A 72,089-nucleotide genomic window follows, 5' to 3' on the forward strand; every position below is an offset into this window, starting at 1 on the left:
TCTTGCCATCTCCTGTTTGACCACTTCCAATTTGCCTTGATTCATGGACCTAACATTCCAGGTTCCTATGCAATATTGCTCTTTATAGCATCGGACCTTGCTTCTATCACCAGTCACATCCACAGCTGGATATTGTTTTTGCTTTGGCTCCATCCCTTCATTCTTTCTGGAGTTATTTCTCCACTGATCTCCAGTAGCATATTGGGCACCTACTGACCTGGGGAGTTCCTCTTTCATTTTGCCTTTTCCTACTGTTCATGGTGTTCTCAAGGCAAGAATACTGAAGTGGTTTGCCATTCCCTTCTCCAGTGGACCACATTCTGTCAGACCTCTCCACCATGACCCGTCCGTCTTGGGTGGCCCCACACGGCATGGCTTAGTTTCACTGAGTTAGACAAGGCTGTGGTCCGTGTGATCAGATTGGCTAGTTTTCTGTGATTATGGTTTCAGTGTGTCTGCACTCTGATGCCCTCTTCCAACACCTACCGTCTTACTTGGGTTTCTCTTACCTTGGACATGGGGTATCTCTTCACTGCTGCTCCAGCAAAGTGCAGCTGCTGCTCCTTACCTTGGATGAGGGGTATCTCCTCACTGCTGCTCCTCCTGACCTTGAACGTGGAGTAGCTCCCCTCGGCCTTCCTGCATGCGCACAGCCGCCCCTGACCTCAGGCTTGTGGTAGCTCCTCTCAGCTGCTGCCTAGAGAACATACTAAAACCCATTGTACACATTTAAAGGTGTATTTTATGGTATGTGAATTATATTAATATCTCAATAAAAAGAATTCTTAGTAAAGAAAACACACAGACACACAAATCCTAGCCAGTATCATCCGGTAACAGGGGCCCTCCTGACTTTTTTTTTGGTATGTCTCTGGTTGTGCCAGTGTCCTGCCGCTTTTTACTTCAGTAGTTGGAGATGGTGCCATCCACCCTCCAGTAGCCTCCACCTCAAGGGCAGAGCCCAAAGACCTGGGAGTAGGTACATTTACTATTGAGGAACTTAAAATGTTGTAAGAAAAGTAGGGTGCTGAATAAAGTTAGTTAAGCCCTTAGAAATATACTATTATGAAACAAAACTTCAAATGAATGAAATATTGTTGATATTTTACTTATCTTTTACTTAAACTTATCTCTTTAGCTTATTTTAGGTGCTGTACTTAATGCTTTACAGACATACTTTAATCATCATAGTGACTCCTTGAAAAGGGAGTTACCATGAAGAAACTGAGGCATAGAAAGATGACTAGCTTCACCAAGGTCCGCAGCTAATGGCAGAGCCCAGATTTGAACCCAGGCAATGGATCCCAGTGTCCACTGAACTGTCTCCTCCCAAATAATAGGTGCCCAGCAATCTCTTATTCTCCTCATCTACGGGTCGCAGCCTAGACCTTGTTTCATCTCATAAGCCTCCTCGAGTCCTTGATTAAATGCCTCTCCTCTATGGCTCTCTAGTACCTGTATTTCTCTTCTCTCATTGTTTATCACCCTCGGCCATAACTGCCTATTTACTTTTCAACTGTAAGTGCTGTGAGGGCAGGAATCACAGCCATCTTGTTCTCTGATCTGTCCCCAGGGCCTAGCATATGGATGATTCTCCAAAATGAAATTGAATGAATGAATGGATTCCATGTACCAGCTTTTAAGAGACTTTTCAGAATCTTTCTACCCTGCAATTTCCGAAAATGTTTGGAAATCCATTTTTATGTGTTATAGATAATGTACATGATATAAGACTCCCCTCCCCCAGTGGTTTCTCTCTCCAAATGGTCAGTGCTTTATATTTTGTAACTGAGACTTGTTGACTATTTTTTGCCTCTGGGGCCTGTCCTCCTCGTTTTAATTGTGGTCCCAAACTTGTGGCGTAATTGGGATATTAAAGATGGAAAAAAGATGGTGTAACTTTTACTTAACTGGCTGTAACATAGCTGAGTAGGTATTTCTTAATTCCCTCTCTGGTACTCAAGGTTAAAGAGCTTTAGCTCTATTATGTGAGCTTTGTGCCAAAAAACATGTCATAGACCTCCCATTACAGGTGTCTTCATACCCCACCCCCCCAGGAAGACATTACTGTGACTCCAAGAACCAGGTGGTCTTTTTCCTCATTTGCCATGTGTCACTCCCACAGTTTCACTGCAAAAACCTCCACCCTTCTCTACCTTTACCTCTGCTTCCCATTTTTACCCCCAATAGGCATGACCGAGAATTCATGGTCTCTGGGAACAAAAGGGACATTGAAGTAAACCTCAAAGCAAAAGGTGTAGACGGTTCCGTGACATCCTAGAGAACAACAACAAAAAGCTACATTTCTTTAATGCTCTAAAGCAAATTAAACCTTTATCATGCCCTGCATTCAAAAGGAGCAAGAGTTGATAAATCCCAGAAATTTTCCATAATTTGTCCTTGCCCCCTGCATTATGGGCTTCCCATATAGGGCTTCCCAGGTGGTGCTAGCGGTAAGGAGCCCGCCTACCAATGCAGCTTAGACGGAAGAGATGTGGGTTCAATCCCTGGGTCAGGAAGATCCCCTGGTGGAGGGCCTGGCAACCCCCTCCAGTATCTTGCCTGGAGAATCCCACGGTCAGAGGAGCCTGGAGGGTTACTGTCCATGGGGTCGCAAAGAATCAGACATGATGGAAGCAACTTAGCCTGCATTATGGGGCTTCCCAAGTGGCACAGTGGTAAGGAATCTGCCTGCCAATGTAGGAGACACAGGAGACATGGGTTTAATTCCCTGGGTTGGGAAGATCCCCTGGAGAAGGAAATGGTGATCCACACCAGTATTCTTGCCTGGGAAACCCCATGGACAGAGGAGCCTGGCGGGCTACAGTTCACAGGGTCACAAAAGAATCAGACGGGACTTAGCGACCAAACAACAACAACAACTGTGTATCATACAAGAAACTCGGGGCTTACCCAGATCAGCAACTTCGGGTGAATCCCTGGTCCTCCATCCACCACTTCAATGATACCCAGGAGCTGCTAATTACAAAATGCCATGGTAATTTTTTCAGTCTTCATCTTCCACCGTTCGACATGGTTGACTTCTGTGCACGCTGAGTACTCAGTCACTTCAGTCGCATCCAAGTCTTTGTGACCCCATGGACTGTAGCCCACCAGGCTCCTCTGTCCATGGGATTCTCCAGGCAAGAATACTGGGGTGGGTTGCCAAGCCCTCCTCCAGGGAATCTTCCCAACCCAGGAATCGAACCCGTGTTTCCTACATTGCAGGCATATTATTTACCACTAAAGCCACCTGGGAAGCCACGATTGACTTCTGCCTCTTCCCAAAAAACTCTCTTTCCACTTCTCTGGCAGCGACTTTGTTGCCTCTTCCTGCTCTTCTCTGACTGTAAAACTGGGGTGTCATTCTTAGACCTCTTCTCTCTCTTCACTCATTGTGTAGATGAGCTCGTGGGCCCCACGGCTCTAAATACCATCGTTTTGCACTGATCATTTCCCAAGTGACCTCCAACTTCTCCCCTCAACTCTAGACCCCTATAAGCTGTCTGCCTACTTGATATCTCCATCGCAGTGCCAACAAACATCACAAATCTAACACGGCCAAAACCTGATCACCCCTGTCCCCTCCCAACTTAGGTCGATCCTCATTTTTTCCTATCTGAGCAGAGGCAACTTTGTTGTACTCTTTCCTTAGGCTAAAAATCTTGAAGTCATTCTTAACTCTTTCACCTAGATTATAGTGAGAGAGAGAATTCAATCTACCAACAAATGTGATTGTCCTAAAGTTTCTCGCCTCCTCCTCTTCTCCCACCCTCATCTAAGTCACCAGCATAGTTCTGCTCAGATCGTTGCCATTAAGGGTCTACCTGCCTTGCTTCCATCCTTATCCCCTAAATCTGATCTTCAGAGAGCAGCCAAAGTAATCCTTTTCAATGAAAAGTCAGATTACATCACTTTTCTCCTCAAAACTTTCCAATAGTTTCTTATCACCATCAGAGTAAAACCCAAAGCTTTACAATGATCTGCAAGTACCTACACAGTTCTCTCAGCCTGGAATACTCTTTCCCAATACTCACCCAGACCATTCCCTCACCTTCTTTCCAGACCATTCCCTCACCTTCTTTCTGTCTGTATTCAAATGCAAACTTAAAGCAGAGCCTTCCCTGAACAGCCTATATATGCATCCCCTAGGCCTTCCTTTCTTCATGTCCTTGTTAGCTTTATTCTTCTTCATGGCCCTGAGCCTGATTTGTGATAAACGTGTTTATCTCTGAATTGTCTGTCTCGCTCCTCTGAAATGTAAGCTCGTACAGAGAAAGGATTTTTGTCTGTTTCCTTCACCCCCTGTCCTCCACTCTTAAACGGAGTCTGCTCAGGCTAAAAGCTCGGTGTGTTGAGTGAGTAAATGACTGGCCACTGCTGCCGCCACGGGTGGAACTGTGTGGAGGGGATGGTGCCAACAACCCCCTCTCTGATCTTTGCCAAGGTTCCCCCACTCATTGCCCTTCATTCTCAGCCTTCAAGTCTTCCCAGACAACCATCCTCATGTAACCTTGAGAGTAGGTCTCTGCCCTTTCACACCTCCTCCCTGTCCCCCAGACGATAACTTCACCACTACTCTTCAAATACAAACACAAACTGCTTTTTTCTCCTGGAGAGGAGAACCCTAACAGGCAGTACATACAGGGTAATTCTTAATAGACTTTGGAGACCACCTTCTTTTATCCAAGTCCTGGTCACTTAATAGTTCTGTGGCTTGGGCCAAGTTCCTTCCTTTCTTCTTAATATTTATTTATTTGACTGCTCCAGGTCTCAGTAACAGCACGTGGGATCAAGTTCCCTGATCAGGGATTGAACCCAGGCCCCTTGCCTTGGGAGCTTGGAGTCTTAGACACTGGACCACCAGGGAAGTCCTGAGGCCAGTTCCTTAACTTCTCTGTGACTTAGTTTCCTTATCTGCTAAACAGAGATGATAAGGATTATTATCTTTAGGGGATTAAATTAGTTAATTCATGTTAAATGCTTGGAGTCGTGACATGTGTTCACTACTATTTTTGTGAAATGTTGGTCTCTCATAAGAGAGGGGAGCTATGGAGGAAGAGATGGTTTGTTTTTTTTTCTTCCTTAGGGATTTTTGGCAGAAGTGGGGAAGGGGGAGAGTCCCTGTTATGCAGGTAGAGTAAATTTTCACATCAAAGGAACTCATGATAGGAGAGAGGTGTACAGCTCTTAGAGTGTCTGTCAGTTGGAGATAACCATGGGGTTGCTGTGAGGAATAAATTCATTCCCTCAGCAAATATTCACTAATGCTTACCATGTGCCAGGAGTGTAAATATGAAATAACGCAAAGTTCATACAACCAAGCACAGTTTCAAGCTGGAAGCCCATGCTTAATGAGTGAATCTATTATTCTTGACGTGAAGTATTTTAGCCTGGGAAGGGGAGACTAAAGCCAACAGTATTCACTGAATTATTTCCTAAACCCAAGCCCATTCTAACCTGTCAAGATTCCTGCACACAATCCGACTTCTTCCAGCGACCTGCCCTTCCAGAAGTCTTCTTGGTCTAGACCTCGAGGCGCTGGAGATGGGGGCCCGGCCAGGCCGCCACCCCGGCTCCGGGGCGCAGCTCCCTGGCGACTGGCGCTTCCCGCTGCAGCGCCTGGCCCGGGGCGCGGCCGTGGCCTCGGGGTGCACAGACCATCCGGGATCCATTCCATGGAGACCTGCTGGCCCCGGGCCAGACGAGCAGGAGCCCCGCCGGGAGCACTCTCAGGCCGCTGCGACTTGTTTCTGCTCCTGAGTGTTTGCGGGAGCTGGGTCTCCAGCAGGTGGGAGCCAGACCAGCCGCCTCTGGTGGGGCCATACGAGGGGGGCTCGGGGAGGATGCGGGAAACCTGTGTCCAGATCAGGCCCACAGCTGTGTGTCCACAGGTACTGTGGGAAGACACTTCACCCGACGAGGGGAGACGCTTTGTCGTGTTTTCTTCTAATGCTCGGCCCAGGGGTGTCTCCCCATCACTAGCCTCGCTGACCACTCTCGCTCACTAAGGAGTAGGTTGGGGTAAGGGGGCGACAAACCCCTGGGACGGAAGCACTGAGGTGCATGTTTTGTGATCGTTTCACCGGCTCTCTTCTCCCCCACACTTGCCCACCCCCAACCTTCCTACATCCCGCCCGTCTACCTAAATAGGTCGGTCAGATCAACTAGAGGATTTATCGCGCCTGATAGGAGCCAGAGGTGCTGTTCTAAGGCTGCCTCCCTTGTGGGGCCTCGGCTGTGTTGCTGAATCTCACTGGGCCTCCATTGCATTTCCTTAAAGTGATTGAACGGGGATCTCTAAGGATGCTTTCTGACCCTAAGAGTCAGTGAATACTGAATCCAGTTAAGGAAACTGTTCTCATGCCAGTGAAAGAAGGGATAACCTTGGAAGACAGGACATAAGGAAGGGTTGGTTCCCTGAGTTCTCCATTCAGTAAGGCTGTAAGAGTTCTGGAAATGAGATACAGGGAAAGGTGGCCCTCTGGGTCCATGGGGGGCTAGTAGGTGCAGCCCCACCATCGCCATCTCTGTAGTCACCCAGTGAATTTATGGGTGCAGGCATCTGGTGGGAACCTTCATAGTTGTGGTCTTGCAAAGAGATAGCACAGTGGGGCAAAATGACCTGCATGTTAGTCCAAGTTAGAAGCACCATGGCTCTGCGCTGAGACATCCCCAGAGGAACCCCAGCACTGTTGCTAGCTGTGACAGCCCAGCCTCAAATTTATCATCTCAAACACAGTGCTGCTTTCATAAGATGGTTGCTGTGTGTACGTGCTAAGTCATTTCAGTTGTGTCCAACTCTTTGTGACCCTATGGACTGTAGCCCGCCAGGCTCCTCCTCCAGGGAACCTTCCCCACCCAGGGATCGAACCTGCATCTCTTGTTTCCTGCATTGACAGGTGGGTTCTTTACCACTAGCGCCACCTGGGAAGCTCCAAAATGGTTGTTATGACTCAATAAAATAAAGCGTGCCAAGTGCTTAGCACAATGCATGGTAGACAGTAAGAGCTCAGTAAATGTTTGCAGTAGCCTTGTTTTATGTCTGCAAGTACGAGGCCAGCACCATCTCCCTGAGTTCAGCTATAAATAATCCCACCCCTTGCATTCATTTCACCCAAGACATGGGTCAGAAATCTGTGAGAATCTGGCAAGTGCAAAATTGGCCATCTTTCCAAACGGACATGCCAAGGTCCTAGCCTCAGCGCCAGGGGCCACGTGGCTGAAAGGAGATGTCTTTGGTAGCAGAGTTACATGGGGGTGAGGCTTAGGAGGACCAAGGGTGCCCATTGGCCAGTAGGAGCACAGGGAGGGTCAGCCAGCAAATCCTCAGAGGGGCATGCAGTGACTGCTCTTGGCTCAGTCTTTCCCAGGCAGTGGCAGGCATGCACTTATCTTTCACAAGGAGCAGGGAAACGGTGGCAGCTCCAGCTCTGTGCCATTTTCCATTGCCAACTGTTAGCATAAAGGACACCGCCCCACCCTCTCCACAGTGCAAGAGTACCCAGTACAGACCACGCAGGGCAAAAGAAGCTGGCAGACTTGGGACTGATGATGTGGAATTCCTTTCTAACTTTTCTTGTTGCCCCCCTTTCACAGTCAGGCATTGTTCTACCTATTACACTTAAAGTGAAAATCCAGACCAAAGTTACAAGGAATAAGGATAAATAACGCAACCCAATCTGCTGAGTTAAGTCAATATGTGCATATTTCCTTAATAAACACATGCACAAGTAAACACGTGGCATAGAGTCTTATGCTCAAAATAAATTGATAATATGATAGCCTGACATAAAACATTAAAACCTTTACTACTTCCCTCCTTAAACATCCCAACCACCACCACTCTCCCACCCCAACCCAAGATGGAAAGATTTAAGACATTCTAAAGTGGACAGCTCCATCGCGTCTACAATATGACTATTTTCTTTCAAAGCAATGGTTTTCACTTACCAACACTGATTTATTTTTGTTTAGTTTGGGGTTTTTCCCCTCTCAGTGTGATGAGTCTAAGTGAAAAAATTAGCAGCAAGAGAGAAGGCAGCCATCCTCCTGGAATCAGAAGTTGCCCTAGTTTATCTCCTTTCTCCAAAGGTCAAGATTCTTCCTCTGTCCCGCCCAGAAGCTCACCGTGGCAGCTGCTTTCTGAAAGTTTATGTGTAACTTCCTTCGCTGCTGAGGCCAGGCTCTAGGTTAACTTCTGGAAGTATCTTTGGAAACTAATGCTCAGGCAAACCTCCAAGAAAAAGAGGCACATGGTGAGGAACTGACATAATTTTTTAACACCACAACCAGCATATTTCTGGAGGCAACTGCAGCCAAAAGGGGTTGCCAACACCAATATTGATCTAGTCCTTCGTCCAATCAACAAATGCCATTGTTTATAAGATATAATTTTTCTTGGTTAAAGTTCAAAGTTAAACTCCAAGGATTTTCAAAACTATAAAAATGAGAGGCTTTCATACCCTCAAAAAAAAAAAAAAAAAAATTCCTGGCCAGTTTTCCTCCTTCATGGGTTTTCACAGTCACTATAAGAAACCTAGCCAAGAAAACATTTTTGGGTCTTTTTTTCTCTGAACTCTGGTAGTTTTTAAAAGGAGGATTATGCTAAATATCTATATAAAAGTCCCTTAAATCTTTGTACATCTCCTGAAAATCATGACATGTCAGCTGCACAGGTGACTAAGGTTTGCTTTTCTGCTCCAAGGCTACCCACCTGCAGAATTCTGTAAATCAATTCAGGTTTTTCCAGATTTCAAGCAGCCCTGTCCCTTCCCACTCCTCTTTTTTAATGTGGAAATGACAGAGTCTTTTCTAAGCCCCTTGGAGAAGGCAGAGTTCTGTGGCTCACGTCTGATTCTGAAATGGAAAACCTTAGCAAGTAAATGGTGAGCAGATGGTATTTTAGAAACTAGCTCCTTGTAGTCATTCTAGATCCAGTGTCCAGAGCAGTGTCCACTTCTGGGAGCTGGTGTCAGCGGCAAGCAGGAAAAGCTTTAGGATGTGGAACTCAGATGGGGTCATACATAGATTCGTGACATCTCAAGTTGGACATCTTCATTTAAAAAAAACAAACAAACAGTTTTCACAGAGGCTGTACCTTCCCGTCCATGCCTCCCTTTCCCCTGAGGACCTGCAGAGCGGCTTGTACATACATGCACCTGGGAGTCAGAGGCTTGGTGGCTTGAGTGGTTCCTCTGTGGATGCCCACAGGATACTGATTCCTTCCTATGGAGATGCCTCTCAGTTCACTTTTCCAGTCTGGAGGAAACATGAGCTGGGGCTGGTGAGCACCTGTTCCTGCCACAAACATGTACTGAGTGCTATCATATATCAGGCTTTTGTCCAGACCCTTGGGGTTCAGCCAGGAATAAAACAGACAGACAAGCAGGAGCTACCCTCAGGGAGCTGATGCTCTAATTGGAGGGGAGCACATAGTTTATGAACAATGAACTCATCTTTTAGGGGAGATGCTTTGAGGACATTAACATAATTGCTATTGTTTAGCAGCTAAGCTGTGTCCAACTCTTTTGTGAACTTATGGACTGTAGCCCACCAGGCTTCTCTGTCCATGGGATTTCCCAGACAAGAATACTGGAGTGGGTTGCCATGCCCTCCTCCAGAGGATCTTCCTGACCCAAGGAAGGAACTTGCATCTCCCGCTTGCCTGGTGGATTCCTTATTGCTGAGCCACCAGGGAAGTTCCTCTTTCCATGGAATTTTCCCAGCAAGAATACCAGAGTGGGTTGCTCTGCCCTCCTCCAGGGGATCTTCCCAGCCCAGGCATTGAACACATGTCTCCAGTGTCTCCTGCATTGGCAGGTGGATTCTTTACCACCATGCCATCTGGGAAGCCCATACATTAACATAATGCTCTTTGACAAAAGACAGGAAGAGGAAACAACCGAAAGCCAGCAAGCTGTGACTCTGTGCTCTGGGACACAGCAATGGGATTGTGGAAACCATCACAGCGCACCAAACACGCCAAGCCAAGAACCCAAGGGCCAATTTTGAGCAGACATCTTCCACCAGCATCTACAGCTCACATCTGTACAGAACTTTCCAGTCTGCTAAGAGCTTTTACAGACACCACTTTCTAGAGTCCTCACATAGCCCTGCAAGTGGACAGAAATGATCGTTTTGTCCTTTAGGTGAGGAAACCAGGGTTTGAAGTCCAAGAATGACTTGAACAAGACACTAAACGCATATGGCAGGGCTGGGCTTCAAGCTCAGCAGAATAATAGCAATAAAAATATAAATAGTAGTGCTTACTATTATCTATTATTATTACTTACTACGGGCTTCCCTGGTGGCTCAGATGGTAAAGAATCTACCTGCAATGCAGGAGACCAGTGTTCGATCCCTAGGTTGGAAAGATCCCCTGGAGGAGGGCATGGCAACCCAACCCAGTATTCTTGCCTGGAGAATCCCCATGGATAGAGGAGCCTGGCAGGCTACAGTCTATGGAGTCTCAAAGAGTTGGACTAAGCACACAGCACACACAGTGCTTACTAAATGCTCAGTAGCACTTGATATGAGTTAACCCATCATCCCCATGAGACAGACATGAATACTTTCCCCATCTTACATACATTGAGGCATAGAGAGGTTGAATCATTTGCCTAAGATCACACAGCTAAAAACTGACAGAGTTAGGATTCAAACTCTGGTCATTCAAACTTAAGCAGCTCTGGGCCTAAAGGCAGTACACTCTCTCAAGTGCAAAAAAGAAGGCTGGCCCATTGATCAACTGGCCAAGAAGATATAAATAGCCACACACCAGAGATGTCATCATCTATTACAAAGAACAATAGTCTCTCTGTGTTAATAATATATTTCAAGAGTGATAGTAATATTAAGTAAGTAGTAGAGGATTTTTTTAAACTGTCTGAAGATACCTTTGTTGCAAACCAAACATCCCATTAGGATAAGGCTAGTTTATCTGTTACTGCTTTGAATTAACAAAAGACCATGATTTGTATGATTTTCTTGCTTAATTTTAACCCTCTATGATATTCCTTTTCTCTGAAGTCTTGCTGCACCCAGTTTTTACAATATTACATGTAATTATACTTTGCTTTGTACTCTTACATAATTATTCCATGTATGCCCATTCTGTCTCCCCAAACAATTTATAAGATACTCGGTGACTGAGATCTATATTGGATGCTTCCCTTGGCTCTTCAGGATTAACCTAGATACTCAGTTGGTGTTTGTTGACTGCCTGAATGATGATCTTTAAGACGAGTTCTAAGTTGCCTCTTCAGAAGTATCTGTGCTTGTTCCAAATGGTTGGTTAGAGGTATTTCTCTTGGTTTTCTTGCAGTTAAAATTGCGTTTAAAACTATTCACGTACAATGACAGTGTGCTGGTAAATGTTTAGCAGCAAGCCCTCCAGGAAAAATAAAAGCCCTTGACCTCTACCATTTCTCATGGTATAAATACTCTCACCGTGGACTATTTCATGATACCACCATGATGTCAAGTAGCTTGCAAAATTCCTGAATATTTAACAATGGATTCTATTAAGCTGGTACAAGTGGCTCTCCCCTAAAATATGATCTTTGCTGGATATAGTGACTTTTGGTTTTCTATCTCAACAAAGGCTTTCTTAGCGAGAGACTATATCCAGGTTTGCCTGTAATACAGGACTTTTGGTTCAAATATATGCTAATACTAGCTTTAGCAATGTAGCAATCACTCCCCTAGTCATTCCAGAGTCAGGTTGTGGAAAAGGTTCCCTATTTAAACTAATGGACCTGAAAAATAAAAATCTATTATCTTAAGCCGCCCAAACAACCAAACTCCATTCCACCCCTTGCCTGTTTCCTCTATCCAGTCCTTCTTCCATCACTTCACTCCTTTATTCTCATGCCATTATCATTTTGAGTGTTAGGTTTTGCTGTTGACCCAATGGTGATGTTGGTGGGATAACATGGGATTTTGAGGCCAATAATCTTGCCAGCCTAAACCCATGTGATAACTGCTGTAGAACTTTAAAACAACTGTTGGATTTGACTTTCTTTCTAGCAAACTTTCCAGAAAGTCTTCCTTCTAATTCAACTTTTTATTCAGAGTTCCTAAAGTGTCCTTAATGGGATATGAACTGGCCACAGTCATTTTAAAGGAAAAGAGATAACTCTCAACACATTTTGGAGAGTTCTACAACGTCCTACAGTTGGGAGTTGATCTTCTCTGAATGTATAAAGATTCTATCTGTCAGTTTTCTCCCCTCCTCCACTAGGCCGCTGCCTCATCTTTATTAAACCTCTTGTTATAAGAATTTCTACTTGGCTTGCGAGTGGAGGGAGGGAGGGATAAGGCCAATTGACAGGGAGAAACCGGCTCCTTGACAGCGCGGTACATGGGCCTGTCTGGGTACAGAGAGTGGCAGAATGTGATTACATTGCTTCAAAATCATTGTCATTGCATCAAAAACAATTGTTCATATCTTTTTTTTAAATAGAAGTGGCTCAGACGGTAAAGAATCTGCCTACAATGTGGGAGACCCAGGTTCGATCCCTGGGTCGGGGAGATCCCCTGGAGAAGGGCATGGCAACACACTCTAGTAGTCTTGCCTGGAGAACTCCACGGACAAGAGGAGTCTTGTGTCACAGAGTCAGACACAACTGAGAGACTAACACTTCCGCTTTCATATGACATTAGCAGATTTTTTAAGGAAAGTAAGGAAGTAAGAAAAATCTCTTTTATTTCAATTATTAATGAAATGTTTGTTAAATTTATTGTCACCCATTTTTACTGGTTACATTGCTTCTGAAACCCTAAAGCAAGCTTGCATTCTCTTATTTATCACCACATATGCCTGGCTCTTTTGTTAGAGTGTCAAAGGAAAGCTCAACCCAAGAGCCTGCACGAAAGCTTCTCCTCGTGGTTTGGGATCATATGGGTTTCTTTCTCTCCCAGTTGACCATAAACTCCCTGTAAGCAGAGGTAAAGTATTTTACTTTCTACCTAGAGCCCCTGTGCATGCAGAGCACAGGTGTGTACAATTCCTTAATTTTTGGAGCTAGAAGGGTCTTTGGTGAGATCCTCTAACCTAAGCATTGTTACTTCAGTTCTCAGAAGTCTTGCTTAAGGTGTTCATGAATCCTCTAAAGCTAAATAAAAAGTACTGTGTGCAGCTGTATGGAGACACGTGTGGATGTGCCTGTCGGCATTTTACTGGGGAACAATGGTCATCAGATTCTCAAAAAGGTTAATGTCATTAAACCTCTGGGGAATTAGGACCTAAGACAGAGAGAGAAAGTGAGTCCCAGAAAGAATATTAATACCATACATAATCATTGCATCTATACATTCATGAAAGAACTGTTTTTGAGATGTATTTCACATACCATAGATTCACCCCTTTACAGTGGACAATGTAGTGGTTGTTAGTATATTCAAAGTTGGGCAAGCATTGCCACTATCTAGTAAGGATTACTTACTGAAAGCCTCTGTGCTGAGCACTGTTCTTAATTCAGTGGCTACAGCAGTGGGAACAAAATGAATGACATCTCTGCCCTCAAGAAACTTCTATCAGCACAGACAATAAATAAATAATCAAATAAGAGAACAACTCTGTTATGGGTTGACTTGTATTCTGCCTCTCCCCAGGGGGGGGGAAAAAAAAATCACATGTTGCAGTCCTAACCCTCAGCACTTAGAATGTGATCTTATTTGAAAATAGGGTTATTGCAGATGTAATCAGTTAAAATGAGGTCATACCGGAATAGGGTGGGCCCCGCATCTGCTTTATAAGAAGGGGAAATTTGGAAGTAGATACATCCACAGGGAGAACGCCATGTGACCTGAAGGCAGAGATGAGGGTGAAGCAGCTGAAGACAGGAACACCAGGGCTTGCCAGCATACCACCAGAAGCTGGGGGAGGGGCACAGAGCAGAGTACCTTCCACAATCCTCAGAAGGAAGCAACCCCGCCAACATCTTGTCTCATCTTCTAGGCACCCTGGATGTGGTACTTTGTTATGTTAGCCCCAGCAGATGAATGCCTTCACTTAGCTCTTAGGCTACCTACAGAGGAGATTCCAAGGGTGCCATGGGATGCCTAGAAAAGGGGACTATTTTTACTGTGTACAGAGGGTTGTAATGGAAGCCCTCTTTGAGAAGCAGGTGTGGGAAAATGAGAAGGAGACACTCTGATGAAAATCTGTAAAGAGCATTCCTGACAGGGGATACAGCAAGTGCAAGCGCCCTGAGGCAGGAACAAGATAAGCCTGTTAGAGGAACAGAAGGATGATGGGAGAGGCATGGTGGTCATAGGTGACAGTTACACCAGATAAGAATGAAAAGGTAAGCTGGGGCTAGATCCCCGTGCCTTGGGAGACCATGGTATACGTTTGCATCTTTTTTTTTTAATGCAATGAAAAGCAATTGAAAGATTTTTATCAGGGGTTTGTTGAGAGCAGATTCATGTCTGGAAAGGTGACTCTGACTTTCGAATAGAGACGAGATTGTAAGAGCAAGTGGGCCAGCTGTGACTCCATGGGAAGGCTGTTGTAAAGTCCAGGAGCGAGAGTGTGGTGGCTTGAAAAGAAGGTGAGAGGCAGAGCACCTGGGGATGTATTCTGAAAATGGAGTTCACAGCTCTGGCTGGTGGGGGTGATGGCAAGACAGAAAATAAGAGTGTCACTCAAGTCTGGGGGTCACATGGCTAAGTGGAAGATGGTGCCATTTACCAAGTCAAGGTTGGAAAAGGCACAGGGGAAAATTTTCATGGGAATAACTGAGAGTCCATTCAACTTGTGTAAAGTTTGAAGAGACTCAGAGATACTCAAATATATTTGCTATTCCATTGCTCTTAGATGAGGGGACATAGGTATACCTATGGCTGGTTCATGTTGATATATGGCAGAAACCAGCACAATATTATAAAGCAATTATCTCATAATAAAAACACATATATATATATTTGCTAATTATTTCAAATATGTTTCAAGTAACAATTTCCTATTAAAAGTGAATAAACTCATTTTGCTGACAGAACATTTCTGAGATTTTGCAACACCTCCTCAGATAATAGGATGCACACTGGAGTGTTGTATAAACAGTGCTGCAAATCACACATGGAAGGCCCCTCATCTAAGAGCAGAGCTACCTCCTGTATTGAAGGTGTAGCCGGAAATTGCTCTTTTAGCATGTCTCAGGTGTCTCCCCACCCCTACTCTTCCCAGACCTTTTTCTCTCCCTGCCAGTCTCCTGGACATTGCTCACTCAAGAAATTGTTTGGGGCCCCCCTCCTTGGTGCTGGGCAGTGTTGAGTGAGAGTGGTACAGCAGTGTATGTTTCCTCGGCTATCACAACAAATTACTAGCAACTGGGTGCCTTCAAACACAAGAAATTAATTTTCTGCGTTCTGGAGGCCAGGAATCTGAAACCAGCAAGGCAGCATTCCCTCCTGAGCCCTAGGGGAGAACCCTCCCTTGTTGCTTCCAGCTTCCCGTGGCCCCAGGTCCTTCTTGCCTGTGGTTGTGTCACTCTGTCTCACCGGCTCTTAGTGTCCTGACCAGGGATCAAATCTGTAACCCCTGCAGTGGGAGCTCGAGGCTCTAACCATGGGGCCACCAGGGAGTTTCCTCTGCCTCCATCTTCACACGGCCTTGCCTCCTCTGGTCTCCCATCTCCCTCTGCCTTTCTCCTATAAGGTCACTTATCACTGGATTTAAGTCCTACCCAGATACTCCGAGACGATCTCACCTCCAGACCCTTAATTATATCTGCAAAGACCCTTTTACTTAATGAGGTTACATTCAGAGGCATTAGAGGACATATCTGAGGTGGGGTGGGGGGGTTAGTTGGGGGACATCATTCAACCAACTATCAACAGTTAATGAGAGACTTGCTCTGACTTCTCATGGGATATTACTGAGACCCGAATGTGAACGTGAGCTAGCAGAATGACGGGGAGAGAGAAAGCATCCAGGCAAGGGAACTGGCAGGTTGGGAGACTTTGTAGCGAGAGTGTGGAGCTTCTTGAGGACATGACCCAAGCTAGAAATGCTGTGAGATGGGGTCAGAGAAGTTAAGCAGGGCCAGATTATTAAGGGTCTGCTAAGCTCCGGGGAAATGTTTGGATTTGGAGGCAAAAATGGGGAATGACTGAGATTTTAAGCAGGGGAGGCTCACAGACAGGTGTGCATTTGAGAAAAATTAAGTCTTGTGTCTCATGGAAAACGGATGTGAGAAAGGAAGACTGGAGGTAGACATGTCAATAAAGATACTCACTGAGAGTCGAGTAAGACATGGCGGTGGTCTGGGCTAGAGGACTGGCAAAAGTGTTTAAGAGAAGAAAGAGTAGGTCAGAACCATCAAATTTTACTGGACCTTGTCTCTCCCCATCAGAGCCTTGGTTGGTCATATTGAGGAAGGCAATATGTAAAAATCATGCCTCATTGTGGTCTGGTAGAACCATTTAAAAAGGGAGTCAACCCTTACAGATTAATTTTAAAGGCTTGAGGAAGACATTTTAAAGAGGACAAATGAAAGTTTATAATGATTGGTGCTGAACTCACCGTGAAAATATCGCTTCCTTTTCCATTCAGCTGTGTACTCCTGTGGCCTTGAAGAGCAATACGGGTGTAATTTGAAGGTTTTAATAGCCTCTGCATGGAATATGTGGATGTGTGGTTGTTGGGAGTATTTTCATTCTGGTATTTTTATGGCCTGAGATATTTTAGCCAGCATCCCTGTGCCTAGAGTACCCAAGCAGACCCCAAAAGCCCAATTATTGTCTTGAGGAATCTGGTTACCCTGCAACTCAAAAGATTGTAAGCAGCAGCTGCCCCAGGACTCAGGGCTGTGCCCCCTCCCTCCACTCAGAACCATGGAGTGGGCTCCTGACTTGAAAGAACATCCTTTGTCTCTTGGCAATATCGTTTGCATTCAATGTAAAATCAGAAATGGATGGAAAATTTGCCCAGTTGGAAAACACCAACAAAAATGCAAGCCAGTAACTGGTATTTCCACCCAATTCCTTCCACTCTGACACAAAACTTCTAAATTCCTTGCTAAGATCCAGCCTTACTTTGTAGCTGGGGCTGTTCTCAAGGTAAGACTTGTGTTCGGATGGTCCTCATCTCATGGGTTGGTCAGGTCCATCTCTGCAGTTCTCCAGAGAGACAAAGCCCCAGTCTTTGGTTCTTTGTAGCTCCTGCAGGTTCCCCAAGTTCCAGGCAGGTAGGTGTGCCCAGGAAATCCTCATGGAGGTGCAGGTCAGTGCTCTTGGAAAGGGGGAAGAATAAAATAGAACAGGGCATTTCCACCTTATTAAAGCACAGAAAGATGGAGACCCAGGTTCGATTCCTGGGTCAGGAAGATCCCCTGGAGAAGGAAATGGCAACCCACTCCAGTATTCTTGCCTGGAGAATCCCATGGACAGGGGAGCCTGGCAGGCTGCAGTCAGTGGGGTCACAAACAGTCGAACACGACTGGAGACTAAATGACAACTACGAAGATCATCTCGGTGGAAGCAGTGTTGATTTACCACAAAGCCTGGGTAGGGAGCGAGAATCCTCAAGACCTGTGTCTAGTTGTGTGATCCTGAGCAAGTCCAGAGCCCCAGATCTCTGGGACTCAGTTTTGCCTTGTTTCCAGTGAGAAGCTGGGTTAGGAGACCCGGTGAGAAGGCAATCCTGCCCACAGCATCTACTCAACTGTGGCCTGTAGCCACGTGCATCCATGGGCTCGCTGCTGCTAGGAGGGAAGCAAGTGCAGACGGTTTCTCAGTGACGTAACCAAGGCCACCGAGCAGATGGTTTTAATGACAGAAGTGAAAGTCCATCCCAGAACGATGGCTGCCTGAGGAAATTCCCCTTGAAGTACCTGGACAGACCAGAGGGCAGAAATGCTTGGTTTTGTTCCTGCCCACGGATGCTTCATCCTGAAAGCACTAAGGAATAAGTTCTCCTGCCGGGGTGGGCTCGTGGGGTCAAACAGGGCCACCACTCTGAGGCCTGACAATCTGCTGGTTCATAGATGGCCCTCTGACCACACTGCTGCTGTCTATGCCAGACTGCAAATCCTCGAGGGCTGGTCCTTTCCTTCGGTTTCTGCCACGGCCCCTTCCCCTCCCCACTGGGGTCTCCAGGCTCATCTTCACACACAGCAGGCAATCAATACTGCTTGTTGATAAACCAACCCTTAAAAATAAGCCCTGTCAGGATGCGAAGAGCCTGGAAGAGTATGACTAAGGTGGGGGTGGGGGGTGGGCACGGAGCCACAGGAAGCCGCGTGGAGTCAGAGCTCTAACGAGAAACAGGCCTTAAGCACCAAGGAGAAATGGATTACCCTGCCTCTCCCCTCCAGCCCTTCTCCAGAGCCAGCCACCAGAGAGCTTTGGCCCCACGCTGAGGTCAAGGCCGGGCCTCCGTCCTTTTCAGGGCCAATCCCCAAGCCCCAGATTCCAAGGATTTATTTTTATTTAATAAAAACTAAGTATTTTTTGTTTACTTATTTTTAAATATTCATTTTATTTATTTGGCTGTACTGGCTCTTCATTGCAGCACATGGGATCTTCGATGTTCACTGCAGCATGCGAGGTCTTTCAGTTGCAACATGTGGGATCTAGTCCTCTGATCAGGGATCGAACCTAGGCCCCTTGCACTAGAAGCAAAGTCTTGGCCACTGGATCACCAAGGAAGTCCTCCAAGGATTTTTTTCAAAATGGATATGATACCATTAATGCAGTAAAATTTAAAAAAAAAACTGAGCCAAAGACAAATACAAAGAGAATCATCTAATGAAGAAATTTAGATTTGAGGGTCAGGCTGACAGAACACTGGATTTTTAAGAGGACCCTCCAGATACCTTGCTATGTCGCCAGATGAGGGTCTGCCCCTTTAGCCTGTAAGATTACCCAGAGAAGAGGATGTGTTTTCTTGGCTATAGGAGAGGTTGTGACCGGAGTCAGAGCAGAGGACTTGGAAAATACAGATCAGGACACAGACACGGTATAAGCCAAGGAGTCTATGGCGGTACTGCCCGTGGTCGTGGGGAAAAAGTGGGCAAGTCCGCTGGTCCTGGGGTAGACTGACCGAAGGTCAAGGGCTGCCTCCACAGCTGACTGGCGGCTCCTAGCCTTGTTTTTAACTTCCTGAGATTGGCTATAAAGGGGCTGTGCATCAGGCATGCTCAGTCGTGTCTGACTCTTTGCGGCCCTATGGACTGTAGCCTGTCAGGACCCTCTGTCCATGGGATTTTCCAGGCAAGAATACTGGAGAGGGTTGCCATGCCCTCCTCCAGGGAATCTTCCTGACCCAGGGATCGAACCTGCATCTCCTGCATTGGCAGGTGGGTTCTTTACCTCTTGAACCACTGGGGCTTCCCAAGGGGCTGTGGGGAGCCTCCCCAATCCCCAGGAATAAAAAAGTGAGCATGTACTTTCACACAGCAAATGCTACTCCACGCACGTAGACATGTGAATTCCATTAACGCTCTGAACACCCCCATACGGTAGGTGAGTATTATTATCACCCACATTCCGCAGACAAGGACGCAAAGGGCCAAGTAACTTGAAAAAGGGCATATGGCTGGTATCTGGCAGAGCCAGGGTTTAAATCCAGACACTCGGCCCTAGACTTTGTGCTCTCAGTCACCACTTCACACTTCTTATGGGCCCCGTAAGTGATACATGCAGGCTGAGATAATACGCAGAAGAGTTGCAGTCATACCTAATTGAATGGCTAGAGGGTAGGTGTTTATATCCCACCTGCAAAGGTGTGCATTTGAAGCTGGGAAAGGTTCCACCTCACTGCTGCTCAAAAGGCTGTACCAGTAGTCACTCTAGTAACAATGTTTGAGATCCAGGTTTCAAAGACAATGAAATGCACTCTCATATTGCCATAGGAACTTTTAAAAAATTCAGCCAACATTTAGTGAGCTCTTATGGTGGGCCAGCCACTGTCGCATGCTCTTAGGATAGATCAATGAATAAAAGGGACAAATTTCTGCCCTGACAGCTTATATGCTGGTGGGTTTAGAAAATTCTGTTATGACACAGACCTTAGACTCTGGCCCTAGTATTTTCTGCCTCTCACTGGGTACTACACATAAGGAATGAAGAGATGAAAGATTCAGATTGAACAACCATTCTCTGAGTTCCAAAGAACCTCCTCAGAGAAGAGGACTGCTGCTGTAAACAAACCCCATCCTAGAGACAAGCCAGACGTTGGAGAGGAGTTAGGGTGCTTGTCCCAGAGGCCCCGCCCCCCACAAACGCTGAGGCGCGGAGCCGGGAGCTGAACTCCCCCAGGCCAAGCTCCAAGGCTGGCTTCACTGTACTGCTGCAGTTAAATCACTCTGAGGAAATTCAGCTGGGGCCCAAACACTTATTCTGGTCCTTAATCCTATAGCATCTACTGATTGTTATCATTTATTTGGAACTTGGAATATGTTTGCCTGGATTCTTACTTTTTATTTGTATATTTACACATTAACCTATAACAAGGACCAATATTACTGATGTATTCATTTCCTTTTTTTCAAGGTTGATGTTAATACTGTTTATTTACTGGTTTTTCTAAATTGAAGTATGGTTGACTTACAATATTACATTTCAGGTGTACAACACAGTGATTCAATTTTCTTATAGATTATATTCCATTTAAAGTTATTACAAAATAATTTCTGTATTTCCCTATCCTGTACTTTATAGTGTGGTGTTTATTTATTTTAGACATAGTAGTTTGTACGTAGAAGGCAATGGCACCCCACTCCAGTACTCTTGCCTGGAAAATCCCATGGACAGAGGAGCCTGCTAAGCTGCAGTCCATGGGGTCACTGGGAGTCGGACACGACCGAGCGACTTCACTTTCATGCACTGGAGAAGGAAATGGCAACCCACTCCAGTGTTCTTGCCTGGAGAATCCCAGGGACGGGGGAGCCTGGTGGGCTGCCATCTATGGGGTCGCACAGAGTCGGACACGACTGAAGCGACTTAGCAGCAGCAGTGGCAGCAGTTTGTATCCCTTAATCCCCTACTCCTATCTTGCCCCTCTGCCCTTCTCTCTTCCTATTAATAAGCACTAGTTTGTTCTCCATATCTATGAGTCTGTCTCTGTTTTGTTACATATTCATTTGTTTTTTATTATCTATATATAAGTGATAATATAGAGTATTTGTTTTCTCTGACTTATTAGGCATAAAACCCTCTAGATCCATCCACATTGTTGCAAATGGCAGAACTTCCTTCTTTTTATGGTTGACTAATATTCAATTGTACATAAATATACTATACCTTGTTTATCCATTCATCTGTTGATGGATACTCAGGTTGCTTCCATGGCTTGGCTACCGTGAATAATGCTGCTGTGAACACTGGGGTCCATCTTTTAGAATTAGTCTTTTCATTTTCTTCAGATATATACATAGGAGTGGAACTGCTGGATCATATGGTGGTTCTATTTTTAGCTTTCTGCAGAACCTGCACGCTGTTTTTCAGAGTGGGTACACCAGTTTAGATTTCCACCATTAATTTTCGTATTTGGTCCCCTTCCTCTTAGATAGAGTCTAAGGAGCAAGGATTCTAGCTTTCTGGGTCAGTTTCTAGACTATGATTTATCAAGGGAAATCTTGTTAATGGACTAACAGAAACAACAAAGAGGCCAGAAAGGTTAGGCTGATCTTCAGAATAAAGTCAAGAGAGGGTATGAGAGGAAAGGGATAGCAAAGCTCTTGGGTTAGATGCCTGGAGAGAATTTTGAGATTTGAAAAGTGAGAGTGGAAGGGAGAGAGCATTTTAGATAAAAGAGTACTTGGCACCTAATAGGTTCTCAATAACTGTGTACTGACTGCATAGATGAACAAACAAGTGAATGAATGGATGCCTCTATGGAGGCAACTGAAAGTGGCAGAGACAAGGAGACAGTTTTCTATAGGCTTTGCAGTACATAAACTCCTTGGATGTTTCCTCAAGCAACCGAGTAAGAATTATAATGCGTGCATTAATTGTTGATGGTGAATGTGCTACTCTGAAGGGCACCCCATGAGATGGGGCACCACAGCAGTTGCTATACATTAAGGGACAACCATGTGAAAGGCTCCACGAAGACTGAGGACACAGAGATGAATAAGACATTCTCTGACACTGAGGAGGTTACAGGCAAGTAAACAGAGAGCAACATGCATCCCACTTTATCAAGGATTATAATAAGGATATGAATAGATGTATGAGTGCTTAGAGAATTAAATTATCAACTTTGCCTAGGACTCTGGGGGAAATCTTCACAAAGGAGGCTATGTCTGATAGTGACCTGGAAATATAAGTAGCAGGAGCTTTCCAGGTTATCAAGGAGAGGAAAGGCATTCCAGAAAGAGAAGGAACAGAGACAGAAAGTCCTAAGATGGCAGGACAGAGGGAGAGAAGGAAGAAGATTCGGGGAGACTAGAGTGAGGGCATGAGAGGGGCCAGAGCTGGAGGGTGGTAAAGGACCTTGAACCAGGTGGTAAAGGACCTTATGGTCCCAGCTTTGCTCCTATGAAGCAAAGCCAGCAGAAAAGTAGAAAGAGAGAAGCAGGATTTTTTCTTAGAAATCTAGCAAGAGGGGCAGACCGGGCAGGAGAAACCCAGACCAGAGAAACTATCTTTTAACCCCCTTGTTAGCCCAGGACTCAGGGGCGATTGCCCCAGTTGAAATCCACGCTGTACCACTTAACTAGTTCTCTGACCTTTGGGCAGGTACTTGATTTCTCTGTGCTTTAGTTTCCTAAATGGGAATAATATTACCCATCTCATAGAGTTGTCATAAGAATTTAATGAATTGAGAAGAATCTCTACCATTATTAATATATGTCAATGATTAATACTATTTGTATTAATATTGGTTAATTATCTTGACTTGCTCGCCATCATTTTCCAACTCAGAAAGTATGTCCTGGACACCCATTACCACCATCCTGTCCCTTACCCTCAAACTTTCATCAGCAGCAGTGAAGACAGAACATTCTTTCTCTTTTTAAAATATTTATTTATTTATTTAGCTGCCCTGGGTCCTGGTTGCCATGTGCAGGATCTTTAGATGAAGCATGCAAGCTCTTAGTTGCAGCATGTGGGATCTAGTTCCCCAAACAGGAATTAAAACCTGGCCACCTGCCTTGGGAGGGTAGAGTCCTAGCCACCGGACCACCAGGGAAGTCCCAGAGGATAGAAAATTCTTGATGACAGAAGCCAAGTGACATACACTTCTCTTGAAACACAGTGCTAGCATGTAGCAGTTGCTTAATACATGCTTGCTAAATTTATGTCAAGCAGGGCAGTCCAATTTTCCAGAGGCTGGCCAGAAGGGCCAGAGTTAGAAATCTGGCTACACCTCCAATGGAACTCCAACTGTCAAAGGAGTTCCTGTCCCGTCTCATTTACCTCTGCTAACCCAGCCCCGAAGACAGCCCTAGAAAGTACAGCCAGGAAAAAGAGTCCAATAAAGCAAGAAGTGAAAAAAAAAAAAAAAACAAAACAGGTACACAGAGAGTTAAGTCTAAACAACTGATGACAATGGAGTTGTGAGGCTTCATATATGAAGAAATGAGATGTCTGATGTAAGAGGTATAATATTAAAAAAATGTAATACCTATCTGGAACCAATTTCAACAAAACCTGGGTTGGAAGTAGCTGATATAAAGGAAAACAGAAGTATGACTTTGCACTGCTTTGTGGTAGGAAAGCAGCGTAGATACTGATTATTTTGGTAGAAAAATATCGGTTTACATGTTTGCTAAAAAAAATTAAAGGCAATGAAAAGACATGGAGAAACTTAATTGCATATGGGTAAGTGAAAGAGACCAGTCTGAAAAAGCTATAAACTGCCTGATTCCTGTTACATGGCATGGGAAAGCCGAAACTACAGCGATAGTAAAAGATCAGTGTTTGCCAGGGCTTGGAGGGGTGCACAGGGGACTTTTATGCAACTATTCTGTATGAGGCTGCCATGGTGGGTGCATGTCATTATACCTCTGTCAAAACCGATAGAATACACAGCAGTAAGAGGGAAGCCAAATGCAAACTATGGACTTTACCTAATAACAATGTATTGATGTAGGTTTATCAACTATAACAAACGTACAACACTAATGCAAAATGTTAATAACAGAAGGAATTGGGGATTGGGGAGAAGATATATGGGAACTCCATAGTTTCTGATTAACTTTTCTGTGAACCTAAAACAGCTGTAAAAAATAAGCCTATTCATTTTTTTTTTAATCAAGGACAAACAGTAGTGAAATAGAAGTAGGATGTATTCAAATGCCATGCCACTAATGGAGGGGGAAAAATTAAAAGTTTGAATCAATCCAATGAAAATAGGGGTCGGGGAACAATTAAAGGAGCTAAACACCTAAATGCTAGAATTCTGAAATGGGGAAACTGAGGCTCTGATTGGCTCTGTCTATAGAACCCAATCTGACCCTTCTAGGACCCTATGGGCAGAGAATTCCTCAAACTGTCTTGAAAAGACACCCAGCATGCTTCTGTCTGCGGTTAATTCCATTTATCTGGAATGTCAGAGGCACAGAGTGGCCTGGTTAATTTCATATTCTGTTTAAGTGAAGGTTGCCATGGATACCATACATAGCCATCCAATTTTTTTGGAATTAGAATTTGAGCAATAAAACTGGTTTAAGGAGAAAACTAGGCCAAAGAGAATTTAAATTTATTCAATGATGAGTCCTTATCAATGAGGAAGGCACACCAGAATCCAGCAGGGCCTCAATGCATCATTCCAAATGTAACTTCTTTTTTCAGAACTGCAGAAACACAGGGGCTGGGAGAAAATGGAGGAACCCTCCCTGGTCATAAGGAAGGGACCTAGAAGTGGTTCTTTTGCATAGCTCCATGTCTCTGTCTCAAAAAAAGCAGAGTAAAGAATGTTTATGTAAAAAAAAAAAAAAAAAGAATGTTTATGTAGTAATGTTAGAAGAATAAAAAAAAATCTGTGCCATCTAAGGGTTGGATGGTGCATGACTGGCAGCCATGTAATTTAAATTTGAATCCTTCCTGTAACCTTTACCATTGTAAAGACCTGGGTAATTTCTTAACTGAGTTCAGGACCTCAGTCCTTCAGGCAGGGCCTTTAGCTGCCCCTGAGTGAGCAGGACCTGCTGTTTAAACCTCAGCTCTAACTCGTCTGGCAACAGTGACTTGCCTAGTTACCCAACAACTGTGTAATATGGAGATGGATGTTAATAACGGCTACCTCTTTGGGTAGCTGCAAAAAGTCAATAAGAAAATCCAAATAATGAGCTTGGCATGGTAAGCAATATTAATATTCATCTAGTTCATGGAAAGAGCCCAAGATGAGACTCTATATTGGGATCTGAGTGAATGAATACCATCCCTCCCACCAGCCAAGTGGAGTGGAGTTTTGCATCGGCTTGGATTCATTTATTCTTTTTCACTCGGAGTTGCTGCTGTTTCAGAACATCTGAGGCAGCAGGCCCAGGGTGTGCAACCATATGTCCACCTCATTCCAAGAACACTCTCCCAGAATCTGCCGCTTGTGATGTGGAAATCCAGAAATGCACAGCAGCCTTCACTTTAGTCACGGAGTGTCTGGGTGCTGCTGAGAGATGTCAGATGTCAGCACATGTGCTCCGCGTCTCCAGGCCAGCCTACCCTTTCTCCAGCTGCTTTTACGTTCTCATTCCCAGTGCTCCTCAGCGTCTCTGCTGTCTGCATTTCCTGAACAGCTACTTGTCTCCAGGCCTTCTGTGCAGGTCTCACCCCTGTGTCTGTCCTACCCTGCCGAGCAGGCCACTGGGACCCCTCGGGGCTTTTCTGATCCTGCAGCCAACACCACCCCTCCTTCCTCCTCTGACCACAGGCCTCTCGTCTGGAAAGAGGGATCTGGACATTGTCTCGCAGGTACCCTTGTGAAAGTGAATCTGCCACAAGGGTTTAACCACAAGGGTTTATTTGTTTGAGCTTATTTGTTTTTTGCTTTTCGGAGGCAATCTGGTTGTAATCTCAGCAGCAGGCTCTCAGTTTGGCTACTTTATCCATTCCTCCTCATTTTGCCATTTTCCCCAGTTGCTGCTTTGCAGGCTGTCTCTGTTTGGGTTATTCCTTCTAAACCATATACCCAAACGCACATATGCACACTTGAGCTCACACCCACACATAGGCATACTGACCAGGGGAAGAATTCCAGTGAGGTGCCTATCTGGATTTCATGGCCACAAGATTTGTCATTAATAGTGATGCTTTGTTCTGACAGCCATGATTTATATCACTTTCCATTTTCTTTCCAACTCCTATTTTGTTCCACATTTCACATTTCGCAAGGTTCTTTCATTCAAGTCTATGTTTTCTGATCTGTATCTGCAAGTCTCTGCAATCCCCCTCTTTTGAAAAGCCAGGGGAAGAAAAACAATACCCAAGAACAGAACATGTGATTAATCAACCAGATTCTAGGTAAAACTCAAATTCTTCAGTGAAATCGGACAAAATGCAAGGAACTCTCCCCTTGGGAAGAATCTCAAGCTGCCCAGGGGTGGAGGCTATGAGTAATAGGTCTTTTCCCTCTCGCTGGGTCTCTGTGAATAGTTTAACTGGGTGGATGTTGAACAACCTCTCCCCTTCATTCATATAGAACTTGGCCCTGTGGGGCTGGGTACAGAAACTCTCTGTTACCTTGATATTTTCAATACTGCATCTCAATGGTGCCTTGTTTTGGCTCTGACTTTTTTCCCCACCTCCATTAACTCAGCTCCACAGGCGGAATCAGCACTTAATAAAACAACTATTGGCTGATGGTGTGAGTCATGGGAGGCTTTAGAGCTCTTCTTGGCTTTGTTTTTCTAAAAAGTACCCATGACTGTAGCCAAGCAAATCAGCACATACTCATGGGCTTCCTTGGGAGAAATTGAAACAAGTTAGGCAGCAGGGTGGAGAATCAGGCAGGGGGCCTAAAAGAAATTTAATAAACTCTGTGCTTTTCTTCTCTCTCTCTCTTTTTTTTTTTTTTGGTGGGGGTATGTTTTCTTGAATAGAGCAGGAAGTTCTATGGGTATTTGTGGTAGACCAAACCTCTCTTCAGTTGAATTGGGATGTAGTTTAAAAAAAACCAAAGGTTGGGACTTCCATGGCGATCCAGTGGTTAAGACTCTGTGCTTCCAATGCAGGGGGCTCAGGTTCAATTCCTGGTCAAGGAACTAAGATCCTGCATGCTGTGCGGTGTGGTCAACGCATTTTTTTTTTTAAAGGTAGCTGAGGGAAATGTGAGGAACCCCTCTAGAGTGGGTCACCTGTGCTCGCACCTCTAGGGCTGGCACAATTAAGAAATGGGTGATCCAGAGCTGGCCTCCATTTCTCTGTCTTCTTCCTTCTGGGTTCAAATCCCACCTCTGCCACTTACTAGCTGTGTGTCCTTGTTCAGAGGGACCTTACCCCTCTCATCCACTCCGCTAAAATGTGGATTAATAATACTGCCAATACTGTACAATGTTATAAAATAATAAGAGTGGGATACGAACAACAGGATAACATGAGATAACAAATGTAAAGGACCAAGCCAGGATTAGAACTAGGGTAGTTTGGGTGAAGAGACAACGTGCCTGATGACTGGGCTATGCCACTGCCCGTAAAATGGGTTTCCAAAAGCCACTGTGGTGCATGTTCCTTGCAGCACTCTTCGTGGTGGCCAAAAAGTGGAATTAAAGCCAGGTTGACTGGCTTTTTGCCTCATTCTTCCATTACTAGGTACCATAATTTAGGCAAACTTAGGTTTTTATTGTAACTCATACAAACGTACCAATAATAAAACATTTAACACGTATGTGGTATACAGCAAGTAAGTGGCAGTCAGTGTTTAAATCTGAAAGATTCACTCAGATAAATTCTTCTAACCACTAGACCTACAGCTCACACATAATTGGTCTGTTGTAAAGGTTCTTTTGTTTCTCTTGATGATTTTTATTTCTGATACAACCAATGTTTTATTTTTACCTCCTTGCAAATAAGTTCATTACTGTTCTATTGTTTTCTTCAAATAGTCATTAGCTTCCCACTTTTGTCTTACTATCAAAATGGGCCACAAAATGCATTCATAATAAAATAAAAATGACAAGCATAGCTTTTGCATTCTGCCACCTTGTAATGAAGTCTGATCAAATATCTTCACCGATATATTTTGACACCTTGAGGAAAGTGCTCCACTGGACTGTTATTTTTATCACCTCACCCCTGAGATCATGGCAAGAATATATTCTTCCCCTGGGCTTGCTGACAATGTCCACAAGGAAATGTGTAAGTGGACTTTATAAACATCAAGTGATAGATTCTGAACATAAAAATGGTGGCAGAATTTGTCGTTTCAGTGACGTGATCTGTTTACAAATTTATTGATTGAAGGAACAAGATCAATATTTAACTCCATTTCATACCTCCAAAGAATCACAAAACCCTAGGAATAAAGCTGGAGCCTTGCTGAACTGACAGACTGATGATTTTAAAATGAAACAATTGATTTAGTCAAGCAATTAGCTTGAACTGCTATTTTCATTTAAGGGAGCCCCTTTTTTTGACTGAGATCACCAGTCAGTTCAGCCCACTTATCAATCGAAGACATGGGGTCCAAAAGGAAATGTGTCTGAACCCCATTTTTAAAAATAATCTTATTTATTCTCTCCGGCTGTGCTGGGTCTTCACTGCCGTGTGGACTTTCTCTAGCTGCCGAGAGTGGGGCCGACTCTCCAGTTGCAGCGCATGAGCTTCTCACTGCGGTGGCTTCTCCTGTTGCGGAGCGCGGGCTCTTGGGTATGTGGACTTCGGTAGCTGCGGCACACGGGTTCAGTAGTTGCAGCTCCCGGGCTCTAGAGCACAGGCTCAGTAGTTAACGGCGCATGGGCTTAGCTGCTGCACAGCGTGGGCAATCTTCCTGCACCAGGGACTGAACCTGTGTCCCCGGCATTGGCAGGCAAATTCTTTACCACTGAGCCATCATGGAAGCCTAATCCCATTATTTTTAAAGTGTCTGTTTTTATCCGTTCTGATTTTCTTCTCACCTGAATATGTTCGGGAGTCTCAGGGAAGCAATCACTTTGTAACTGAATCTGCTTAAGTGAGAAATATTGTATCTTCTCCCTATAACAAAAATAATATTTTGTTTGACTGTGTGTTTTACATCCATCATTAGAGAAATATTTCAGAGTGGCAGTTGAGTACATGGTTGAATCTGAAATGGCCCGGATCTCTCTGGGCTTGTTTCCCTCATCTGTAAATCATGATACTTATGTCATAGATTGTTATTAGGATTAAATACATTCATACACATAAAGGGTTTAAAGATGTGCTGGAACTTGGTATAAGTTGGCTATTGTTTTCATGTTCCTAAGCACCATCCATCTAAGTTTTGTATTCTTATCCCTGTATTATAGTTAAAGGAAGTGAAGTTCAGAATGGTAAATAATTTGCCCAAGGTTTCACATACAGAGTGAGCAGCTGTCCTTCCCTCTCCAGATGTGCAAGTAGTATCGTATGCACTGTAGAAAGAATTAAGAACAGTCCTTTTTTTCTGTATCTAACATCCTGAAATGATTAAGATTCGGGATAGTTGTGCTTGATTGGATGTTTATTTCCCCAGATGGTGACTAAAGCATTACTGAATACTTTTGAGGGCTGACTGGGAGAGAATATGTGGTGCTAGAAATTGATATTCTTGGAAAAAACCCTGAGTGATTACATCCCTGTTATCCTAATAGTCTTCCTTAGAGGCATGTACATGACCACAGGTGTCAAAGCAGCAAGCTCTTCTTGACACATTTGACTTTCTTATTACCTACCATTTGATCTGTCTCTTACAATGAGTTTGTCTTCTGGGTTTTTACCAGTCATACTTTAGAGACTGATCCCCCCTGACTCCCCAACCCCTTCACCTTTATTAAGACATCACCTTGTCTCCATCTCCTATGTGTAATGTTAGCTCATTCCTCAGCTGCTGATTCTGTCTTCTGACTTTGATCTTCTGTTAAATTTTCCCCAACACTATTATTGTTGGCGTCAATAGGATCTTCAACATTGTTATAATTCCTTTGCATTTTCAATTTGTCTTTTCAAAACAAAATCAAGCATGGGTTATGCACTTCTGTGGAAAGCACTGAATCAAACAAGGTCAGTGTCTCACCGAAATGAAAACTGAGAATCTTGTTCAAATAGAAATTGGAAAGTGTTTCCGTGAAGCGTCTCTTTTTGCAAAAATCAAAGAGAAACACATGAGTTACCAGCCATGTACGGTTTTGTCCTTATGAATTCAAGGTACGTTAATATTTAGGTGGCATAGAATATTATTAAGAATAACAGGATGTCTCTAGCTTAAGCAGGAAATCACTTTTTTTAAATGTCAGAGCTCATTTTACAAAGAGATTGTAATTACAAAATAGTAATGGTTGATTCCAGTTTGGGGTTTGGAGGTGAATGAAGACAGCTTAGAGATTATAGGGGCTTCCTGTTTTGAATTTAGGAGAAGCCAAGACTTTTGCAAATCTTTTTAGATGTAATGTTTATGGAAGGCAAAGGATACCAACCCAGAATGTTGGATAGCACAGTTAAATGTTGGTTTGGACATTCTAAGTAATTTAGACTATTGGACAGAGTACTGAACTACTGTAGTTTTCCCTTCATTTCTTGCCTAAAAAGGGCAATAGTGAGAAAATGACTTTAAACAAAATATTCAACAAGTATTTATTAAAAGCCTGTGGTACCAAAAAAAAAAAAAAAAAAAAATAGCCTGCGGTACAAATAACATTCTGTAGAAGGCACTTATATCAGACCCAAGGAAGCAGAAGATGAAATACATGCGCCTGAGAATTTACTAGGGGACAGAAGAAAAAATAAAATTACCAACATGAAGGAACCCAAGAGCAAGTCCCAAGTAGTAGATAAATTAGGGGCATGCTCCTCCCCTGGTAGACACATGGCTCACTGCCTCACCTCCTTCAAGTCTTAACCAAATGTCACCTTTTCAGTAAGTACTTCCTTAACCAATCTCTATATAAATTGTACTATCCACTCCACAAACCCTGTTTTTGCTTCTTTCCCTTGTTTTACTTTTCTCTATCACCTTTTAGCTGATTACATAATTTATCATTTACTCTACCATGCCGCCCACCTCTAAGTGTAACCTTCATGAAAGCATGAGGGGCTACATTTTGTTCATTGCCAAATCCCTAGCAGGCAATAGAGTACCTGGTAAAAACAGGTGTTCAAAAGACTTGCCTAAACAAGTGTTTATTGATGGAGTATGCCAGGCTACATATTAACGCTAAAATTTCTCAAAATGAGTAAACTTTCGCAGCATTATGGAGGAGAAGCTTCCTGGAAGAAGCAATGTGTGCCTTTCAACCCAAAGCGAATTGATTAAACATAGTGATTACAACACGGGTTTTTTGTGGGGGTTCTAGACCAAACTCTGTGACCTAAACCAAGGTACTTAGTTTTGGTTTTTGTGCATCTCTGAAGATGTTTATACCGGGGGCCAAGGACTTTAAAAAGAAACCCAAAGAACACAAAGCAAAGACTAACTTTGAAGACTGAATCACTGTTTTTTTCCTGGTCTCTCCTGGCTGAAGCTGAAGCAGCAGATGTTCCAGGTGACACTGCACAACAGCCGTCTTTGTCAATGAGACTTACGTCGGGCGGGCCTTAAGTCAGTTTGTGATAAAAGCTCCCTCCTACTTACAGTGGCTTCTCTGGGTTCTTCTGATGCCCTCTAGCTATTCCAAAAGCCTCCTGGGGCACCCATCCAAACCTGCCTGCTCCCAAAGTAAACCATACTCAAAAATTATGTCTTCCTGTCCTTTGCTCTCCAAGCAAAAAGGCTGCCTCCTCAGTCTCCTGCCAGTTAGGGCTGCATCTGGATGAGCTAATTCCCTCTAGGGTGGGAATGACAGATTGTTGGCTGGGCTAACCTTTTTTTCCTCACCACCGAAGTAAGGCCTGATGCTAAAGAAGGAATTGGAAGGGAAGGAAACTTAAAATATCCAGTGCCTAGACTCTGCCTGAACATTTAATATATTAAATTATTTCATCCACAACCAGGTAAATAATATTACTCTCTAAGGACCTAAAGTTCATGAGAGGTATAAATGGACAGAGTCCAAAATGTTCTGTGTTATCACATCACCGCACTGAATAAATGACCCTAGAACTAGAAATCGGGATTCTGTAGCAGACTTCCAGAGCAGTATTTTGTATTCTGGGGTGTGAGGGAAAGAGTCCTTTGCTGCATCCCGCTCAGCTACCTTAACTCTGGCTGTGACCTTGAACAAGTCCTGTGAGTGAGTTACTTAAGTAAATCCCTTGAGTAAATTACTTAATCTCTCATACTTTCCATTCCCACAACTGAAAAATGGGGGATAGTACTAGTACCTGTTATTAGTTATTTCTTGCTTATGGAAAATCACCCTGAAACTTAGTTGCCTCAAACAACAATAGTCTTCCCTATGGGTCAGAAATTTGGGAGTAGCTCAGGGGTCTCTCATGAGGTTATAGTCAGATGTCAACTGGGTTCTGCAGTCATCCGAAAGTCTGATTGGGGATGGAGAATACATTTCCAAAAAGGCTCACTCATGCAGCTGGCAAGTTGGTTCCTCTCCATATGGGCCTCCCCATAATGTTGCTGAATGTCTTCACAAAATGGCAGCTGGCTTCACCCACAGTGAGCAATCCAAGAGACTAGTGGAAGTTGCAGTGATATCATGCCTTGAAGACTTAGACGTCACATCCCACCACCTCTGACATATTCTATTGGCCATTCAAGGCATCTCTAATTCAGTGTGGGCGAGGACCATGGAGGGCCATCTTGGAGGCTTCTACAACAGTAACTACTCCACAGGACATGAGGAAGATTAAATGAAACAACCCATGTAAAACCCGGTACATAATAAACACTGAATAAATGGTAGCCATTATTACAAAATGCCTTAAGTGCTAAATGCCAACTCACATTAAGACTGGTGCTGACTCTAACCTCTGCCCTAAGTTTAATTTTATTGGATTTTAACAAGAGGTTACCTTGTGAAATGCTTTATCCCACATTAGAACCCATTGGGAAGAATCCAATGGGAAAAACCCAGAAAGCCACACAGCTCAGGTGAAACAGCAGCAACAACAAACAACAGGTCAACAAAATATTAAAAACAAAACCAAAAAACAAATACCAGTTCAATGAAATAATAAAGCAAACAACATCTGGGGGTCAGGCTCCCGAGGCCCAAGGGCAGCTGGTCTTCCCTGACAGGCTCAATAGCTCACCCAGGTTGGAAGCATTCAGAGTGGTTTGTTACTACCTTCTGAACAGCAGCAACCAATGTATCTCTAGCAACTTCCTTATCTTGCAGGTGTTATCACTTAAATAGTGTAGTGTCTTCCTAATTTGTATTCAGGGAAGCATTACCACAGGGAAAAACAAAAACAAAAAACAAAAAACTTTAATAGGTGGATCTCAAAAAAAGCTTCGTGGTTCAATACATTTGAAAAGGCTGCCTATGAAATCCTATTTTGGAGATTTATGGTGCACATTTTGTGTCCTGTTCAAGACTCTAGGAAGCCCCATGGTTAAACAATTTACAACTTAACAGGAAAAAAAAAAACCTATTGAGTTAGATTTGACCCAGCATTTTGCAAATTCATTAGTGCACAACACACACTTTTTTTTCCCCATTGCAGGTGTAAGCCTCCTACTTAGAATCATTGGCTGCTTCCTAGAGGCCTGATCATGGATGAGTCATTGAAACCTTTTGGCCCTTAGTAGCCCCATCTCTGGGTTTCCCTGGTAGCTCAACTGGTAAAGAATCTTCCTGCAATGCAGGAGACCCTAGTTCAATTCCTGGGTCAGGAAGTTGCCCTGGAGAAGGAATAGGCTACCCACTCCAGTATTCTTGGGCTTCCCTGGTGGCTCAAATGATAAAGAATCTGCCTGCAATGTGGGAGACCTGGGTTCAATCCCTTGGTTGGGAAGAGCCCCTGGAGGAGGGCACGGCAACCCAATCCAGTACTCTTGCTGGGAAATTCCATGGACAGAGGAGCCTAGTGGGCTACAGTCCATGAGGTCGCAAAGAGTTGGAGATGACCGAGTACCTAAGAACACAGCACAGCACAACCCCATCACTATAATGTGGATAATACAAACTTTATAGGGCTGTTGAGAAGATGAAATAATAAAGGTACCTCTCCTGATATCTGAGTCCCCCAGTAAGAGCTTGACCCTTTGAATTCCAAACCCAGCTCCACCAGGAGGGATTTATTTGACCTTGATCAAGTTTCTTTTACTTCTCAGTCAGCTTTCTGGTCTGTAAAACAAGGAGAATGAATGCATGCTAAGTCTCTTCAGTCAAGTCTGACTCTTTGCAACCCTATGGAAAGTAGCCTACCAGGCTCCTCTGTCCATGAGATTCTCCAGGCAAGAATACTGGAGTGGATTGCCATGCCCTGCTCCAGGGGATCTTCCCCATCCAGGGATCAAACCTGCGTTTCTTACATCTCCTGCATTGGCATTCGGCTTCTTTATCACTAGCGCCACTGGTAACTTTCACATGGGGAGAAAATAAAAGGGAGCACGTGGCATGCTGAGCACTTGCTTGGCAAAACAGCTCACTAGCTGTCTAGGCATCATCATGACTGTTGTCGCTGGAGGTCACAGAGCCGGCGAGAGACCAAATCCGTTAATGAGCCCTAGTCTGCCTGGCTCCGAGTACATATGCTTCAGTCTCTGTTGGGACATACACACAACAGACATGAGACAATCATTTTCAGAGTGGCTCTGGGAGAGGATTCTGTTGGCAGTTAAAGACAAGTGGGTGGCAACGATTCCAGAGAGCTTCCAGAAGCCATGGGGTTGCAGGAAGATATTTAAAGGAGGCAGGTGGCTGGGCAGATGGGGGTGGCAGGGTTTACACACTCAGGACAGCCGGGACAACGGCTCAGAGGAGTGAGTGGCAGCGGCTGCAAGATGCCGGCTTTGTTGGAACAAAGCAGCAGGTGAGGGCCACAGAGAGTCCACACTCCAAGCACTCAGGGAGGGCTGAGGCAGAATAAAACCCTTGGCAGGGAGACGGCAGCCCCATTTGCCTTTTTCAATCAATCAACCAACAATTGAGGGACCAGCCCTGAAACAAAGCCGGGTCTTCCTCCCTCCCTCCCATGCAGCCTCCTTTCAAACATCAGATCATAGTTGAACTTCTGAGAACTCCTCCTCCTTCCTGAAGCCATGAGCAGTTGTACAGAAATTCATTTTTATTATTGAGCTCGTATTTCTGCTTTTGCCATCACCGCAGATCAGTTTGGGTTTTGTCTCCCAGCCAAGGGTTTTTCATATTTTCCAGATCACTCAAAAGTCTGTATGTGCTGCCTGGAGCAGGTTTAAGGAACAATCTGAGATTTCTTTCTGAATAAGCAGTTATTTGTACTTTGTTTTGCTTTTCTTAGTTACTGAAGAGAAACAGTGACATAAAGAAAGCACTGGTAACACAGCGCTAAGCAGCACAAATGTCAGTGGTAGTGACTTCCAAACAAATAGTCACATTGTCAGGCGCACAAGGGTCTCATTGAGGAAATCTGTGCAGTGATTGCTAACGGGGTTTAACACTTTAGGCACAGTGTAATCAAGGAAAGAACTGTAAACTTTGCACAGAGTGACCTCGGAAGGGACTAAAAGGAAATGCCAACTCAAGATCCCAGCGTACATTTTCAGACCAGTCACAGTATGTTGGGGGGGAGGGTGGGATGGGGGGAAAGAGCCTGAAAGAGTGAAATGTTGTTTATGGGGAAATGGGGAACATTCCCTAATTATTGCAATGATTATGGTAAATCTAGTTACATTCTGTTTCATTCTCTATTTTAATAATTTTAATTATGGTTCTACACAAAGCCAAAGGTTTTTTTTTTTTAATGAGATGTACAATGCATTTTACCACTTTGCAATATTTTTCTTTTAAAGGTTATTATTGTAAAGAAAATAGAATTCCTTTAGCAGAAATTTAAGTAAATACCTAGAACTCCCACCAGCCCCTTCCCAGAGCCTTTGGCATATAACAATGTGGGCAAAAGTTGTCTGTCCTGCTTCCCTATTCAGGGTTACCAAATTTAGCACATAAAAACACAGGATGTCTAGTTAAATTTGAATTTCAGATAAACTATGAACAATTTTTTCAGTATGAGTATGTTCCAAACATTGTTCAGGATCTACTAGAAAATTATTTGTTCTTTAAATTTAACTGGGGATCCTGTATTTAATGTGACCAAATCATTCCAATTGACTATAGATGTCTAGGTTTACTTCTGGACTCTGTTCTCTATCTGATCTCTGTATCTACCTGTACACACATACTACATAGTCCTGGGATTACTGCAGCCTTGTAATGAGTTTTGAAATGGGTCTGAGTCTTCCGAATTTGTTGTTTTTTAAAAGATTATTTTGACTATTCTGGGCCCTTTCTATTTCAACATGAATTTTAGGACCAGAAGGACAATTCCTGCAGAAAAATCAGTTGTCATTTTCATAGAGATTGCCTTGAATCTGTACATTAGCTTGAGGAGTACTGCCATATATATATATATATATATATATATATATATATATATATATTTTTTTTTTTTTTTTAATATGTTTATTTATTTGGCTGTGCTGGATCTTTAGTTGTGGCATGTGGGATCTAGTTCCCTGACCAGGAACCAAACTCAGGGCCCCTGCATTGGGAGTGTGCAACCTGAGCCACTGGACCGCCAGGGAAGTCCTTGCCATCTTAATCATCTTAAATTTCCAATCCATGAAAACAAGCTGTTTTTCTATTAATTTGGTTTTTCCTTTACTTATTTCATGCTCTGCAGTTTCCAGTGCACAAGTCTTATACTTCTTTTGTTCAACTTATTCCTAAGTCCTTTCTTCTTTTCAAAAAAGAAATAGGTGCTGTCAATAGAATTTTCTTAATTTCATTTTCAGATTGTTGATTTCTAGCATATAAAAATAAAATTTATTTTAGTATACTACAATATTTAAGAGTGTAAGTTTGAAAACCTATTGTTCTAGTGAAATATAATTCACATTCTGATTGTCTGCTAGCAGGACATTAACTTCTCTGTGACTTTCACTGGCTTGGCTCTTTGGGAAAATGCTGCTGGCACTGGCCAAGGGACCATAAACATATAACCTGTTAGACTTGGGCTCAGGTACACGCACAGAAGTGGAGGAGGCAAGCACCCTACAGGCAGATGTGTGCGCGTCAGTACTTTACCTGCCAGGCTCCCTCACCAGACTTCAAACTCTCTGAGAGCTGTAACAAGATCTCCTGTACAATTCTCTCAAAAGCAGGTACCAGTTTGGTGTTTGCTTTAAGTATTTTGTCAGACTCATTGACTAGGTGGAGAGGGAAAAAATGGAACTGCTCAGGGGACAGAGCTCAATGGGATCTTATTTTGCTGAGGGACCTCACAACCTACTGTCAGATTTGACTCATCCATACTCACCTTGTTCATAAAAAGAAAGGTCTGTAAGGCTGTAAAGAACTATTTATTATCTATAAACATATTGTAATATTTTTATTGCAGTCACTTCACAGTATCTTTTTAAAATATGTGGTACAGCAAAATGTCCCTTATTGTTCTTGTTCAAGATTCTCTTGACAATTTTTAAATTTTTATTTTTTCGTATCCTTTCCATTACGGGGTCCTTAGTGGGATTTTGACTGGATTCAATAACATTTTTATATTAACTTGGGAAGGATTTGTATTTTCATAATTTTTTTCTAATCCAAGATTTTGCTATGTCTCACCATTTATTCAGCATGTTTTATTTCCTTCAATTAAATTTTATAACTTTGTTCATATACATTCTAGACTTCCCTTGTTAAATTTATTCATGACACTATTTTTTAAGAATTTATTTTGTAATTTCTATGTATAACTCTATTTCTAAAATGCAGAGAAGTTACTGTTTTTAAAAAATATTTATCTTAGCAGCCACTAAGGAAAACAAAACTAAAATTATAACTACTATGCTGCTGCTGCTGCTGCTGTTGCTACTAAGTCACATCAGTCATTTCCGACTCTGTGCGACCCCAGAGACGGCAACCCACCAAGCTCCCCCATCCCTGGGATTCTCCAGGCAAGAACACTGGAGTGGGTTGCCATTTCCTTCTCCAATGCATGAAAGTGAAAAGTGAAAGGGAAGTCACTCAGTCGTGTCTGACTTCTAGCGACCCCATGGACTGCAGCCTACCAGGCTCCTCCATCCATGGGATTTCTCCAGGCAAGAACACTGGAGTGGGGTGCCATTGCCTTCTCCGATATATGATCCAGTAATTCCACTCCTCAGTATGTATCAGGAACAAACAAAAACTCTAATTGGAAAAGACACATGTATCCCAATGTTCATAGCAACACTATTTATAATAGCCAAGATAGGGAAATAGCCCAAGTGCCCATCAACAGATGACTGGCTTAAGAAGATATGGTGTATATATATATATACATATCCAGTGGAATATTACTTGGTCTTAGAAAAAAAAAATGCTGCCATTTGCAACAAACGGATGGACCTAGAGAACATTATGCTGATGAAGTAAATCAGAGAAAGATAAATACTATATGACAGCACTTAAATGTGGAATAGAAAAGATAAGATAAGTGAATCTATGTACAAACAGAGACAGATTCACAAACAGAAAACAGACTTATGGCTACCAAAGAGGGATGGAGGGGACAAATTTGGAGTGTGAGATTAATAGATACAAACCATTATACATGAAATAGATAAGCAACAAGAATTTACTGTGTAACACAGTGAATTACATTCACTATCTTGTAACAGTCTATAAAAGAATAGAATCTGAAAAAAAACAATGGAATCAGTATGTGGCACACCTGAAACTAACACAATATTATAAGTCAACTATACTTAAATTTTTAAAATTTATCTTATATTCAGTGACTCTACCAGTTATCTTGCTGGTTTTAATGTTTTGAGTCATTTGGGATTTCCAGGCATAGAAGTATATTATATGTAAACAAAAATATTAATAAATTTGCCTTTTCTTTTCCATGATTTGAAATTCTCATTTGCTTTTCCTGTCTTATTTCATAGTTCAGTTCAGTCACTCAGTCGTATCCGACTCTTTGCGACCCCATCAATCCCAGCACGCCTGGCCTCCCTGTCCATCACCAACTCCTGGAGTTCACCCAAACTCATGTCCATCAAATCGGTGATGTCATCCAGCCATCTCATCCTCTGTCGTCCCCTTCTCCTCCTGCCCCCAATCCCTCTCAGCATCAGAGTCTTTTCTAATGAGCCAACTCTTCACATGAGGTGGCCAAAGTATTGGAGTTTCAGCTTTAGCATCAGTCCTTCCAATGAACACCCAGGACTGGTCTCCTTTAGAATGGACTGGTAGAATCTCCTTGCAGTCCAAGGGACTCTCAAGAGTCTTCTCCAACACCACAGTTCAAAAGCATCAATTCTTCAGTGCTCAGCTTTCTTCACAGTCCAACTCTCACATCCATACATGACTGCTGGAAAAACCAGCCTTCACTAGATGGATCTTTGTTGGCAAAGTAATGTCTCTGCTTTTGAATATGCTATCTAGGTTGGTCATAACTTTCCTTCCAAGGAGTAAGTGTCTTTTAATTTCATGGCTGCAATCACCATCTGCAGTGATTTTGGAGCCCCCAAAAATAAAGTCTGACACTGTTTCCACTGTTTCCCCATCTATTTCCCATGAAGTGATGGGACCAGATGGCATGATCTTAGTTTTCTCAATGTTCAGCTTTAAGTCAACTTTTTCACTCTCCTCTTTCACTTTCAAGAGGCTTTTTAGTTCCTCTTCACTTTCTGCCATAAGGGTGGTGTCATCTGCATATCTGAGGTTATTGATATTTCTCCCAGTAATTTCATAGTAGAACCTCCCAAATAATGCTAAGTAATACGGGTGACATTTATTTACTTATTACTGAAGTCAAGAGTATTTGCTTTTGAAAATTTTGTAACCAAAACAAACTTTAATACCAAACAGGAAAGTAAACTATATCGTTTTGGGGATATAGCAACAACTATATGTAGAATTAATATAATGCATTGATGCCTTCAAACCGTGGTGTTGGAGAAGACTCTTAAGAGTCCCTTGGACTGCAAGGAGATCAAACCAGTCAATCCTAAAGGAAATCAACTCTGCATATTCACTGGAAGGACTGATGCTGAAGCTGAAACTCCAATATTTTGGCCACCTGATGCAAAGCACCGACTCATTGGAAAAGATCCTGATGCTGGGAAAGATTGAGGGCAGGAATAGAAGAGGGGCAACAGAGGATAAGATGGTTGGATGGCACCACCGAATCAGTGGACATGAGTTTGAGCAAACTTCAGGAGATAGTGAAGGACAGGGAAGCCTGGCATGCTGCATGCAGCTCATGGGGTCGCAAAGAGTCAGACACAAGTTAGTGACTGAACAACAACAAAATTGATGAATATAGATAGATAGATAGATAATATTGATTAACTCCTTGAATGCAGAGTAAACTTGAATCTCCAATGGAGACTTGGAGGAATTTTTCATCCCTTAAATTCTTAAAAGAAGCGATGGGAGAGAGGAGCCAGAAAGAATCTGATATATCCAAGATGGCAGATTAAGAGTTCAAAGATTAGGAACAGCTGGGGAGAACAAGAGAGCACAGAACAGAAAGCAGGATTTTCTTGGGCAAAAGCCAAAAACACCAACTGGGAGGTGACCACTAAGTCAAAACAGTTTAATACAGAAGCCAGAGAGGGAATATGAAGCTCTGATTGGAAAGAATCTTAAAGATTAATCGAAAGTCTTGACAAGCAGCTTCTACAACAGTTTTTCAAACTTTCAAAATACAACTTGTCATCTTCTTATTGGTGTAGAGTTCTTTGCCTAGCACAGTGTTTTGTATATAGCTGGTCATTAAGAAAATTTTTGTTCTTGAATTAATAGACAAGGAGACTATATGTAAAATAGAGAGCCAACAGGAATTTGCTGTACGGCTCAGGAAACTCAAACAGGGACTCTGTATCAACCTAGAGGGAAGTGGGAGAAGGGTTCAAAAGGGAGGGGATATGTGTATACGTATGGCTGACTCATGTTGAGCTTTGACAGAAAACAACAAAAATCTGTAAAGCAATGATCCTTCAGTAAAAAAAAAAATAAGTTAATTAAAAGAAAAAACAAGGAGAGAGAAAAACAATAGCACCTCAAAAGCCAAATGCCAAAAGACTTTTGAAAGGTCTTTTTTTAAAGAAAGCATTTTATTAAGCTAGAATGCTAAAGAAAAGAGTACAAATTATCTAGCTCAATAAATTATTACATCCAACTAACCACCACTGAAAATAAGAAATTGAGTATCACCAGTTCCCCAGAAGTTCCCTTTAAGCCCCCTCCTAGCCACTACCCCCTCTAGGGGTACTCACAAAACAGCACAGGTGTCAGCTGTTTTTAGAAATTGTATAAATAAAATCACATAATATGTACTTTTGTGTGTGTGTATATAAACATAAGAAGTATGTACTTTTTCGTATCTGGCTTCTTTTGTTCAACATTGTATTTCTGAGATTCCTCCATGTTATTGCAATATGTAGCAGTAATTTCTTTATTCTCACTGCTATATAATAACTGATTGTATGAACATATCACAGTTTATTTATCCAGTCTATTGTTGATGGGCATTAAGGATGTTTCCAGATTGGAAGTATTACAGCGATGCTGTGAACATTTTACTACATGATTTTGATGAACATATCAAGTTTCTATAGGGTGTTCATCAGGGAATGGAATTGCCTGGTCACAGACATTTGTATTTTCAGCTTTAATAGATATTTTTAGACAGTCTTCTAAGTAGTTAATACCAATTTGTGTTCCTACTAACAATATAAAGGAGGCCCAGTTACTCTATATCCTCACAATCCTGGTTTGTTTCTTAAATTTTAAACATTTTGGTGGATATATAATAGTATTGCATTGTAGTTTTAATTTGCATTTTCCTGATAACTAATGAGATTAAGTGGTGGCTTTTTTGGTTGCAAAATTAAATCATGTCCATGGTAAAATATCCAACAACAGTATAAAAAATAAAGCCAGTGGCATCAGTTTCCTAGTCTTAGAAATTAAGGCTATAGAGTGTAGACACAAGTCTTCTTAAAGCAGAGTTCATGGAACTCTGTGTTTCCACAGACATTCTCTTTTAAGTCCACACATTTTCTTTACAAAATGAAATTTTGTGGTTACATTTTTGAGATGAACTAAAATATTATTGTAAGTATTATTTCAATCATCTGAATGACCAGCTTCTAGCCAAGTATTGCCAACCAATGTAGGTACCTTTATTTACTGTTATATTTGATTACCATGATGTCAAGTCAAGGCCTCAGAGGAACGGAACAGAGGCAAACCTAGTAGGCTGGCTCAACTGCAGACTCAGCGATGTCAGGGACACTGTAGGAATACAGGTGTTCATGTGGTTTGAATAGAGAAGAATAGTGGAGGAATAACATTATCACAGTAGGGAAAAGCCAAATAAAAAGAATCTAATGAGGGAATTCCCTGATGGTCCAGTGATTAGGACTGAGCTTTCACCGCTGGGCTGGGGTTCTGTCCTGGGCTGGGTACCTAAGATCCCTCTCACAATGAGGCCAGAAAGGCTGCAAGGATGTAGACCATAGAGTTTCTATAGGTTTAAATAGTTTTGTTTTAATATAATTTTTAAACTTGCCTCCAGTTCTATCACTACATATATGAGAATTATCAGTCTAAGGAGCTCATAACGGCTTTCTGGTTGTACATTTTAAAGTCACGTTCTTTGAAACGGACTTAATAATAAATTTGTATTCCCTGTTGGAGTTGCATACATTGCTCAAGTCTGAGAAACACTAACCTAATAGGTAACTTCATGCAGAATTTCTAGGTGAGGACCATCGTGATGGGAAAATATCAGGACAATCAAACGGGACTTTGCCTGCAGAATATCAGCTTTTGAACTTGAATGTGGATTTAAGAGTCATTGTTTCTCTAATCTGAGGGCAGACTGAATGATTCATAAAACTGAGCATAGAAGAATGACTAGAATTTCCCTGGTAGCCCAGTTGTTAAGACTCTGTGCTCCCAGGGCAGGAAGAACATGTTCCATCCCTGATTGTGGAACTAAGATCCCACATACCACACAGTGCAGTACTTTACTTTCTTTTTTTGAAAAAACAAAAAAGTAAAAGTAAAACAAAATGTTATAGGTAAAAAGAAAGAAAAAGACCGGGCCTACAAACTAGGCTGGTCTTGCTTCCTCTACCACATTTGAACCGCGCCTGTCCCTTCTCTACACTAGAGATTGACAATAATATGAAACTTGCATGTTTGTTGGAAGGATTATATTTAACATATTTAAAGCATCTGGGGAATATTACTGGTGTTTAATGATAGCCACTGATATTACAGGGACATTTGACCTGTAGGTTTCTGGGCAGGTTCCATGAGCTTTATATCATGCTTAAGTTCTTTCACACTTAGGAAAATATTCTAAACTGAGTGACTAAATATTATACACATAACCAAAGCAGTATCTGCCAGTGCCATTATAGCATACAAAATACAAACAAAACAAAGTGAAAACTATTAAGAGTCGAATTCACTGAATTTTTATCAACTTCTCCTGATCAGTTAAAATTTTTAAAGCAGTTATTTTAACTGTCAACATTGGAAGTATTTCTGAAGTCTGCCAATCCACTTTTTTTTTTACTGAAGTATAGCTGATTTACAATGTTGTGCCAATCTCTGCTGTACAGCAGTGATTCAGTTATATGCATATATACATTTTTTATGTTCTTTTCTATTATGGTTTTTCACAGGATAATGAATATGGTTCCTTGTGCTATACATTAGGACACTTTAGACAGTAAAATTTTGTGGACTTGCCTTAACATCACTGGTCAGACTAAAATCATTGACATGGGAATGTCTATGTGGGTATGGGGCTTTCCTGATAGCTCATTTGGTAAAGAATCCACCTGCAATGCAGGAGACCATGGTTCGATTCTTGGATCAGGAAGCTCCCCTGGAGAAGGGATAGGCTACCCACTCCAGTATTTTGGGGCTTGACCTGGGTTCGAGCCCTGGGTTAGGAAGATCCCGTGGAGAAGGGAAAGGCTACCCACTCTGGTATTCTGGCCTGGAGAATTCCATGGAGTGTGTAGTCCATGGGGTTGCAAAGAGTCGGACACAACTGAGCGACTTTCACTTTCACATGGGTATAAATGTATAAAACACACATGAAATTGAGCTATATCTACACTGACTTCGACTCATAAACTGGAAGTTTATTTTTGTATTTATGGAAATCTTAACACCTGCTTGCTTTGCTGTGATGAATAATTTTTATTCTATCATTGGAATATAATGATGAGATGGATGAAACTGGAGCCGATTATACAGAGTGAAGTAAGCCAGAAAGAAAAACACCAATACAGTATACTAACACATATATATGGAATTTAGAAAGATGGCAATGACGACCCTGTATGCAAGACAGCAAAAAAGACACAGATGTGTATAACGGACTTTTGGACTCAGAGGGAGAGGGAGAGGGTGGGATGATTTGGGAGAATGGCATTATAACATGTATACTATCATGTAAGAATCGAATCACCAGTCTATGTCCGACGCAGGACACAGCATGCTTGGGGCTGGTGCACGGTGATGACCCAGAGAGATGTTATGGGGAGGGAGGTGGGAGGGGGGTTCACGTTTGGGAACGCATGTACACCCGTGGTGGATTCATGTCAATGTATGGCAAAACCAATACAGTATTGTAAAGTAAAATAAAGTAAAAATAAAAATTTTAACAAAAAAAAAGAGAGAGAGAAAAAAAAGGAATATAATGGGGGGGATTCTTGTCCCTCTGAGTTTAGATAAAGTAATCATATTTGAAATAGTTACATGGTCTAAAACAATATTAGTACAAAATGATGGTAATCATATTTAAAGATTTTGGAATTTTGCTTTACTTATAAAGCCCATCTTCCCCCTTATTAGTAAAAAGAACACTGAGTAACAAGGTTGGGGGACATGCCTAATTGTGTCTTCTCTGAGCTTCAGAATCTGTCCAGGTCTCCCCCACTTCTACTGCAGCCTTCTGGAGGCACATCACTCTGCACCCAGACAAGAGCAATAGTATCTCAGTTGGTTTATTTGTGTCCACTCAGCCCCTTCTAATCCACTCTGCATACAATGTGTCAGCTTGTTGTTGTTCAGTCGCCAAGTCGTGTCCAACTCTTCAGGATCCTATGAACTGCAGCATGCCAGGCTTCCCTGTCCATCACCATCTCCCGGAGTTTGCCCAAGTTCATGTCCACTGAATCGCTGATCCCATCCAACCATCTCATCCTCTGTTGCCCCCTTCTCTTCTGCCTTCAGTCTTTCCCAGCATCAGGGTCTTTTCCAGTGAATAGTGTCACATTGGCCTTTCTTAACTACAAAACAAATCAAGTCACTGCCTGCTTAAGACTATTCCTGATCTGTCCCGGGCTTCTTTCTCCCACGTCTAATCACACCATTACTCTCCTGCTCACTGTCCTGCAGCTTCACTGGGTTTCTTTCTTCAAATCCTCCAAATGCATCCCCACTTTAGGGTCTTAGCACTTACTGCCCTTGGCACCACCTCATTTGAACCTCAGCTGTCCCTTCTCTAAACTAGAGACTGATAATAATCCAGAACTTCATGCTTGCTCTAAGGATAATATTTCACACATTTAAAGCACAGGGTGGGGTGGGGAGGGAAAGAAGAAGGAGGAGAAGGAAGAGGAAGGGGCAGGAAGGTGGGGGAAGTAGAAGAGAAGAAAGGGAAGTTCTCTGCCTAGTCCTCTGCCTAGAACGCTCTGTTCCACAATCTTTGCACAGTTCCTTCCTTCTCTAACTCTTCAGAGAAGTCTTCCCTCCCCAAACATGCCATCACCCTGTGTCCAATGCCCTGTTTTATTTTCTTTAAAGCACTCAACAGTCTGATTTCATCTTTACATTTATTGGGTAACTAGCTTATACTATAGCATCTCTCCCCACAGAATGTAAGCTGAAGGAGTCCCTTGTCACTCACTGCATAACATGATGCCTATACAAAGAAGTCTTACAATAACGTTGCTTGACTAAAAGAATGAATGAGTAAATGAATGCTGCTGCTACTGCTGCTAAGTCGCTTCAGTCGTGTCCGACTCTGTGCGACACCATAGATGGAAGCCCACAAGGCTCCCCCGTCCCTGGGATTCTCCAGGCAAGAACACTGGAGTGGGATGCCATTTCCGTCTCCAGAGTGAATGAATGCCCAGCTTCAGAAATCACCTAAGATCTAGCTTCTGAGTAATGGAGTGTGTGTGTGTGTGTGTGTGCTCAGCCATTCAGTCATATCCGACTCACTGCAACCCCATGGACTATAGCCAGCCAGGCTCCTCTGTCCATGGAATTTTCCAGACAAGATTACTGGAGCAGGTTGCCATTCCTCCTCTAGGGGATCTTCCTGACTCAGGGATCAAACCCGTGTCTACTGTGTCTCCTGCATTTGCAGGTGGACTCTTTACCACGGTGCCACCTGGGAACCTCTAGCAAGTACTGAACCTTTGGGCACTTCAGTTTCCCTTATGAATAATTAGTAAGCTGAATTGATCATTAACGGCACTTCTTGTTTTATACTGGCCAAAAAGTTCATTTGAGTTTTTCTGTAACATCAATATTTCCATGGTTCATATTCAAATATTATTTCCACCTTCCCTTCCTTTTCTTCTCTCTTCTCCTCCTTCTTCACTTTTTTCTTTACTGTCTCCCTCCCTCCATCCCTCCCTCCTTCTGTCAGCAGCAGCCCTCCCTCGGATCCATGAATAATTCTAAACCATTGGAGATATTTTATGCATAAACACAGACATCTCAAGGATATATGGTCTCTAGACAGTGAATTGTCCTCACAATTGTTGTAGTGTTTCGTTTTCCTTGCCTAGCTAACCTCATCAAAACCACACCCTCTGCTGCCAAACCACAACCCTACTCTGACTTTGGAAATAAAAATGGAATAGAAGGATCCCTGGCTTCTGACGGGGGAAAAATGCTACACAAATTTTAACTGGTATGGTGCTTCTGGAGAAATCAGGGTGCAACTGACAGAATTGATTACAACTTTATAAATTTCCTAATATAATAAATTCCATGAGACTGATACCAAATTTTAGATACCACCAGAGACAATCCCTAAATTACTTTTTCTAGGCCATATCTAATTACAGTGACTATCCTTGTACATGCTTAACTTTTAACCAGTTAGTTTACGATATGCTATTAATAGAAATGTACACTAAAAACAATATAGTGATGATTAGATAGTAATGTTATGTATTAAAACTTACATCATTCCTTATTTAAGATCCTGTGAAACATGGTCTCAGGAAATGAAATGGAATTTTTTCCATGTTTAGAACAACTGAAGTCATTATCAACTGCAAAGACATTTTAATTTGCTTATAAATGCATGTCTACAAACCAAGTTTTTAAAGTTTAAAACCACATGATGGCTTAGAATCACAGCATTTATGAACTGGAAGAACACTGTGACCTTCATTTAACACATGAGGAAACTGAAAACCAGAGAGCTCAAATGACTAGACCAAGGTCATGGACCCCATTAGTGCTGGAGCTGGAACAAAACTTCTGGTCTCCTGGTTTCATGCTTTTCTCATCACCCAAGCTGCAGTTTCTTGCAACTTTGATTGCAACTTTCAGACATATGTGCCAACTCATCATAGAACACGGTGGGTTGGAATATAAATTATCAGTCCATTAACTGAGAAACCACTTGAGGAATTATAATAGTCATGTTGCTGTTATAGTACTTCTTAATATTCACTTGAATTTATGTGTCTGGTACTTTAAAAAGTGTTACTTGTATTAACCTATTTAATCCCCAGCTAGCCCTATGGGTGGGTGGGTATGGGAGGGTAGTCACTTTTCTAAGCCTTTTACATCTAATAAATCATATAATCCTCAAAACTACCCTACAAAGTAGTATTATTAATAAAGTAGTATTATTAATCCTATTTTACAGGTGAAGAAACTGAGTCTTAAAGTGGTAGTCATGCTCAAGTTCAAACGTGCCCTTAAACCAATACATATGGTGCCTTTCTCTGCTATAGCACCTGCTCACTAGCTTCTACTTTCCCATCACCAAGTATTAGAATAACAAGTAGTTTAACTTGAGTTTCTTCTCCCTGCATTCACCTAGCTTCTCGGTATTAGCTGGCACTAGAGATATGGAAATGGCAACCCACTCCAGTACTCTAGCCTGGAAAATCCCATGAACGGAGGAGCCTGGTAGGCTGCAGCCCACAGGGTCACAGAGTTGGACATGATCGAGCGACCTGACACACACATACAGAGATATTTAAAGACAGAGGAACCAGAAAGGACCGAAGACCATCTACAACCTGAATAAATTAGACAATGGATTTTATTATGTAATTAGCAACACTTCAACCTGAACAGGTATGGCGACAGCCCATGAAAGTAAGTTTTCTGCATATGGTGACCTAGTATAAAAACATAATCTGTGAATTACTAAGTGAGTTACATTTTTTCTGCAAGAAGGAGCAGAGACATGTTAGTGCTACACCAGTTAGTGGGGAAGTCTGTGGTAAGAATACATGGAGAGGTGAAAAATCCCAGGAACAGTCTCAGTGGCTACAGTCGGGGCCTCAGAGGGTATCGTTCAGTGTTTTTCAGGTTGCAGTAGTAACTCTAGTCATTCAACGGCAGCAAAAGCTGCCCACCGTTTTCATGACTTGGCTTCTCTGCTGGTCTCCCATCCCTCAACCTACTTACTATCAATTGACTTTTCTGTATTCACCTCTCTCTGCTCTAGGTCTCTCTTACGTCTCTATTTACCACCTCCTTTTCTTTTTTTCCCTGTAGGGCTCTTAAACCCCATGACAAAGAGAGAATCTGAGCTGGGACATGAGCAGGTCTATTGGTGCATCAAGTAGACGGTATTTCCATTAGAGCGCTCACATCAAGTCACCTCAAAGTCTATGGAGGGCTGCCTTCCCACTCACCATACCCTCCCAGAGAAACATCTGTACGCCCACTGGCTGCTTCCAAGGTAACAGGATCATACAGAACAAAGCAAGCATGGACCTATATGTTTAGAAGGGACTTTGAGCATGATGAGCAATTTGTATGGCTTGTCTGATACAAATACAGATCCTCTGCCATGTACTGATGGCACTAATCAAGACAAAAGCTCTTGCTGAAAAAAAAAATTATTAAACTTTTAAGGGTAGAAACCAAAAAAATAAAGGGTCATTGCTGAATATTCTCTCATTTTAGATTTCAGCTACAGCTCTATTTTTAGCTATGGCATACTCAGAATTGGATACCATAAATTCTTTTAATGCTCTTGATCTTCCACTCTCTTATCTGTTAAATCCATAGTGAAACTTTTAGCTGACTCAGGATACAAACCCAGAGGCTCTGATAATTCTGACATTTTTAAACGGCCAAACAATGGAGGTTTCTGAAGTTGTTTCATTGACAGTGTTGACCTATAAGAGGATGAAAATAGAAGTACCTTGCAATTTCAGACCATTTTGTATTTTTGAAGTGCTCCTCACTGAAATGCCACTTTTTTCTTACGCCTTTGTACTTTCCTAGGGCGCTGACTTTGCCAAACCACAAAATGAAATCCCTCACATCACCATCCTCCCCTTGGTTTCCTGAATCCACTTGATTGCTCTTTTCTCCAATCACACTAGGACTCCTTGCCTATGTTGCTCGTGCATGACACATCTTGCATAATTAAAATTTTACCTGCTTATCATGTAAGTTTCTTGAGGGCAGAGAAAATGAGCCATCTAAAACAGTATCTTACATATAAAAGGTATGCAAAAAATAGAGGCGGGGAATGTATGGGAAAAGGCATGATTTTGCCCACTTATAGATGAGGGAAAAAAAATACCATTTGGGAACTGAGGAAGATATTGCACTGACTTGTGGTAGCCTTAAACCAAGATGCAGAAGCAAAGAAAGAAACATTTAAAAGTATGAATAGAAGCATAAGAGACTGGCAAAGAGTAAAATGAGGAAGAAGAGGAAAGAATGGGAAGAGATAGAAAAGGAAGGAAGAGGGCTGAGATGAATGGATAAGCAGCAAAGAGGAGTTTTTGTTTGTTTATTTTTAAGAGAGTGAGGTGGGAGAGAAAGCCAGAAGAAAAAGGCAGAAAAGCATTTTTATAATCTCCTTAGGAAAATGTTTTCTGTTGACTGGAAGAGTTAATTTGGACTTTGGGAAGTAGGAAAAAAATGAGGAAGGCACCATCCTTTAGTCAAAGGTAAGAGAACTGAGAAAAGTAAATAGAGGACAAAGAGGAAGAAGAGAGGGAAGTGGTTGGTCCTTTTTTTAGTTATTAAAATTATTCCACACAAAATCCGTTTTTGAGAATTTTGCAAAATCAAAGGGAAAAAAGAAAACCGCAATGAAAGGAACTTCAGCTCCTGTGATGCCTTGAGTCAGAAATTCTGTGCAGTTTGTATAACTGTAGGCAAAACTTCTAAAGCATATGTTTAAATTCTCTGTCAACAGATAAGAACTTTCCAGCCAGTTTAAACCAGAGCTTTCAAATGACTGTCTAATCTAGCAAAGTCTTATGACCATTCTAGGTTTGACACCAGAATCTTGCCCATTATGCAAAGTATCAGAGAAAAATCAGTTCTAATTTGATTTAACTTAGAAACTAAATATCTTTTGTTGGCTTTTAGGATACCTTTCTCAATGAGTTTTCCTCTTTCCACTCTGACTGCTGCTTTTGAGTCTCCATGCCCAGTCCTCCAATTTTACTCTGTACCTCTCTTTTATAATATATCTTGGTTTACGGCAGACAAAGCTGATATAACAAATAGACTCAAATATGTCATTAGTCGGTCATCAGGAACTATTTCCTACTCATGTAACACATCCATTCATCCATCACATGCTCAGTTGTGTCCGACTAAGTGATCCTATGAACTGTAGCCTGCAAGGCTCCTCTGTCCATGGGATTTTCCAAGCAAGAATACTGAAATGGGTTGCCATTTCCTCCTCCAGGAGGTCTTCCCAACACAGGGATTGAACTCACACTTCTAAGCTAGTGCACAGGTTGTCAGGGCAACTTTCCTCCACACATTTAGGGGGACTGGGTCCTCTCTGTATACTGCTCTCCACAGCCATCCCTTCTACTTATAGGCCCTTGGCCAGACTTCAGACACAGGACCCTATCCCACAGCAAATTCAGTTCAGCTGTCTACCTGGACAAAGAAGCAAACAACAGGTTGGGGGGGAGGGGGAGAAGCAGTCTCTGTCACAGTACCACCTACCACAGCTGCCATTTAACATTTATATGGACAATTACATCATTCATGTCTACTTCCTCCATCAGATTTTTAAGCTCTGTCACAGCAGATAAACATTTTTGTTCACAACTGGGTCTCAACAAACTGCTAAATACATCTGTTGAATTAATCAGTAAATTCTTATTAATCCAGATCTCTAGCATATTAGCGCAGAGCACTACCGCAGCCTCTTAACTGACCTCTCTATCTCCCCTCTTGGCCCCCTCCGTAGCGAAGCCTTTCTCGTAGTGATCTTCCAAAACTATACACGTGCTCCTACCATTTCCTCCACTTTAAAACGTCAACAGTCTTCCATTGCCCCCATATCTCCTTATTCTGCCATGTAATTCCCTTCCTTCCTTCTCTCTTTCGACATTCCATCCCATCACAGATGCACACACCCTCACTCACTCTCTCAAATATACTCACTGTCTGCCTTTCCAGTCCAGTCACAAACACTGACACTTCTCCCCAACACACTGCGCCCCTCCTTGGCTAACTGCTCACTGCGCTCAAGTCTCATCTGAGTTTACCATTTTATTGAGGATCTCCCTTAGCCCTCAGGATGGTGTTGGTGCCCTTACTCTGTGCTCCCATAGCCCTCTGCCTACTGTAGGGGGTATTTTATGCTTTGAAGTTATCAAGTGACACCCCACTCCAGTACTCTTGCCTGGAAAATTCAGTGGATGGAAGAGCCTGGTAGGCTTCAGTCCATGGGGTTGCAAAGAGTCAGACACGACTGAGCGACTTCACTTTCTCCCCCAGCAGATTGCCCTGCCACATCTTACTCCCTGCGTGCTCCCAGCACTTAATACATTGCTGAGCACAAAGTCTACGTCCTGGAAATAGAGGATGGATGGGTGACTTTTCAGAGAAGAGTTGTGAGCCATTGCATTCAACTTTAAACAAAATCAGCTATCACTGCTGATCTCAGTTAAGAAAGCTTCAGTGGTGGAAACTCCACAATCCCCAGGGAAAATTGTGCTAAAGGCAGAAGTGTTAATGATCAAAAATGTTTTTCAAATTTCTTTCCATAATCTGAACCTCTTTATTACTGTCTTATCGCACAAGTTCCAAAGAGGTGCTTTACTTCTCTTTCATAACATTAACTTTTAAAACCCAAATGGCTTTAAATTTGCACTTTCTGACGATGCAAATGGCTAGCAAGTTGACCTTTCTCTTGATTTCAAGATAGAGTAGGACATGGGGTTACATAGAAACCTAACATTTACTTTCCCTGCTTTCCCTGGGGCTCATGGAGCTCAATGGATCTCTAAATCTGTAAGATATAAGAGAACTTGATCTCCCCCAAGTCATGTTTGCTTGTGTGTGCTCAGTCTTGGAGCCTGGAAGGGTGGGGCTTGGAGATTTGACAAGGCTTGTCTCGGGTCCAGGCTCCCAGTGTAAACGAAACAGCCAAAATAACAAACTCCCAATTTAGGAATTTGCTATGGGCGCTGCTCAAGGATCATTCTTGGGTTCCTTGGAGTGTATTGGACTAACGTTTTTTTAAAAAAGGGAGCAACTCCTATTCATATGTAAATATCAGTAGCCTATCGTCTCCTAGGGCTTCCCGGGGTAGCTCAGAGGATGTCCCTTGTGGCAACGGAAGATTGTTGAAGTTTTAACGTGGAGGAAATGGTAGGATCATATATATGTACAGTTTCAGAAGATCACTACAAAAGGCTTTGCTATGAGGGGGCAAAGAGGGGAGAGAGAGAGGTCAGTAAAGACTCTGTCTGCAATACAGGAGACCTGGGTTCAATCACTCGGTCGGGAAGAGCCCCTGGAAGAGGGAATGGCTGCCCACTCCAGCATTCTTGCCTGGAGAATTCCATGGACAGAGGAGCCTGGTGGGCTACAAGTCCATGGGGTCACAAAGAGTCGGACACAACTGAGTGACTGAACAACATCATCACCTAAGCAAGAACGTAGATTTCTAAGGACAGGTTACTGCTGGAGGCAAAGGAATGAAGTTAATGAAGCAGTCACGGGGCAGGAAATTTTACAATTTCAATATAAGAGCAACAACTACTTGCAGAATGTGAAAAAAAAGATCTTCCTATTTATCTGCCCAATTACATCCGACATTCCTACAAAAAAAATTGAGGAAAAAAAAAAAAGCGTAAACTTCTAAATTAATGCCTCTATTTCAAGAATTTTACTGATCTAAATTTCCTAAAACTTAGTTGAGTAAGTCTGTGAGCTGTTTTGATTTTTGTACAAAGGGAGAAGGAAAAGCAGAGCACATGCTCTGACTTCGCATCAACTTCCCTCTGTTTTATTTTCAGCCCAGTCACAAAACCATGTTCTTTGCTTGCCTCACTCCTTTGTTTTTCCAAAAGAGTATTTTCTTCTGTGTGAGGTTCTGATCCAAAATAATCAGTATTGGAAGTTGGGCTGTTTTTGCTTCATTTCTGTGGCCTGAGTCATTCTCTCCAAAACCAGGATGCCCTTAGGGAAGATACAGAGGAAATGATGTAATTCTCTCTGGTCTCTTTCACGCTTTGGGCCAGAGCCTTAATGAATCTGTTTTCTAATTAGCCAGCAAGGAGCACAGTTGTGGGGGGGGGGGGGGGGGGGGTGCGGAGTGCCTCTTCAGTATCTCCCTTCTCACTAGAGGTGCACACACTATTTGCTCCTTTGGGGAACACGGGTAATCTTGCCAGAAATAGTGCATAAGTCTTCTCCGCATCACTGTCAAGCAGCTGGACGCAAAGGTATTTTGTTATGCCTACTTTACCAGTTAACTTTTGAGTGTTTTCAGTTGTTAAGAGTTTTTAAGTTTTAAGGGTTTTGAGCTGGAATCAAAAACAGAAAGTGTCACATCCAAGGTCAAGCACTGACCTTAGGAGAGGGAACTGTGGTGAAGGTGGTTGGGGGAAGGGGAGGGGTAAATATCTCCCAATTCCGCCACCACCTCCCCCAAGCAATCCCTGCCTATGCAAATGAAGGGAGCGAGAATCTATTAGAAAACCTGTTTAGAACAGACTCCCTATATTAACTCGATAACTGTTTGTTCAAGATGCTTTTGAACTGTGGTGTTGGAGAAGGCTGTTGAGAGTTCCTTGGACTGCAAGGAGACTCAACCAGTCCATCCTAAAGGAAGTCAATCTTGACTACTCATTAGAAGGACTGATGCTGAAGCTCCAATACTTTGGCCATCCGATGCAAAGAGCTGACTCCTTAGAAGAGACTGGAAAAGTTTGAAGGCAGGAGAAGGGGACGAGAGAGGATGAGATGGTTGGATGGCATCACCGACTCAATGGACTTGAGTTTGAGCAAGCTCCAGGAGGTGGGGGACAGGGAAGCCTGGGCTGCTGCAGTCCATGGGGTCGCAAAGAGTTGGACACAACTGAGTGACTGAACAACAAACAGCGTGTTCAGTTTCTGGGCACTCTGGATACCGCACATGCATATTCAGTCTCGAAGCCGTGTAGGTATTTCCGTTGTTTTTGTTGTTTGTGTTTCAGTTGCTAAATCATGTCTGACTCTCTGTGATGCTATGAAGTGTAGCCCGCCAGGCTACAGGCTACAGGCTGTATTTCCCAGGCAAGAATACTAGAGTGAATCTTAAGAATCCGCCTGCAATGCAGGAGACCTGGGTTCGATCCCTGGGTTGGGAAGATCCCCTGGAGAAGGCCAGGGCAACCCATTCCAGTATTCTTGCCTGGAGAATCCCTACAGACAGAGGAGCCTAGTCCACGGGGTTGCAAAGAGTTGGACATGACTGAGCAACTAGCACAAGCACACAGGCTTCCTGACCCAGGGATTGAACCCGTGTCTTCAGAGTCTCCTACACTGGCAAGTGAATTCCTTACCACCGAGCCACCTGGGAAACTCCTGGACACCATATCATTTCCTCATCATAACCTTGAGTCAAGTTTTGCTCCTTTTCTCTGATATTTGACTTCTTGGGCTATTTGCCTGGTAAAAACTAGCAATTAGCAAATTCATGTGCTTTAATTTGTTGTGGGGAGGAACTGGAAAGCTTGGACCTGTACCACCACTTCGGCTACTGGTAAGCCAGAGCACTTGGGGTCATTCAAAGTATTTGCTCAAATTCCCTTCTCTCTGAGCCCAGGACTTGCGGTCATTTTAACATGTGGCTCGCCCTGTGGAAATGCTCTGTTCAATAAGTCTGTCTCCTAAACCAGACCTCAGCTTCTTAATTCATTCTGATAACCCCAGCTTTAGAGGAAGCTCATGAATTGCCTGCTGGAACTAAACTAAGGAAAAGGAGAAACAGGCGAGGGGTGAGGAGAATTTGAGGCTGGGGAGTGAAGTGGGGGGAAAACGCCTGAGGGAAAGAAGGGCAGAGTTCACACTGGCATCCCAGATGACCTTGAGACTGCGAATGTCTGTCTTTAAGAAGGATCCAAACTCTGAAAGGGAAGCATCGCACTAAAGAGTTAACGGAAAGACTGCGAGGAAACTGAATCTGGCTCATAACGTCAACGGGTGTACCTCAACCTGTGAAATTGCTGGTCTGGTGTTTTAAAAGACCTATTCCTGGCTCCACCCTGGACTATGAACACAGAACTCTTGGGGGTGGGACCTCAGAGATTTTTTAACAAGCACCCAGGGTACTAGAGCTTGAAAAGCATTGATGTGGTCTTTCTTGAAAGTGCTTCACCCCACTCCATCGGACCCAGGTCCAATTTGCGTGGAGTCTTTTTGTTGAAGACCTAGCCTTCTATAGGAAAGCAAGGTTTGTCAATGTGGAGACACCAGGAGACCTTAGCATGTAAACCATGATGTCCTTTCATTCACTCTGCCCAGCGTCATTCCCCCCCAACACAGACAGACATGCAGGTGTGCCATGAGCACACACCTCTGCAGGACCAGTGCCTGGGGTCACTTGCCTAGTCCCTTGAAAGGCCTCCTGCCTAGGACAGCCCTAATTGAGAGTCTGAAATTTAGGCAGGGAGCAAACACGGCTAGTTAGGGCAAAAACCCTTTGGACAAAAATTCCTTGTACTGCAGACCTTTGACTTCTGAGTCTAGATAAAACCAAGAGATATCTGCAAGAGAAAAATGAAAAGGTTAATTCTCTTTTCTAAAACTCACTACAGATTTGGTAACAGATGAACTTGCATTTTGCCTTCATTTTTCCAAAGTGATTCATTCATCTTGGTTCCTGAACACCTGCTTAAAAACAGGGCTTTCTTCTCTCTGTCCTTAGGGCGTGCCAACCAGGTTTGAAACCATGAGGTAGGTCTAACACCAGGGGAGGGTTCGTGGAGGGGAGGAAAGTCTGATTTGATCTACATAATGTATTCATTGTTTAAAATCATATATTGCACTGAAAGCGGTGGTGAGTCTTGTGGTGTGAAACAGGGAACTTGGAGCAAGCTCTTGAAGCCAGAGTTTCCAGGCCCAAGGTGAATGTTGACATTACCGAGGCTGGAATCCCTGTTAATACCTAGGTTTTCCTTCCATGAAGACGGCATTAAGTTTGGGGTTTTCTTTTCCTCCAAGTTTTTCAGAGCAACCCGCAATAAAAAGGAAGTTTCTCCCAGCAGAATTTATTTCCAATGACAACCGGCCCAGTGTTTCCCAAGTTTACTCACTGGTGCAACTGCCTATCACTGTCCCCACTTCCCTTCTTCTCTGTCGCTTCTGTCTCTTTTTCTCAGCTCCTTGTCAGTTAATTCACATTTCCTGATTTGGCAAACACCACCACCACCCCACCTCCTTTTTCTTGGGTAAAACTTCCTGAGTTGACATTAAAGAGAACGGTTACCTCACCCAAGAGCTTTAGCAGGAAAATGGCATTTAGGTTTAATTACCTAAAGCCTCACAGTAGTTACCACTTTATAAAATTCAAGTGACTTTTTTCCAAACTCCTCGTTTTCCAAAACTGTCTGGCTGGCGACCTCCGGGAAGGTGGGATGCTGCCCGGCCCTGGCCTTGGCAGGAAGGTGGCAAGGGTGAAGGCCCTTCCAGTGCTCACCCCGAAACCCTGGAAGCAGCAAGGACTGCTGACCTCCAAGGCCATTCTGGTATCCAAGAGGAGGGAATATATGGTAAGACCAGGGAAGAACCACTCCCTGGACTGTTTTTGCTCAAAGATGGTGGCTCAGACGGTAAAGAATCTGCCTGCAATGCAGAAGACCCAGGTTCGATCCCTGAGTCAGGAAGATCCCCTGGAAAGGGGAATGGCAACCCACTCCAGTATTCTTTCCTGAAGAATCCCATGGACAGAGGAGCCTGGTGGGCTACAGTCCACGAGGTCGCAAAGAGTCAGACATGATTGAGCAAAGATGGGCACCCAGGGGGAGGGAGGGGGGATATGTGTACATATAATTGATTCACGCAATTGTACAGCAGAAACTAACACAACATTGTAAAGCAATTATACTCCAATTTTTAAAAAAGGTGCACACCCCCCTTTGGAAAAGCCTAGAAGACCTGGGCCAGGAAGCTGTCACACTGCTGTCTCGCCAGCTTTCAGGGAGCAGTGGGGAAATGGCTGTTGTCGTCATCTGAGGTGACCACAGCTTTCCCTAGGGCCCCTTGCAGCCACTCTCTCAGAGCTCAGGACTCCGAATGTTCTTCCTTCTTCTTTTTTTTTTCCTTATTTATTATTTATTTTTGGCCACGAGGCATGTGGGATCTCAGTTCCTCAGCCAGGGATAGAACCCACATCCCCTGCATCAGAAGGAAGATTCTTAACCACTGGACCCCCAGGGAAGTCCTCTCTTCCCTCTTCTTGAAAACTGTAGAACCATCAAGACACCTTTCTGGGAATGTGTTCAGGCCCATGTTTGCTTCTCCTGGTGGTATCTGTGTCATCTCTGGTTTGGGGCAAAAGAGTTTAACTTTGATCCAGTCCCCTGTGGCTGCGAGTCTTGGTTCAGTGGTGGCTTTTCCCAACTACAGATGTAGTCTCCACCCTGGCGGGGACCATGCTACCCTTTTCTCTGCTTTGCTTTCCTCAGTCGTGCTTGTCACCACCTAACATGCTTTGTCCAGGCATTCCACTTTAGTTTTCTCCTATCTTCTGCCACCTGCTTCACTCTCCCCACACATTCCCACCCTTAGCCTCTGGGACAGAAACCCCAGGGTGCAGTAATTTGGGCTACTTTGTTCACCACTCCACCCCTGGCACCTAGAACAGTGCCTGGTATATCATAGGAGGTGCTCAGTAAGTATGTACTGAAGAGTGAATGGATTTGAGGAATTTCTGGAACCAGAAAGAAGATATGGGAAGGTATAATTTTGGATCAGGGAGAATCTAAAATACCCAGGCAGGAGGGCAAGGATGAGAAGGCATGGAGGAAGATAGCCTTTAAGTGATGGAGAGTTGGCTACTTCGTCCCTAAATGCTTATAGGGACTACTAGTGATTAGATGTCACTGTTGATAAGCCATAAATGATTAAGTAAGTGTAGGCACAGAAAGTTTCCATGCTGATTTTATAGGGTGCTCTTTCCCTTGCGCTGCTGTTGGTTCCCTGACACCTGTTCTAGACAAAGGCTGGTAATTAGACAAGACTGGTAATCCTAATTCAGTAAAGTGCACCGTGACTGGATTCAAATTCCACCTCGCTAGCTTTAGGCAAGGCTCTGAATCTCTGTATGTACCTGTTTCCCAATAAAGAAAATAAAAAGGTGGGACCTGGCATTTTATAATTCTGCTTACACCTCCCAACAGCCCACTGGGGTAGGAAGAAGAAATTAAAAGCCAGAAAAACTTCATGACTCGCTGTGTGGTTAGGTAACATGTCAAGTTGGTGGCCCAAAGAGAAACCACCGGGGCAGGAGGTGTCTTGACAAGTCACAATTGTCACCTCTTCCCCAAACCATATCATTTTCATGGCCAAAGAGAGAGGTTAAAAGTGACATGCTAATTTTGAAGCTGCAGTGAATTTAAAGTGCCTTCTTTTCTTAAGTGGTTAAAGTCAAGCTTTGGAAATTAGAGCATGTCAGATGAGCTCTGGGGCTTCCCAGGTGGCTCAGTGGAATAAAAAATTTGTCCGCAAAGCAGGAGAGGTGAGTTCAGTTCCTGGGTTGGAAGATCCCCTGGAGAAGAAAATGGCAACCCACTCCACTATTCTTGCCTGGGAAATCCCATGGACAGAGAAGCCTGGCAGGCTACAGTCCATGGGGTCATGAAGAGTCCGACTCGATTTAGCAACTAAAAAACAAGACAGATGAGCTCTAGGGGCTGAGGGATCTTGCATGGTCGAGGCATGCCGGATGTGAGGGTGGCTGCTACGTGCAGAAGTCTATTAACATGCAATCTATGAAAAATCTAAAGTGGCCTTGGGCTCTAGGCTTGTACCTGCTTTGCTGTTAACCCACTGGAATGCCGTCTCTGTCAATTACTTCTCCATTTTCCTGGGTTTGCTGGTTAAATGCTATATGAAACCCTTTGAATCATTTAAACGGGAGAGAAAAGTACCAACAAGTCCTTGCTTCACCGAGACATCAGACCTAGAACAATGGTTTTGATTGTGTGATCTTTAATTGAGCACACACTGTGTTAGGAAAAAGCTTTAAACAGGCAAGCTTCAAGTGTTAATTTTAGTGTCCCTTTATCTTTGGAGAAAGCTATTTAGCACAGGCATCTTTCTGTGCCCCTTGCGGCAAGGGCAGATTCAAATATCTTCCTTCTTCAACCTGTAGAATCGCTTTCGAAATTGTTCTGTTTCTTTTGGCTAGATGGTATTCTGTATCTTGGCTGAATCAGAATCATTGGGCCACATGATTCTCTCTAAGTGAAAAAAGACAAACTTGTGAAAATTGGGCTCTGACCCCCCTCTGTAACATTAGCACTCATGAACAAATCCAACGTTGACGGAATTCTTTAGTTAATGATTTAGGAATCTCCACTCCACCCCCTGCACCACCGGACAGGAGCCTCTCTCCTCTCTTGGGTTTGGAACTAGTCTACAAACCTGAGGGCCTGGGTTCTCCAATGCATGGTCCTTGTGGGTTACCCCTGAGAGCTGTGTGAGTGCCAGCCTGGCCAAGCTGTAGGTGCCCAAGACAACAGGGGCAGCACTACAGAAAAGCTGATCTGTGAGGGACATGATGTGATGGGCACAACAGCCCTACAGAAGCAGAGGGTGGTGGTTCATCTCCTGCAGGATTTAAAACTATCCAGAATGGCAGCAATAGAGGAAAAGATGGCAAACGTCAGCCGAAGGGAGAGACTTGGCTTGTATGTGTGGGCTCACATTTTTCCCTGAGAGAAATGTTCTCCTGACCCTCTCTAGTCCCAAAAGCCCAGAGGAAGGATTCTGCTGGCAGGATTAGGGTTTTTAAATGTATTACTTTTCCCCATAGGCTTCTGTCATGCTATTAAAAATTGGACTCAGCATCCATGTCATCTTTACAAGTTATTTGTATGTGATATCTTCATGTTCTTTTTCCTGCTGCTACTGCTGCTAAGTCACTTCAGTCGTGTCCGACTCTGTGTGACCCCATAGACGGCAGCCCACCAGGCTCCCCCATCCCTGGGATTCTCCAGGCAAGAACACTGGAGTGGGTTGCCATTTCCTTCTCCAATGCATGAAAGTGAAAAGAGAAAGTGAAGTCGCTCAGTCGTGTCCGACCCTCAGTGACCCCATGGACTGCAGCCTACCAGGCTCCTCCGTCCATGGGATTTTCCAGGCAGGAGTACTGGAGTGGGGTGCCATTGCCTTCTCCGGTTCTTTTTCCTACTTGCTGCCTATTTCCTATATGTGTGCTTATTTCATATATATATACGTATACATATACATATCTTGTTTTCCAAGCTAGCTTCTTTGCTGAATATTTCTTGAGTACCTACTATGTTTTAAGCAGTGCATATAGTATTGTGATGGAGAATGCCAAGGTTTTCACATTCTGATTAGGACCTCTTCGATGATTTTTTCCCCTTTATCCTCTCTTTGCTTACCTTGGTTTTCTAGTTAATTTATTATGTGTGCTTCACATTCACCTTCAATTTTCATCTAAAAATAAGGTGCTAAAATATAATTTTCCAAATGATAAAACCCTGACAAATACAAAATGAATAGGTGCTAAAGACTTTAACTTGTTAAATTATAAGGGAAAACCAGAAAATATGTTAAAACCAGTTCAAAGAAAATCTGCAGAACAAATATATATGTAGGCAATCTAGAATGCCAAGAGGAATTTACAAATAGATACAAAATTTCCTGGCACACAATAAATATTAACTATTTGTGATGAACATCTGTCCTACCTGGTAGTTCTTAATAAATATCACTAAATTAAACCCGACTGAACAGAAAGATGGGTGGGACAGAGGGGGATGTTGGTCTGAGCCTAGCAGTAAACAGAGGGGCCACTTAAAGAAGACACGTCCTGCACAACAGGCTATTCTGCAAAAAAATATTTGAAATGTTTATCTCAATTCCTGGAGTCGCTTAGACTTGCTTTTAATTCAGGATGATTCTAAGACCAGACTAGACAAGTGGTGATGAATTTCAGTAAAAACCTCCTAAGAAGATTGCAGGTGTTTGCATGCCACACTTGAACTTCTCATTTTCAGGTAGAGAGGTGAAAAGGTTCTGGGGAGTGGAGCTGAAAACGTCTTTTAAGGACTAGAATCATAAAGAGCTGCTTTGCTCCTAGGGATGGAAGGTAGAAGAGAAAAATCAGCACCATTGGGTGCCAGGAGAGTGCCATTCCTGCCCTGGCTTAACCATCAACAGTGGCAGCTGGCCAGACCAGCTCACCCTCTGTGTCTCAGATAACTAGGTGGACCATACTTTTTAAACTGTTCTGTGAAAGTGCTTTTGCAGTTTCAAACTGCAAACTGCAAACATTTGATTCAAATTTCATTTTTCACTGTTTAAAAATTGATTATTAAAAGCAAATGGTTTGATTCATGCCAGACAAGGCATTTTCCAGAGGCCCAGTTCACTGCTTCACCTTCACTCTAGCTAGGTGACTGTGGTCAGAGTGGCCCCAGCGTTGGAGCAGAGTCTCCCTGGGGAGTCCTGCTCTGCACTAGCTGTCACACAAGGATGGGATGGGGAGGGAGAGGGAACGTAAAATGCCTATGAGGAGTTCCTGTTCTCAGTATTTTCAGTGCTCTACAAACAGCGCTTTCCCATTAACGATGCGAATTAAATGAACTGACTGGTGCATCTTTCTAATGCGAATCTTCCTAAAGGAGGGCAGTAGAATAAATTAATTTAGAAAGTGAACTGGAAAATCTTAAAAAAAAAAAAAAAGCACATGGCTTTAAATAATGAAAAGTTCTAGATAATGGTAATGGTTGTACAACTTAAGCCCCTGAATTGTACACTTAAAAATTAAAATGGCAAATTTTATGTTATATATATTTCATTACAATTAAAGAAATTTTAAAGCAAATGTACACTCGGATTAAAGTTATATACTAAATTTTCATAAATTATCGACTTTCCATATGTTATCTGTTGAACAAAGTTTTTTCTCCTGTCTTTATTTGGAGAACATGAGATCAAAAGGTAACTGTTTAGAAAAACTGTTGCCATTTGCAACTACATTTATATCCAAATCAGAATTTTTTTTTAATATTTATTAACTAAACCTAAATGTAGAAACACATTGGATGATGAGACTGTAACAGTTTTCCTTTAGGTCTTATTTCTGTGTTAAACAAAACCAGTTTCTTGGAAATGGTATTGTAAGGAGGAGTTTTAATTTTAACATGTAAAAACAGTTTAAGTTAAAAAGGTCATTTTAGTCTGTCATAGTTTAGGACACTGTTGAGAGTCCCATTGCTTAAAAAATGTTTTTTGGAACCACTCTACTACATCATCTTTAAAATTCTGATTTATTGTTACAATTATAAAATATTTAGTGTTTGAGAAACATTTATATTCTGTGAGTTGCTTTTAGCAGCCAATGAAAAAATAATATAAGGTGTATATTTATCTTCAGAATAGGCAAATCCAAAAGATGGAAATATCCAGTAAGTCTATTCCCATCTTCAACCAGTTACATGTAAATGTGTGTGTGCTGAGTCATATCCAACTCTTTTTGAACCCATGAAGCCCTCCAAGCCTCTGCCCATGGGATTCTCTGTGGCAAGAACACTGGAAAGAGTGTGGAAGATTCCTTCTCCAGGGAATCTTCCCCACCAAGGCATTCACCCCAGGTCTCCTGCATTGCCAGTGGATTCTTTACCAGCTGAGTCGTCGGGGAAGCCCCACATGTAAGTAATAGACACCAGTCTTCTGGCTCAGATGGGAAACAATCCACCTGCACTGTGGGAGACCTGGGTTCTATCCCTGGGTTGGGAAGATCCCCTGGAGGAGGGCATGGCAACCCACTCTAGTATTCTCGCCTGGAGAATTCCCAGGAACAGAGGAGCCTGGTGGGCTACAGTCAGTGGGGTCGCGAAGAGTCAGGCATAACTGAGTGACTAAGCACAGCACACAGACTTCTAATTTCTTAATGTCTGAACAAAAGAGTTATGCTAATTTAACGTTTTTTGGTCTTGGTCTTAGAAAGTCATTTCTTAAAATCCTTTCGTTCTAGTTTAATCTTCCTTTTCTGAGTTACTGAGCTCTTTGAAAGAAAGTACTTCATCCTTTCCAAATTATTTAGATCAGAGAGGGACATCCCCACCCCCAATTTTCATGCAAACATGATGTGTATGTGTTTATCTAGGGAGAAGGTCATAGTTTTATCAAATTCTCAAGGGATTTATGAGAAGTAAATAATTCCCTTCATTCTTAATCCTCCTTTTCTTTTTGCTAATGTAAATCTTGCCTATGAATCATCTAAAGAGGAATTCTGCTAGGAACAGCAGGATCAGGACACCAAGAAAAAGAAATCCTTGAAAAAAAACACATCCATGTCCCATGCGTTTCTTTCTTTCGGGATAAATTGCCAATATCGTGCTAAAATCCCCAGGGTACTATGAGATAGAACTTGAATTTTAATTTCCAGTTTTGAATTAAATATGAAAACATAAACCAAAATCATCTGAGAAAACTAAATAAATATATAAACTGGTGTGAGAGAGAGAGAGAAAGGGAGACTTGAATAATACATTTCATATTCAAATAAGCATCTATGAAATTTAAAAGATAACATTAAATTTGTTTGATCTATTTCTTAATAGTTTGATATTATAATAGAAGGAAATATTTAGCTGAGACCAGGAAAATATTGCCCCTTTGTTTTTCAAGTGTAGACTCTGAGTTTTAAAATAAAGATATCTTATGGGATTTTCTAAAGCAAGAGGGGTTGGAAGCTATTGATTTCCTCTTCTTTCCTGCTGAATGCACATAAACAAACTTTTAAATATAGTGATTTTTTTCTGGTTTGCTAAGATTTCCAGAAGATTCAAGCTAGAGGTAAATGATATTGTGCAGGTCACCTAACCCCTAAGTCTTCTTTGTCTTATAATACCCAAATTAATCAACATATCTAAATTACAAGATTAAATATGGTAATGATTATTACCATAGCATAGCAATGATTATTACTGTATGGTAATGATTATTACCAAAGCAACTCTCAAACTGGAAAGTTCTTTTTAATAATACTTACTTTACTGTGATACATTATGCTACTTACAAAATCCCAAAATGAGAAACAAGTGTTGAAGAGAAAAAAGGTTACAACACACAGGATAACTGACTCCATACTTATTCATCAGGACAAACTATAACGTATTTCCTTAACAGTCATGTTGTCTGTTTGTGAAGGTTGTCTTCTGTTTACTAACCCCTTATTGTAATTAAGATTCTTCAGCCACCAACTTCACACTGAGTGGAAATAAATTTTGGTCTTGCAATTGTGTAACAACTATTTTGTTAGAAACTGGCATTACCAAGTTGAGAGTACCACAAAGCATTATATCTGGTTTATATCAAATCATTTTTTTATGTTTTATTTGGGATGGGAACAGAGTGTTCTTTATCCCTAGAACAAGTTAAGCTTAAATATTTCTTCAAATATGTATCTCAGTGACCAGACTCTAGCAAGACATTTCTGCATAGTATCCCCACCCTGAGATAACTGCTGTTTTGTTTTGTTTTTTGGCCTTGCCACAAGACTTGCTAGATCTTAGTTCCCTGACCAGGGATAGAATCCATGCCCCCTGCGGTAGAAACATGGAGTCCTAACTACTGAGCTGCCAGGGAGTTTCCCCTAGACAACTGTTCTAAACCTGTGTACCTCCACCACTGCTTTGGTGGTGCTTTAGTTCCTGGTGAGGTGAAGTGAAGAAGTGAAGTGAAGCCAAGTCCCTCAGTCGTGTCCAGCCCTCTGTGACCCCATGGGCGATAGCCTACCAGGCTCCTCTGTCCATGGGATTTTCCAGGCAAGACTACTGGAATGGGTTGCCATTTCCTTCTCCAAGAGATCTTCCCGACCCAGGGATTGAAACCATGTGACTCAAGGAAGCCCCATCTATATCAGTAGCTGTAGTAAAAGCCCCAATATCATTTCAGAGAGTTTGCTTCAAGATCTCTCTGCCTTGAAATTTTAGCAAATAAATATCACAGCCTTGTTCTTTCCACAGTCTGCAAGGAGAGAATGTGAGAGACAGGAGACAAATATGATTTGGTGTCACAGAAAAGCACTGTTATCTATAGTACATATATTAAATACTGTATGCAGTAGTGGCTCCAAGAGTCCTGACTGCCACCAACTCTGAATCCCTCACTAAACCCCATTGTAAAAATAGCATTTTACCTAACGCAAATCCCAGAAAAATCCCAAGCACCATCTTCCAACCAAATTGCTGCCTCCTTAATCCTCTTGTACATAGAAATTCTAGAACCATCGCTGTCTGAATATAAAATACTATGTATATACCCAGAGCCTAGCATAGCCCCTGCTGTTAAAGAGTAGTTTGTTGAATCCATGAATACAATTACCCACTGACAGTCCATTTTAGAATTTATTCCATGTGAGCTGGTGTAGCCACTATGGAAAACAGTATGGAGGTTCCTCAAAACACTAAAAATTGAGTTGCCATATGATCCAGCAATCCCATTCCTGGGCATTTATCTGGACAAAACTACAATTCAAAAAAATACATGCACTCTTATTTTCATAGTTGCACTATTCACAATAGCCAAAACATGGAAGTCACCAAAATGTCCACTGACAGATGAATGAATATAGAAGATATGGTACACATGAGTGAAATAAGGCCATCTGCAGCAATGTGGATGGACCTAGAGATTTTACTAAGTGAAATTAGTCAGAAAGAGAAAGGTAAATTCCATACGATAGCACTTAAATGTGGAATCTAAAATAGTACACAATTGAACCTGTCTACCAAAGAGAAACAGACTCAGCAGAACAGACTTGTCGTTGGCAAGGAGAATCACAGGAGGCTGGGGGAAGGATAGATTAGGAGTTTGGCATTAGCAGAAGCAAACTATTATACATAGAATGGAAAAACAAGGTCCTACTGTATAGCACAGGAAACTACATTCAATATCCTGTGATAAACTATAATGAAAAAGAATGTAAAAGAGAATGTATACATATATATAACTGATTTGCTTTGCTATAGAGCAGAAACTAACACAACATTATAAATATACTTCAATTTTTTTTAAGAGTTTATTCTAAAAAATGTTTTAAGATATGTTTTTTCATCTTAGCATTTTAATTTCACAGACTGACTTTAGACATCACTGTGGGAATGTGATTATAGAGCATATGCTGTGGGCTCTTGACTAAACATTATTTTTCTGTCTCACATGCGATCTCTCTGTCTTCCAGTATCCCATAATTCATTGTTCTGGCTGTGCTTAGAACACACTGTTCCTACCAAATTGTGAGGACCATAAGTGCTGAAATTTGGACTTAGTTAATCTTCTTTGATTCTGTACAGTATCTCACAAACAGCAAGTGTTCACACTGACATTTATTCAGTTTGTAATTTCCTTCTCTAGGGAGCACTCTTTCTTTTGCAAAATGATGCCGTGCACTAAAAACTACTAGTTGGTGTGCTTTTTACCTTTCTTTTTGGCCACACAGTGTGGCATGTGGAACTTCCCTGACTAGGAATGATGAACCTGCTCCCTCTGGAGTGGAACCGCAGAGTCTTAACCACTGGACCATCAGGGAAGTCCTAGTTGGCAGGTTTTCAGGTGAAAAAAGCCAAGGAAAGATAGCATGGTATAGCAGGGGGAAAATGAGCATCAAGTTTGAACCATTCCATTCTTCTTAGATCTCTGCTCAAAAATAAAGAAGTTTTCTCGATTACTAAGAAAAGGAAGGAAAAGATGACATAAAATGGAAGAAGACCAGAGAAGGGTCTAGTCCTAATTTTGCCATTCATGTAAATATCCTTGAATATCCCATTTTGCCTCTCTGCTTCACAGTTTTCTCTCTATAAAATGAAAAATCTGCACCACATTGGCTCTGAGGTGATTTCCAATACAATGATTCTAAAATATTGGGCCACTAGAATTTCCTTGAAGAACTTTGGGGAAGAGTAAGGTCTGCTACTGCTCCTCAGCAGTGTTTTCCAAGAGGATGGATAGGTGACTGCAGACATTTTATTGGTTGTCTATTGCTACATAACAAATTACCCACAGACTCAGGGACTTGGGCTTCCCTGGTGGCTCAGCGGGTAAAGAATCTGCCTGCGGTACAAGAGACCTAGGTTTGATTCCTGGGTTGGGAAGACCCCTGGAGAAGGGAACAGCTACCCACTCTAATATTCTGGCCTGGAGAATTCCATGGACTAGTTCATGGGGTCTCAAAGAGTCAGACAAAACTGAGTGACTTTCACTTTCACTTAGGGACTTGAAGCAAGAATACATATTTATTCTCTTACTGAGTTTCTGAGGGCCAGGAACCCAAGAGTAGCTTAGCTGTGTGGTCCTGAATTAGAATCTCTCAGGAGTTTGTAGTTAAATTGTTTGAGGGTACAGTCTTCTGAAAGCTTAACTGGGGCCGAAGGCTCTGTTTCCAAGAGGGCACACTCACATGACTCTTGACAAGAGACTTAATTTGCTCATCACATGGACCTCTCTGTTGGGGTGCTTGAGTGTCCTCGGGACTTGGCAGTTGGCTTCATTCGTAAATGAGCAATCTAAGCATGAGAGCAAGGAGGAAGCCACAGTGCTTTTAATGACTTGGTCTCACAAATCACACTGTCACGTCTGCCACATTCTATCTGCTAGAAACAAGTTACTAAACACAGCACATGATCTTAGGGGAGAGAAATGAGACTTGACCTCTTAAAAGGAGGAGTATCAACAAATTTGTGAATTTATTTATGAATTTGTGAATTTATTTCAAAACTCCTACAAATATCATGTGCTGGTTAAAGTAGAGTGGGTCAGCACACAAAACACAGTAGGGAAGTTTTCAACAATGAACATTTCTAGAGTGACTCACTGTTTAGAAAGCATCTCCCCATGTTTTCTCATTTGGTTGTCACAACAACCTAGTGAACTAACAGTATAAATACCCCCGTTTAGAAATGAGGAAATGAAGGCTAGGTGACTTTTATAAGGTTATTTAGCAAGTGAGTTGTATAGCTGGGAATTAAAATCAAGTTTTGGGACTTTGCTCGTGGTCCAGTGGTTACGATGCCGCACTCCCAGTGGGCATGGATTCGACTCCTGGTCAGGGAACTAAGATCCCACATGCTGCATGACCTGAAAAACAAAACAAAACAAAACAAACAAACAAACAACAAAAACCCGCCAGGTTTTATGACACAAAACACAAGGATCTTTTCACACCCCTTTAAAAGGGAAAGTTGACAAAAAGCCTTTTGCAAAGACAAGTCACTGGCAAGTTTGACTGTTCCTTACTGCGTACTAATTTTTTTTACCCATTTTATCAATGTTAATATCTATTGCCAACTTAAATACTTTTAAAATTACTTGAGGCAGTTTCTAAATATTTAGAAACAAAGCAGGAGAAGTAAATACCTCTAGGTACCAGAGTTGATCACAGTACACTTGGCAATAAGTTTGGTTCACATTTTTCTGGCAGCAAAGGTGAAAAGAGAAACATAATAGGTGACTGGGGTTTCACTTTGACAGGAGCAAGCATACAAGTTATCCCTGCCTGAAACTAAATTCAAGAAGGAATTTATCACATGGATCTGCGCAGAGAAAAGGCCACTTGACACTGTGGTCAGTATCTCAGTATCTTCAATTGTGTTTGTATGGAAGATACTCTCATTTCAACCCTGTATATGTACACAGTGGACCTACCTCAGTTTTAACTTGGTGAATATATTTGAGCAAGAGGCTAAGGAAAATGTGGCCCAGGCACATTGCCCTCTAATTCCTTTATGAAATTAAGAACGGAACCTGGAGAATACACATAAATAGATGGTTAATCTGTCTGCTGGACTGTGTAAAGTGCCAGGAATTATAAGGGAGAGTGCTTGAATGACCTGCTAAATCTTATTTCTTTGCCTTGACATCCTCTGCCAGGCACCTATAATACAAATGTTCTATACTGTCAATTATATTAGGGGCTTTAGCTATAAGGGAGTAAAGAACACTAACATAAAGTTACAGAAAAAGGTAAAATAAGGAAGTTGGACTACATGAATTCTTTGGAGGACAAAATGCAAAATGGCAATAAATTTGGTTCACATTTTTCTGTGATTTTAAGGGTGAGATACCAATATGCATTCCTGTCCCCACAGAGGAGCCAGCCCACTTTGGCCTGGGTGTGAGAAGCAATGTTGCCAAAAGCCTAGGCCGATTTTTTCCTGCAAAAGGAATTTCAAGTATATCCAAGCTCCTGTATGAGTGACTGACTGAAACCAAAGCTTTATACTGCATGACACAGGATTCTGGAATAGATAACTTTAGCCTGAAAAAAGTCCAGGCAGGTGCAAGCAGCTGTCCAGTCCTACCATGAAAGAACTCAAGTTTAGCTTCAGTAAATAATGTGCTTTCTGCCAAGATTTCGCCAGTGAGCTGAAAACTACACCCTAATATTCACTCTAAAGTAAACAACTTAGTATACTTTTATTTAGATATTATAATACTTATAAATGTTTCTATTTACTAGTGGGAATCCTTCTTCCAGAAAAGAATTGTGAATGAAATACATAAAAATTAATAAACTGCATCTAAACCAGTTAGTCTTCCTTCCAGGAAGTAGACAGATAAAAAAGTAAATAATCCTTCATTTCAAAATAAAAAGCATTCTCTCTGAACACTGTTTACATGCCCTGAGCAAATCAATACTTACTTATAAGATTTTGCTGTCTTTTTATTACCTATATTTCCATAATATTTTGCTGAGAAGTGTTACAAAGAGAAAAAATTAATGTACATGGAAAGAGTAGGGAGAAATGAGTGTTACTCTTTTTGTGATGATTCAGAGTCCAGAAAAGGAGGCAATCAGAATAGAGAAGCTATCTGTCAGAATGCCTAGTAAATTTAGATGCTTTTCTGGTCCATTGGTTAACATCTGCATTACCATTAACAATGCAGATTGCATTGCTTTTCCAATTCAGCTGGACATTGTTCAGCATAATCCCTTTTTTTTACATCAAGTAGAATTGTTAAGTATTAATTTTCATGGCACATAGAAAACTTCAAAAGTTGGAAAACTACTGGAAGATACTATTACAAAGTTGTCATTTAGAGTCAAAGAATAGGCTTCACAATTGTACAAACTTCAGAGCAAGGGGGAAAATTAAGAAAGTCAATTGTGATGGAGGAAATCTATTAGGGGAGTGTATGAACTGAATTAATATTTACCAGGAACTACAGAGGGAAAAGGCAAGGCAAGGCTGTTTTCCTGCGCTGGGGAAGGAAAGACATTTGAATACAGCTGGAGCACAGGACTCAGGGAAGGGAGTGAGAGTGGGGTGGAAGGCTGGAGAGGTGGGCAGCAGCCACATGCGCTAGAGCCTCACAGGCCAGTCAGAGGTCCTCCTCTGCTTAGCCCAGACTCCTCCTCAGGCCCGAGTCAGCTCTCAGCCTCACCGCTTCTTCCTGGACTGCAGGCCCTCAGGGCTCTGCTAGCTTTCCTCCCTTTGACCACCCATCCTTTCTCTCGCCTCTAGAAGGTGGTGCCCTCAGCTGCCAGCTTTTTGTTCACTGTAAGACAGTATACTGCTTTGTTGTTCAATGATTTTCAATGTGAACTGTGATGATGAAATGCTTGAGAATTAACAAAAATAACAGAATTGTATATAGAAAATCTTAACTTTAAAAGTAACCTAGTCTATACTTCACATTTTTGGGATTTTCATTTTTTGTTTTTTGGCTGCACCACAAGGCTTTGCAGGGATCTTAGTTCCCCAACCAGGGATCAAACCCAGGCCCCCAGCAGTGGAAGTGCAGAGTCCTAACCATTGGGACTTAGGCCTGGGAATTCCCCATGATTTACATTTTTAAGAGATCACTCTGGATAGTCAACAGAGAATGGACTGTAGGAGGTAGGGGTAGAGTAGAAGTAGGGAGAAGGTGGGAAGGTAATACAGGTACCTAGACAGAGGTGATGGTGCCCTGTACTGGGATGTAATGGAGAGGCGGTAAAAATTATTAGATTTGGGACATAGTTTGAGGACAGAACCAAAAGGACTTGCCAATGGATTGGATAGGGTTGATGATGAAAATAGCGGACTTAAGGATGAAACACAGAGTACTGAGTTGAGAGCTGCCCTGTTCACCAGCTTTGCCCTTTCTAGCAATGATCCTGTTGCAGGAAGGAAGCCAATTCTGACTCCATGTTGGAAACTTTCTTTGACTTTCTTTTCATTGCTTTTATTATTATAATTATACTCA

This window comes from Budorcas taxicolor, chromosome 6, assembly GCF_023091745.1.
Source record: "Budorcas taxicolor isolate Tak-1 chromosome 6, Takin1.1, whole genome shotgun sequence".
Lineage (NCBI taxonomy): Eukaryota > Metazoa > Chordata > Mammalia > Artiodactyla > Bovidae > Budorcas > Budorcas taxicolor.